General features: G+C 40.6%; 3 protein-coding genes across 3 annotated transcripts in view; all 3 read right to left on the bottom strand.

Annotated features, from left to right (window-relative positions):
• Window positions 1–3,107, bottom strand: part of OC90 (otoconin 90) — a 23,339-nt gene extending 20,232 nt beyond the window's left edge. Inside the window, 1 exon segment of the mRNA XM_026057044.1 lies at window positions 3,062–3,107. Within this exon segment, the coding sequence (XP_025912829.1) occupies window positions 3,062–3,107 (46 nt within the window).
• A 4,511-nt stretch (window positions 3,108–7,618) lies between these two features.
• HHLA1 (HERV-H LTR-associating 1) lies at window positions 7,619–31,511 on the bottom strand. Its single transcript, XM_026057081.1, has 14 exons — window positions 31,436–31,511; window positions 30,507–30,566; window positions 29,085–29,165; window positions 28,547–28,630; window positions 28,371–28,454; window positions 27,269–27,352; window positions 26,273–26,329; window positions 26,081–26,167; window positions 24,585–24,685; window positions 23,278–23,479; window positions 22,025–22,096; window positions 21,682–21,753; window positions 8,071–8,227; window positions 7,619–7,724 (listed from the first exon to the last, which is right to left on the bottom strand). Exons 1-14 carry the CDS (start codon window positions 31,509–31,511, stop codon window positions 7,619–7,621), a joined length of 1,323 nt encoding a protein of 440 aa, XP_025912866.1.
• A 19,357-nt stretch (window positions 31,512–50,868) lies between these two features.
• KCNQ3 (potassium voltage-gated channel subfamily Q member 3) overlaps window positions 50,869–67,485 on the bottom strand; it is a 35,879-nt gene continuing 19,262 nt past the window's right edge. The window contains exons 10-15 of the mRNA XM_026057065.1: window positions 61,744–61,931; window positions 60,739–60,841; window positions 57,598–57,729; window positions 54,738–54,836; window positions 53,165–53,249; window positions 50,869–51,989 (exon numbers count right to left, since the gene is read on the bottom strand). Of these exons, the coding sequence (XP_025912850.1) occupies window positions 51,252–51,989; window positions 53,165–53,249; window positions 54,738–54,836; window positions 57,598–57,729; window positions 60,739–60,841; window positions 61,744–61,931 (1,345 nt within the window). The 3' untranslated portion in view covers window positions 50,869–51,251. The remainder of the gene's footprint in view (window positions 51,990–53,164; window positions 53,250–54,737; window positions 54,837–57,597; window positions 57,730–60,738; window positions 60,842–61,743; window positions 61,932–67,485) is intronic.

Raw genomic sequence — 67,485 nt, 5'->3', positions numbered from 1 at the left:
AACTCATGGTGAAGCTTATCTCTCAGAATAACTGGCATTAGGAATGCTGTCCATTTTTCCTATGAAAGAGAGACATGGAAACACATTACTAAAATTCTGGGAAAGAGCTGGCAGTTATCTTGCAAATCTGTTGCATATTCTTTCAATAAATAGAGGTGTTAGACAGGGAAGTAGTGGGTTTTTTGTTTGTTTGTTTGTTTTTGTTTTTTTAATATAAGGCTTAACTGGATGCTCAACAAAGGACTAGGAAAAAAATAAGACCTTTCTAGATTGTATATATGGAACTTCCAGGGATCCAGGAGTTCATTATAACTTCTGTGGAGTGAACAAGAGGTTGCTGGTAAAGGTCAATATACCTCCAGCAATTAATTTCTCAAGTCTGGCGACAAGATGTGGATGTGGACCAGTGAGGGTAGGAAGAGGCACTTCCTCTTATGTTATTGGTTCTCTGCAAGTGTTAGCCCCAAGGAAAAGCTTTTGGATGGACAACAATCCATCAGAAATGTCCTTCGTTGCAGCAGGTCCATGTGGAACGGACTGCTTTTCACAAAACAGAAAAGGCTTCTCTRTAAAGGCTGGCCTTTTTGCAGAATTAGAACAACTCTGTTGAAAGCTTGACAGCCACAAGGAATTCAGATTCAAGCAAAATAATTATGTAGCTAGCAAAACAATTACCATTAATGCTATATATTCACACGCACATTAGACTGTACTTTAGAAAAGCTGTCCCTTATTTTCTGGCTTAAAGCATGTATTTCCCCTGCAATGACAAACATCCTCCCCAAGCCATGTTCTATCAATTGTATCTAGAGTCAGCTTTTGAAATATCACAGATCAGCATAGCTCAGACTCTGTATCTATTGAGCCATTGATCATTTAGTGCTTTCAGTAAAATTTTGAAAACAAAACTGAAAATCCTGTTGACTTGAAATGAGAGTGTGCATGTAAGTCATTTCAAAAACTCTGGTCTGCATTCCTGAGACTAAAGCTGAATACAAATGATAAAGCCATGTTATAAGGCTGCTGGAGAGATATGATTGTTCCAGCATCCTTCATTTGCACTTAATTCTTCTCAGCAGACTTAATTTGCACGCATCCAGTTAACACACAAATATCTGAAACTCCCTTGGAGCAAAATCTATACTGCAGGTTCAGCTGCTTGGGAAGCCTTTGGCACTTCTAATCATTTTATTACTAAGAACAATATTTCTAATTGTCAGTGAGTCAAGATCAATGAATCAACGTTTGTTAACAAGATTGCTTAATTTTGTTTTAATTGTGGGGGGAGGGATGATGAGAAAATACTTTCTGGATGAATCGTTCCCTCTCTCTCTCTCTCTCTCCTTCCCTTCTGCTATCATGTCTTTTGGGACTAATGTTCCTATTTTATTCCCTCTCTAGCCAGTGAAAGACTGCACTACAAAAAAATCAATCCTTCAAATCTCAGAATGCCGCTGTGAGATCAGCCTCTCTCGAATTTCCCTAAAACGTGCTAAGTGACTTGGCTCATGTCCTACAGAGACTTGTATGATACATCAGCTCGTAGGCTACCCAGTTATATGCCTTATCCACAAAATTTCCTTCGTCATTCAGTAGCCTGTTGCTACTTGGACAGTGCTTCTCAGAAGTTTTATCTGAACAAATCCCATCAAAAAAATCAGTGTACTTTCAGTTGTTTTTATAATCATGGCCAATTAAGATGTCATAATATAGGACATGGATGCAGCACTGTTCTTAGTCATTATAAACTTTGGGGAGCAGAAAACTTGATTGTTCTGGGGAAAATCRGAGTGCAGCAAACCACACTTATTTAATTTATCCAAGCTAAATTAGATTAGTTTCTTGCAAAGCTACTAGTTCATGCACAGATATTTGCTTCAGTCTCAAAGTAGAGATTGACAAAATGGATCCCACACTAATAAAAATCAAGAATCCTCTCCAAACCTAGAAAAGCGCTAGGGCAACATTTCAAATCTTTGTGCTTAGACTGGGTTTCTTAGAAGGTGGGCGGCAAGAATCTAAAAACTGGCATAGCCTCTTGGCAGAAAAACCCTTTCAAATGTTATGTCATAAAAATTTCTGAGGGCCCCTGTAATAGGCATTATCAATATAGAGTCCCCTTTACATTTGGGGAATAAATACCCTTTTTTTTTCCCCCCCTGGATAAATGGTGTAGGTATTTCTGCATTTTCTATCACTACARCTGGAAAATACTATTATTCTTACTGATCTCTATCTCTGTAGTAGGGATCTTGATGTTGAGCTTCATTAATATATCTTCCCATGTGCTTTCTGTTACACCAGTTTTCCCCTGACTTCTAATCCATGCCAATCCTTAGAAGAGAGGCAACTGCTGAAGTTGTAGTAAGTCAGCGCAGAATTTTGTGTATACCAAGTTGCCGAGTTTTCTTTTCACTTCAGAAACAACCCCACAGAACAACCAAAAATGGTCTTAGACCTTCTAAGAGACCTTTTCTTCACCTGCAGACTGTTTCTCATAATGACATTCCTACACAGTGAAGGGATTGCAGAAATCACCCTGTTTGCTTATCCCCATCACTGGCTCAGCTGGAACTTATTCTCCAACCAGCAATAAAAGCTAGATTTATATGAAGAAAAAAAATATATTATTCAAAGTAAAATTTCAAGGAGGAGCTTTATATTATACATCACTTGTGTTTCAGGACCCACTGAATGCTTTGGAGAATTTAGATAATATACATTTAATGACTAGAATCTCTGCATATATARTTTGTGAGGGTTTTTGTTTGTTTGTTTTTTTACTTTAAAGGATTTACATCATGACCAAATGCCAGCAGAAATCTCCAATTTTGTTTATGTTTTAAGCCCACTTAATGTTTCTTGCTTCACTACAAGTTCTGAGAGAAATATGTTTTATAACTACCCTCTAGTGACACTTATTAAAGCGCGTCTGGGTGTTGAACAAGTAGGTTTGGAGGGTTAGAAGGCTTGCTTCTAAAGGYTTGTTTCCAAATGCATGTACTTGAAATAGTATTTAGGCATAAATGCCAAATAATCATAAAAATACATGGCCACTTACCACTGTACAACACCATTGGCATAGACACCAGCAGAATTACAATCATTTTTGGTTTAATCCAAAGGCAAGAAAAAGTCACACAGCAGACTGGTGTGCCTGATGAATTAAGTAAAATATTACACAAAATATTATATCTTAAATCTGAGAGTTGGAAGACATTAGCTTAGAAAATCATTATTTTGTACCCTGGCCATATTTCTGCTTAATTCAATGCCATTTTTACCCTTATCATAGTAACTGCATGTATTACACCAAAGATGAGCTTTATGTAAACTCCATTTTTTTTCAATACCGTCTATAAACTTGATTGATTAACAATATTTATTTAGGTATTGCTTTAAGTCAATAGGCTGTTCCAAAGTTCCGCAGACAGGGAAAGTCCATTTAGCCACTGTTTTCAGTGTACTTGAAGTTTCTTTTGTTTTGCAGTTTTCATAGCTTATATGATCTAACAGAACATTCAATTAATTCTTTACACTCTTTTTAAATGCAGATATTGTGAAACATTGTACAATCGAGCTAACAATCTGGAATTACTTCTACTGAAACCAGCTAATCTGCAATCCATTATATTAGTTTGCTTCACATCATTTAAAAATCTCTCCCACTCTGTAGTCAGACATTCACTTTGTGTAAAGATTTATCTAATGTMTCATATATTTTCCTAATCATACATACTATATTGTTTGGGGATCTTCAAGTTCTGGGTGCTTGTCCTTTCAGAAATGTGTATTAGGCATTCTTCTGAAGTCAAAAGCTTTGCACTAGTATTCATTAAATGATAAATAATAGATTGGTTTCATCCTACAGTCACTGTTTACCCTAAATTTAGAATGATTTTCTAAATCAGGCATTGAATTTTTTATAGCTAAACAAATGAGCATTTACTTATCAGTTTTCAAATACGTATCTACTGTTGATTATCTGMTCCCCTAAGTATAAGGTCAAATGTTGCATTCATTTTTATTAAGAAAATCTTGTAATATTTCATCAGGAAGTGAGGCTATAAATCTAACAGCTTCAATTATTTKACTTCAGTCTGCTATCCCAAATCTCTTGCCTGCACATTAGTCTACAGATCCACAGTCCTAAAYAGTTTTATTCTAAACTGTTTTCTTCCTGATTCCTGTATTATAGAGTGCATCTGGAAAAGCTTACCTTGAGGAATATTATTCGAAAGCRGTTGGATGGAGGACAAATGGATTTCAACAAAGTCACTACTAACTGATTTATACCCACTTGGATATATACCTCACCCATGTGATCACTTCCTTTATCAAACTCACTTCAACATTTATTAATTAATCCTTCCATGAGGTTCCTAAGGGTCATTATGTCTACAGTGTATCTTAGTAATATAGCCCTAGCCATGTAAAGGATCTATACTGAGAGMTCTTTTCTGCAGGTGCATTCACTGTATAGTAACTTTCCCTAATACTTTGCAGCTGTAATTAAATAACAATCATTTCACTGTTGTTAATCCCTCACAAAATCTCTGGGGCATGTGAATATGGCTTCAAGAGCTTAGCAAGAGGTAGTGTTCAGTGATGAAAGATGAGTGAAAACCTATACAGCTTTAAACATTGGCATTCCTCAGGGTTGAGAGTTCTGCTCCTGTCTATCCTCAGTGGCTCTCATCCARAGCTGAAAGAAATCAAGGGGCAGGCTGCTTCCATGAGCTTTGGGGCAGGCCCTTCCTCGTTTAGAAGGCATGCTTTCTACCAGTTGCAGACACAGCTACCCTTCCAAGACRCCATCAGCAAAGCTGAATTGCTAGTTGCCTCAGAGATGTGATTTTAGTGAAGGCCAGTTYGTCCATCTTGAACTTCAGGAGATGGCTGAAGCTGAAGCTGATGACAAAACTCAGGTCCCAGTTGATGTGGATGGTGCTAGTGTGTCACCACAGACATCACATCATGTCATCTGTGGGCTGCACATCTTCTGCACACTCCCAAAGCCACCCCAAAGGCCCACTCAAAGCCCTGTCAAAGACTCAATCTACACAAAACAGCCCCAGACATCCACAGCAGAAAGCAATATCAGTGGAGGCTCCCCAAAATGTTGATGTGCACCATCTTGATCCACCCAGGACACAACAGCTGTGGACCAAATTACCATAGTGACTGGGCCATGTGGCCATGTACTCAGCTGATTGAGCTACCACAGCTTCTCTGTGGAGCTAAGGCACTTCATGCCAGCTGGCTTATAGCATGGAGAAGTGTGACAAGGGGAGGTAAAGATACTTACATGAGTAAAAGGCTTGGCTCCACACAGACCCTGTGAACTGCTCTGTCTAAACTGGTTCAGTTCTGATGTCTTCACAGAAAAAGGACAGCTGTTTTGGGGGTCCAATTGTGCCAGTTCTGTGACCAGCATTATCAAGGAACTTTCACAGCAGAGTTAAACATGGCAGAAATTATGCTGTAGTGATACAAAAATTGATTTCATACAACCTCCATTAATTTTTGTGCTTCCAGATGGAGTCTCCAGCTAGCTCAGGGGTTGCCACTAGTGGCTTTTTTACTGCTTTAATGTAAATATCCAGCCTGACAAATCAGCATGGGATATGGTTTTGACTAGGCACAATAATAACCATGAATCTTCTGAGATGCTGCTTTACTCATATGCCACCATCACTCARTATTTCTCTACCCTTTCCAAGACCTCAGAGTGGAGATGCCCATGACCTATTCCCAGCAGCAGACACTGCTCTGGGGGACCCTGTATGTGAGGTTAGCACTCTGCCCCAGGACTAATGTTCGCACAGCAGGAATGCAGAAGCCAGGCATTTCTTATAACCACAATAGTTTCTTTTAGCACAGACATCAGTGCTGCAACTCAGAGCTGATCAATGCATTCCTTTTAAAATGAAAAAATGCATATAGTTTGTAAAAATATTTATTTTCTTTGATATTTTCTTCTACTTCAAGCCTAAAAAAGAGAAAGAAGTCAAACAAACTTTAATTTTTCTGTTTTCTCTGCCCTTTATGTTCTTCTTCTTATGTCCTTCTTCCTCACTTCCCAGAGAACCAAATCATAAAAATGAATGTAATAAACATAATATGGATTAGAAAGAAAGAAAGAAAGAATGAATGAAAGAAAGAAAGAAAAAGAAAGAAAGAAAGAAAAAAGCCTGTTTTTCAGGCTTTAAAATGTTTTTGTGAGGCTTAAAAGCAGCAGTTCCACCAAGGTGCTCTTCACGCAGCTCTTCACAGCAGAACTGAGCCTGCCTTGGGTGAGGAGAGGGGCTACAGTGTGAGATCTCTCCATAGCATCGCAGCATCATGGTCATGTTTAATACTCCCTCTGATTTATACCCCATTTCAGTATTCTCATTCCTCCTGCTGGCCTAACTTGGAATAACAACTGTAATTGATAGTACTCTAATTTATCTTATTCTTTAATATGCTTAACACTTCTTTCATGCCACTGAGCATAACAGTGTTTTGGAAGAGGATTGCTATGTCCCATCTCTCTCTGGGGACAACATTTCTTACGGTGCCACTTTTCTCTTTAGCTTTGTATTAGTTTGAATGCACATTTCTTCAGTAAAACATCTAGATTCAACGTGTACCAGCAGTAGTGCAAATGCTCTTCTTTTGTTGGCAATATTAATGGTTTGATGATATAGTTGGGGTTGATGATGTATGTGGGTTGTGCTAAATTTGCTACAATGTAGCAAAATATAGGCTTGTGCAATTTGTTCGGCTACTTTTTCCTTTATTAGAATTGGCTTTTAGTTCACCAGAGGTACAAATAAAGATGGACATGAATCRTGGCTCATACAAATCATCACAGAGTGAGAATACAAGAGATGTGAATGTTTCTCTGGCTGAGCTCTTTACTAGATGAGTGGMTAAAATAATGGGAAACTCTTGATTTGAATAATGAACAATCTGCATGGGTTTAAGACCAGAAAAAAAAAAAAACTTCCTATGTTCAATATTTTAGGCTGTTTTTAAATTATTTTATATTTGTTCATTTTGGTTACTTTATCATAATTATAAATAAAAGTAATACAACTATTTACATGCACAAGACAACTGCATAAATATACTTTATTAAACACAATTTTAAAAATCCTTTGAATGCTTTTATAACAGTTACATTACTTGTATAAAATTCATCTGTTTTTATACATCATTTTTACAATGCCCTGGAGGAAAAAGCATTTCTAGGAAACATCTGGTTAATAGTTAATCTTGTTACAAATATTTGCAAATAGCATATTGCAATTTGATTTTTCTTACACTGAGAAATGAGACTACTAAAACTGTCACAAATCTTCTCATTTGCAGTAAAATTCCTCAGTGCTCTAGACAGATTTACAGATGTTTGTAAGGCATTTTTGCTTTAATGCTGGAAGAACAAAAGAAAACTGCACTCAGAACAGATTTTACAAGAATATTAAAAACTGACAAGAGAGTTAAGTAAATCTTTTTTTGTTTAATCCCTTAAAAATCATCATCAGATAAAATATCTGTCTAATAAAAGACAGCAGATACTCTGTGGATGTCTAAAACTTTGTGTTACACCTTTATAGTGGAGTATGTAGAGCTATAAAGAAAAAATATACTTACTGTGGGAATAAGCCACTCTTYTGACTTTTTCACAGACATAACTGGCATTTTTCAAGTACCAGGAATAGTATTCAACACAGTACCTAAAGATGTAGTTAAAGTTAGGGGAGTAATATCTTGTCATCTTTCATAAACTTATCTGTATCTATGTTATGCTGCTAATATTGTACTTTGAACATAGAAATAAAGAGCTAGATTCTGACTTCACCTTAGATATTTGGAAAAATTTAGCTGAGCTTCATTCACCCATAGTCTAAATAGTGGAAGTCAAATCAGGTCTCAGTCAGTGCACTGGGGACCCATTCGGGACTCACCCAGTACCCTGAGGCTCTCAAAAATAAGCCATGGTGGTTGAAAACTGTCATTTGAAAAAGCACCGTGGAGTATTTTAAGAAGGTAGAGAAGAGTGAAACTGGTGTCAGATTTTACCTCATGGCTTCCTTTCTTGAATATCTTCTCCGACTAACACAGAGGCACAGCTGAAAAAATCTACACAGCTCCATGACACAAGGATTTATCTTTTGAACTATAATGGTAACAGGAGGCAAGGTCAGCAGGGACTCCTTGAGGATTGCCTGTGGACACCCTAGAAAAAAATACAACTCTGAACTAGTTCAAATACTTGTCCCAGAAAATTTATTGCAGTGACTTCTCTGGGCTGTGGGAAACGTACAGATTAATAAGCTAACGTAAATATCTTAAAACCAAGTCTGAGTGAGACAGATAATTGAAAAGAAAATAGCACACAGCATGGGAGTTATCTGAGTGAAAACACACATATCCTGTCTAATTTACTATTATTTATCATTACTGGTTAGTTACTTAAATTCATGTTGCTTTTATTTAGCACAAATGTAAGGAACTGCTTTAAAGATCTAATTTATTTATTGTTATTTTTTTAGGTGCAGACTCGAATATCACTGGAATGTCCATTTTCCACATTGCAGCACTGTAAGATGAACAACAGCACTGTACTCTTATTATATTTGATATTGTGTAGATACCTGTGCCACTTCAATGCAGAAGACATTTCCAGTTCCACTGTCTTCCCTACACCTACCCCCTAAATCTGAATGCTGGATTAAATATGACAGGGCTAATAGACAGACTCTTACTGCTCTCTTCATGTCTTTTTTTAGCCTCACTAACAAAGTAAACATCATTTACGCAGAGGTTTGGTCTTTCTCATTGTCCGTCTCACCACCTGTATGTCAGTTTTCCCTCTTTTTTTCTAGTGACTTTTGAATAATCAGCTAATTTCAGCCCAATTTTTAGAGAATCATGAAGATAAATGCATTCCTAGAGGTTTCATGAAAACTGACAAGTAACCAGAGAAGAAAAGGTCGATTTTTGCCTGCATTGAAAGGAAGGCAGGGATAATTTGTTCATTTTACTATAGGTTTGACAGTGGCCAGCCGGTCAATCAGTATTTTTTTCCTTCAAATGACCACAATTAAATTTCTCTAGATTAAGAAAAATGTAGGAAAATGGTGTCCCTGAGGGATGAAATACATCTCCCCCTCTCTTGAGCAACTGAAAGGAAAGGTTCTAGTTTATGATATTCATTGAATCTCCCTCCGTAGTCAGCAGCCAGAGACCAACATTTGCGCACAAACACTCCATCCAGCCCTGAACTGCAGCTGTGCCAGGCTGCAGACATAGTAGTACTACAGAATGGGTGATGGCAGGTTTTGCAAAATCCTGAATTGCTATGTTGCTTTTCAGCGTGAAACGCAGTCTCCCTTTTGCCTCCCTTTCTGTTACAGAAAAAAGAAAAGAAGGCAAGGTGAAAATGGGGGGAAATGAGAAAGAATAAAGCAAAACTGGAGCAGTTTTCAATTTTTCTTTTTCTTTTCATCACCTGAACAGAAACCCTGGCATTTGCCATTGTCCTGTCTTCTGCAAATCCTGTCACACATCATATCGCTTCTTGTGCCTACGCACTCAGCTAACAATTGCTTTACGCTAGGGAAGTATCAGCAAAGAATCAAAGCACTTGCTGGAAAAAGAAAAAAAAAAGTAAAATTTAATATGTGTTCAAAGGATACCTGGGCATGGCTGGAATAACCACCTCTCCTCTGCTTTTTTATTAGCACCACTCCAAAGAGGAGCTCCTGTGTGTTTGCAGGCACCCTTTGGCTCACTGCAATGCAGCCACGGTTTTTGGGAGGCATCGCACCCAGCATCTGGGGAACCGCCTGTGCCCCTCAGATGCAGGGTGCCGGTGTTGCTCTGGGAAAGCTCGCTCAGCCGCCTCTCCAGCCCCTCAGACAGAGGTCCATGGGTACACCTGCAAATGCTCCAGGTTTCATGGGAATCAGCCCTGTCCTCAAGGAGAGCAGAAGCTGGCCAAGCATGTGTGTGAGCAAAGAAGGTATTGCTCTTTTCCCGTCAACTGTGCAGAAATTAGGCAAAATCTACGTACACTGCGTTTTCCCCTAAGCAGAGYAATACTCCCAAAGTGATGTCTCACCTATGCAGCATCACTGAAGTGTCAGCAGACCCACCAGAGGGCTGGAAGTGGCATGTAGCACGCCGAAAAGTGAGGACCCTCCTTGTAGATGCCTATTCAGGGGCTGTAAGTCCATAACCAGGGACCACGCTTTGAGAGGCCACATTTTGCACAATCTGCAAATCCCTCTCAGAGGCAGCCACCGGGCTGGAACAGCAAATACGGCAGCAATGTGCTGGTCGACCAGCTTTCCCATCCATGTAACTAGCAGCCAGATCTGGCCCAGGGCTYGACAAGCTGCCTTAGCTGCAGGATATAATCTCCTTAGACAGCGTAATTGCATTTCCAGGTTCAAATGTCTCACATGCTTTACAGTTTTGGGCCATCTCATGTAATGCGATAGGAGAGGTTATGGAGGTTAAATTTGGACTAATGAAGTTCTGTTGAAATAAGGTTGAGTTACCTCCTGCTGACAAGAAGTTTAATATAAAATGGCATTCGTGGCCAGGAGGAAAATGAAGGCACTGCCAACCTCAGAGATCTCTACGATCCTGTTTCTTTTCTGCCAGGCACTTGCCCAAGGTAGCAGAAATCACGGAGAAGTAACGGACAGACACTTGCAGCTCCCAGACTCACGGACACTGCTGAAAACTGGCCACTGGTTGTGAGTCAAAGATACTGCACAAATATCAGGCTTACTCAGTCAATGAGGGGCCAGTGGGAGCCCCATTTCTCTTAATCTTAGTAGTTTTGCATGAATATCGCCAAATTTTGTCCACTTAATTGCATTTGACACACTTTGATTTTTTCCATTTGATGTCAATTAAAAATGATTGCTTTTTTTGCTTTAATAAACACTCTTCATGTTAGTAACTGAACATCAGAGCATACTGGCACTGAGGCTTTAGTTTGAGCTGTGCATGAAAAGGGATGTTGGACTTGCTGTGAATAATTAAAACTTACAACATGCCACCCTCCAAAGAATCTCAAAGTCTCCACCAAAATGGGTACTCATTGTGCTGTATAACAGGTATTTACACAAGCTTTGTGTTTCGCCAGCAGAAAATCAGCTTCATCTAAATGTAAATTTAATGACTGCAATTTCAGTTTTAATTCATTTATGTGGGAAAGAGAAGTCAAATAAAAAAGTTTAAACAAATTGCTTTGGTTTTCATTTATGGCTATAATTTCATTTTAAATRAATGTTGTATTCAAATAATGCTGTATTTATGTAATGCTTAAATTCACTTTCAATTAATGTTGTATTTAATTTTGTTTGGATTAGTATGTGTGGTATAGTCACATCATATTGTGTAATTCTATTTTCAATGCTTCACAGTATTTTTTATTTCTGTTCTGTAACAAATTTCTACTGTGAAATTTCTTTTTCATATCCACTTCATGAATTCCTACACATCTGGATTGGAACAAAAAACAAGTTTGAAAGTAGAAATTTATTTCAGAACAGACTATTCTTTTTCATGAAACTCAAGTCAGTCAAAACAGGCAAGAGAACTCAAGAACTACTATTCCCTGTGCAGAGCTTCATTCTTGTCTATTTGAATTTACCACACTACTGCTATAGGCAGACAAGTAATTAGTTTTTGCTGCAGTAAAAAGCCTTTTCTATTAGTAACTGAATATCATGTTTCTCTGACACTGAGATTAAATTTTGTTGTCAGTGAAAAAGAATGTTAAGGATACTGTGAATAATTCAAACCTGTAATATCCCTCCCTGCATGTTATAATATGCACACTTGCATATTTTATCAGTTGTCATTAAAGAAAAGCCAGTTTTGTGATTTAAGAAATGACTTCCTGGATTTCAAAAGGTGTTGCCAAGCCCAGACTCTCARGCGGGAACAGAAAACCAGATTTTCTGTCATTGTGGTCCTGCTAAGCAGGGCCAGGCCGTGGGCTGCAACACYGTCCCACCATCCTCCAGAGCGCCTGATTCTAAGCAGGATTTTGGCCCAAACCAACTAGTGCTTTCCCAGACATTGCCTGGGCAGGGGCTGGGGACTGCATGCCAGCAACCGTTCCAATAAACTGCATGGACAAGGCCATTCTGTTGGTGGGGAGGGGGACAATCTCAGCATGTGGACATGGGCCAGGCTGGGCCACTTGCTGCCAGAGCCAGATTATGGGCTTTGGTACTGCTTTGGTTACTTAGCTGTAGCTAAAGTGTTTGTTGCCAATCTCTAAATCCTTCTTTTTCGGTGACTAGGACTGTGCACTGGCCACATGCATTAGCAGAGTAGGTAAGGCTTGTCTTCCTCTGCAATTACAAAAAAAGGTCTTCAGAGCACTGTGGGAGCTCTTCATTGCTTTGAGGTCACCACTGTTTGATTTTTTTCCCAGGATGCCATGACATATTTGCAGGTTGACAGGCTCCCTCATCCTAGTTTCTGGTAAAGAAGCATTTAGGTCCTCTCTGTTCACTGTTCTCATCAAAATCCATGTTTTCCAGCCTTTGCAAAGAGGGTCAACTTCCAGTCTTAACTTTTCTTGGGTTTTTACAGTTTTGACCATCAGACAGCAAGTAGCACATTAAAAAACTGGACTATGAACACTGCAAGTCCAATTACGGAATCCAGCAACTTTCAGTTAACTAGCTTTTATCTAATCTCCAAGTCGAACTGATCTGCAAGACATGAAGAAAATTTTATTTTTGTGCATAATCATTTCTTGGTGGACAAGAATTACCGTAGCATATTCCTCTTCTCCCCATCAAGACAGGAAGGWCTAGTCCATCTTAAATTGTTCCCTTCACATCATCAAGAGCGTCAAGAAATGAAAATATATTCATATGATATGATATTGGCTCATTTCCTTTTTGTGACCAATGTATGTCATAAGAGGTAAAACAAGGACTGTCTGATATTTTTAACTCTTTAAATAGAAGTGAAATGAGGGAAAGATCAAAATAAGATAACCGGCTTTTTATCATCCTTGTTCAAAAAGTCTCTTACATGAAGCACTGGTGTTTGGCTCAACACCAGTGAGTTTCCTCCTTGGAAACAGGTCTCTACAKATGTTTCTACTGCTGTACTCTGAAGCCTCCTAGGCAATAGCTTTCTCTCTCTGTTCCTTGCCACTGTCTTTTTTGCGGGACTTCCCCCACTGTGTTTGTATGACCAACTGATGCTTTTGCCAACTCCTTTTTTTTTTTTCAAGGCTGAGATTTTTAACTCCAATACCATTATTGTCCTCTGAGAAGGGATACCCGACTGAGTCTTATGCTCTCAAACATTTTGTTTTTCTGACAGTATGATTTTTTAATTTTTTTAAACAGCCCAACATCTGCTCATAGACTCAGCTGAACAGAACAGGAGTGGTAACTAAGAAAAACCTGATCAGAATCAGCAAAAGCTACGAAAAGTTGACAGCACAGAATTCTCACTCTAGTTTGCAGCAATAGGCAACAACAACAAAACTAAGGGAAAAAAAAAAACTCTACCAAGAAGTAAGCAGTGCTGTTGCTCACTGACTATGTGAATATTCCCCRTGGCAGCAAATTGGAGATCTGCAATAGGACATCTATCTCTGAGACATATATGCATATCTGCCCCCTAAAAACTCTTTAGGAACAAGTAAAGGTGCTTTGAAAATCAGCAATGAGCAGATAGAAGTTAGTATTAAGAATGTCATTAGAAAAGGTGAGATTAGCAGGGAATATGGGCCAAAACTTGGGCTTTAAGTCTCAAAGTAATCCCAAAATGAAGACCTGAGGCTTGCCTGCATCGAGCTGGGGAGCTGGCTACATCCCAGACAGTCTGTCAGCTCCATTAACATAGAAGGACAACGGACATTAACTTCACGGACAAAGCTGTTGATGATACTCAGTTTTTCAAATTACTTCTCCTGTTTTGACGGCTAATTATCAGAAGCAGTTTTCTCTTAGATTTATTAGGAACACATATCAAAGACTCATGATTTCCTTTGACGATATCAGAACATTGCAGCTTTTCTTCCATGTTTCCAACTAATCCATCAAAAACTACATAATCAGTATTTCTCTTTGCCATCCTTGCTTACCATCCTTCAGAATTTACGGGCCCTTATTTGTTCATATTATCATATTTTTGTTCTGTTTCTTATATATCTAAACAGACMATTTGAAAAGTATTACTTGGCTGGCGTTTCAGTTCTTTGAACAAATAGAGAGCTCCTCTGTTATTGTCTGTAAGAACAAGACTAAATGCTACTAAAGGACCCCTGCAATTTAGCCAGATATATTACCGCTGCATTACCCAGCAGCTAGGCTTTTTACATTACACAGTTGCTGCGCAACACAAGCACTCAAGGGACAGATCTCCCCAAATTACCTCTGATAGACCTAACCACGAAGCTAGAATTATGCTGCCACTTCTCTTTTTCCATTAACACTCACATTTCTCGTTGCAGCATAGTCAACTTCAATGGTGGGACCAAGGACAGCTTCTTCTGACAGCATCCCATGAACTTGTAGCCAAAAACACAGGTCTGAGCAGCCAAACTGGCAGATCTTGGATGAAGAGGGCTTAGAACATAATTCTAATGACAGGAAATGCTGGAATTTAGCCATCCATTTATTCTAGAAAAGGTGGGGACCATTTCTTTCTTTTCTAGCCCTGTTTTCAAAGGACATATATTGCCCTAACTTCATGCACTACAGGGATTATCAGATTGACCTCAGTGATAGCTGTTGAATTTCTCTTCCTAAAAAGTTATGCTATGCTGAGCACACATCTTTATGAACACATTATCAGCTGTGTTCAGCTGACACAAACTAAAACACAAACTAAACTCCAGTCTGGAGTATAGGCACCTACATTTAGCCTGAATAGCAATATAGTCAATCTGGATTCTCTCCCCAAATAGGGTAGCAATATGAAATCATAATAAAACTGAAGTGCTTCTCCTTATAGATGCCAAAAATGGAACATATACACCACACCTTTCCAAAGTTCATATTCATGGAACTTGTCTCCTCGTTGTCTCCAACAAGCTCCACAGCTACAAATGTTTTTCTCCCTTCCACTTACTTCCTTGAGTGCCATAGGTTTAACAGGAAGTGTAACTGTTATTCAGGAGCCACTGCATGCATGTAATTTTCTTCAGCTGGCCCTTGCCTGCAGCACCATGTGGTTTGGTTTCCAGGTTGATCGCTTAGAGTGAGGACACCAGACAGGGAGTGAAGCAGCCCTGTGGGAAGCCAGCACTCTGTCTTACATGTGATTCACTCCATGGGTGGTGCCCTACAACCTATTTTGAGGTCTCCTATAATTCTGAAGCATTGTTGAACTTGAAAAGCAAAGTGATACTTGCTGTAAGGAAGGAAAAAAATCACAGTTCCTCTTTCCATCTGCCCTGTACTGGGATTTTTTTCTCTGCTTTGTAGACAGTTAACTCACTGTAGCAGGGACTGTCTGCACTGTACAGTCTTCGCCAGATGATACAGTGGTAGCTGTTACCAAAGTACTATTTCACTAGTCATAAATACAGTTTGCGAGAAATCTGTGCAAAGACTAATTGCTAGACCTCATGTAAAATATGGCATAGACAGGAACATATTACTGTGGCAAGGTTAGCTGCTTTGCATTTTCATAAGTATTTACATAAGTATGAGAGTACCTATGTACAGAGGCACTGTATACCAACACGTTGGACACAGTAGCCGTTATCTCATGTTCATTTACCTAAGCCTTGAAGCTGCCATAGCAAAATCAAAACATTTCACAGCAAATGTGTTATCTGGCCAGATTCCTGCCAGTCCTTACTTGCTCAGAATTGAAAAGCAGCTCCAAAGAGCTGTCAGAGTATGCAGTGATGTGATGAGGAAAGCCCATTTGGAATTAAATCTGGCAAGGGATGTCAAGGACAGCAAGAAGGGCTTCTTCAACTACATCAGTAGCAAGAGGAAGACTAGGGAAAATGTGGGCCCTTTGCTGAATGGRGTGGGTGCCCTGGTGACGAAGGATGCAGAGAAGGCAGAATTACTGAATGCTGCCTTTGCTTCAGTCTTTACTGCTCAGGCCAGCCCTCAGGAATCCCAGACCCTGGAGGCAAGAGAGAATGTCTGGAGAAAGGAAGACTTTCCCTTGGTCTAGGAGGATCGTGTTAGAGACCATTTAGGCAAACCTGACACCCACAAATCCATGGGACCTGATGGGATGCACCCACAAGTGCTAAGGGAGCTGGCGGACGTCATTGCTAAGCCACTCTCCATAATCTTTGAAAGGTCATGGAGRACAGGAGAGGTGCCTGAGGACTGGAAGAAAGCCAATGTCACCCCAGTCTTCAAAAAGGGCAAGAAGGAGGACCCAGGCAACTACAGGCCAGTCAGCCTCACCTCCATCCCTAGAAAGGTGATGGAGCAGCTCATCCTGGAGGCCATCTCCAAGCATGTGGAGGAVAAGAAGGTGATCAGGAGTAGTCAGCATGGCTTCACCAAGGGGAAATCATGCCTAACCAATCTGATAGCCTTCTAGGATGGAATGACTGGCTGGGTAGATGAGGGGAGAGCAGTGGATGTTGTCTCCCTTGACTTCAGCAAGGCTTTTGACACTGTCTCCCATAACATCCTCATAGACAAGCTCAGCAAGTGTGGGCTAGGTGAGTGGACAGTGAGGTGGATTGAGAACTGGCTGAATGGCAGAGCTCAGAGGGTTGTGATCAGCGGTGCAGAGTCTAGTTGGAGGCCTGTAGCTAGCAGTGTCCCCCAGGGGTCAGTACTGGGTCCAGCCCTGTTCAACTTCTTCATCAATGACCTGGATGAAGGCACAGAGTGCACCCTCAGCAAGTTTGCTGACGATACAAAACTGGGAGGAGTGGCTGATACACCAGAGGGCTGTGCTGCCATTCAGAGAGACCTGGACAGGCTGGAGAGGTGGGCGGAGAGGAACCTCATGAAGTTCAACAAAGGCAAGTGCAGGGTCCTGCACCTGGGGAGGAATAACCCCATGCATCAGGACAGGTTGGGGGCTGACCTGCTGGAAAGCAGCTCTGCGGAGAAGGACCTGGGAGTGCTGGTGGACACCAAGTTAAGCATGAGGCAGCAATGTGCCCTTGGGGCCAAGAAGGCCAATGGTATCCTGGGGTGGATCAGAACGAGTGTTGCCAGCAGGTCGAGGGAGGTGATCCTCCCCTTCTACTCAGCCCTGCTGAGGCCACATCTGGAGTACTGCGTCCAGTTCTGGGCTCCCCAGTACAAGAGGGATGTGGCACTACTGGAGCAAGTCCAGCGAAGGGCCACAAAGATGATTAGGGGWCTGGAGCATCTCTCTTATGAGGAAAGGCTGAGAGAGCTGGGCCTGTTTAGCTTGGAGAAGAGAAGGCTGAGAGGAGATCTTGTCAATGTGTACAAGTATCTGAAGGGAGGGTGTCGAGAGGATGGAGCCAGACTCTTTTCAGCGGTGCCCAGTTGACAGGACGCGAGGCAACGGGCACAAACTGAAACACAGACGCTTCCATCTGAACATGAGGAAAAACTTCTTCCCTGTGAGGGTGACAGAGCACTGGAACAGGTTGCCCCGAGAGGTTGTGGAGTCTCCTTCTCTGGAGATATTCAAAACACGCCTGGACACGATGCTGTGCAACATGCTCTAGGTGACCCTGCTTGAGCAGGGGRGTTGGACTAGATGATCTCCAGAGGTCCCTTCTAACCTCAGCGATTCTGTGATTCTGTGATTCTGTGAAAGAGCACCAAGTGATTTCACTCCTTATGCAACACGAGACAGTCATCTTGCATCTTCACTACCACATTCGCAGAGTGGCAGGCCAGCATATCACCTATAAAGTTTTTCTCAATAGGTTTTGAAATAGCATGGGGCTGAGTAAAGCGAGATTCATACCTGAGAGTAATTCCACACAGTGAACGAGGTGACTAACTCATGTTAACGTCTCATAATGTAGTATTGGAGTGTGGAGCTGCTGGAGAGAGCCAGCAAGCCCCCGATCCCAATCCCAACTCAAAAAAGAAAAGACGCCAAAACTGTCCATAGGCAAATTCAAAAGGGACTTCTTCAATACTGGAAAGGATTTAAGGTAATGAATCCCATATACTTCTAAGTCTGGGAGAAAAGTTGGCTTTTACTTACTGTCTTTTGTCAGCTTTCCCTGTTTAATATGCTGATTGTTGGTAATCCCGTTCCTAGATGCTTAATTTTCTTCATGCACTGAAAGAAAGCATCTCTATAGCTTGTGACTATGAACAGTGGTGCAGGAATCAGATGCCTATAAGCCAGGTTCACATTTAAACCCTGCTGTTCAACCATTTTGCTGTTTGCATTTACTCTTCATAAAGAGAGTAAAATAAGCATACACTTTCCAAGGGATGCTGCAAGGGAAAATACTCCAGAGAACATGAGGCACAGGGCAGAAACAGGAGGCCATTTAAGATCTTAAGCTAAAAAAGGAAGCTGATCCAGTGCATCTGTTCATAGGCTCACGGGAGAGTGTTATCTATAAACAGTGACTGAGACACTGAAAGAGATATTGAAAAGATTAATGCCCATAAAAAAAGAGTCTTTTCTGATCCCATTTAAAGCTCTGAATTTGCAAATCCCAGAGTTCCTACATTGCAACTGTCAGGTGTGACCTGCTTCCATCACTTTTTGAACTTCTTGACCACTTTTTAATCCCAGGTTATCACTTAGGGCGCAATTGCCCTGTGAACAGTGCAAGCTTGAAGCTTGCAGGATGCCAGCATCCCCTTCTGAAACAGTGAAGGTCTGGCTCAGCTGAGAAATGCTGCCTCCATGTCCAAAAGTTCAGGCTGGCTGTGAGAACAGAGGAAGCAATTCTATTTTGCCAGGTGAATCTTTCAGGAAATCTGATGACTGAACAACAAAAAGCAAAGTAGAACAGGCCTGGAAGGGAAGTGTGTTTTGAAATGTGAAGCATGTAGGATGAACATGCATGATATCACAGCACAGCAGTGGACAAGACAGCAAACATTCCTTTCACTTTGTAGGGAAAGAATCTGAAAGGATCCTTTTTTGTGAGCCGATGAAGACAAATAAAATTCCATTATTCTCCTTGGTCTTGGATTTTGACTGCAAGAGTCAGGAGTAGGATTAGCAAAGACTAAGACTGCAAGAAATGGAAGGGTTTCTTCAAGTGGGAGCCCATAAATAGGAGCATAAGGCGAGGGACAGAAACAAGTGTGGGTCTAGACCAGAAGAATAGCCAGAGCACTCTGGTAATGGGCATGAAGAAGAGGGTAAGGAAGAGGTATTTCATAAACTATGCAGTGAGAGGATTCAGCTGCAGACTCAAAGCTGTGCTGCCCAACACTGGCCCTTCTCTAAACCAAGAAACTTTCTAGATTAAGAGGTGAAGAAACCAGCGTGAGTTTAGTGGGATGGGTGAAACAGTCCATAATCCAAAGGTGCTAGCAATATTTGGGAAATTCTTCCTCCTTTCCTCCTTGCAGCAGGATCTGGCCATATTTTGCATCAGAAGGAGTGATACAAGACACTGACATAGCTGATGATTAAATAGTTGGCACTCCATTCACTTCATTACTGCCTAACTAAAGATGTTCACATGCAATCATTTTCTGGATAATTTGAGGTCTTAGATATCATCAAATGTGTAAGGGACCCCCTGAAGGAGAAGCCTGCTTCTTTAATTGCTCTTCCATTATCTGTGATTTTCCCCATTATAACCCCTCCTATGACACCTCTAAGCACTGCCAGTTTAAATAGCTTGGAAAGTCCTTCTCCTAAGTCAACTTGCAAATTAAAAATCAAACAAAACCAAAAGGAAAGATTTTCACCTTCAGGTTCAGGTTCCCAGACATAGTCACCAACCCATAATACAAAGGAAAATTCATTCATTTCCTAGGGAAGAATGCCAAAGGAAGTGAACTTCATCTAAAAACCTAAAGGAAACCTGCGGATGGGTGGATGGCTTTCAAGTACAAGAGCCACTGTCTGTAGCTGTGGCTTAGCCTTTCTTAAACTGTTTTCCTTCAGCTTCATTCATATTTGTAGGAAGTTCAAAGGAGATCTGAGGTTTCTGTATTTGTAGCATGGAACGGCTAAATAGAGGGATTTTTTTTTAAGTGTTTGCTTTTTTTCTTGCAGCATTTATTTAAAACTCCTTTTCCTAGTTTCTTGCAGAACTACAATTATAACCCATCTAATTGCTACCACAACACCGAAAAAGCTCCCAGACCTGGAATTCTTTTGGTGGTACCTTTGGAATGGGTCAGGACAGCCCAGGTACTTTGCAGGTAAATGGGCAGTGTGGACAGAAATGGAGTTTACACTATGCTTTTGCTGAAATAGACCAAGAGGCTAAATAACACAGGCGTTACGTGCTTCATAGCTTTAGATTATTATTCTTTAGCTTGGCATCACAATGTCACTATCAGGAAGCAATGGTGGGGTACAGCCAACAGCCGCTTTTTCTTTTCCATCTCAGTGTTAACACTAGTCCCAAAGAAATCTCTGAGATGGGATTCATTTTACCAGTTTAGGTGTCTACCACACTGGCACCTAGAACTGAGCTAGCTGTGTTCAGTCCCCAGGATAGCCAACAGCTGGTATAGTCAGAGGAGTTCAAGGAATGACAGGTTTCATCTCAAATTAGACACCCACATTTGGTCAGGAGAATCATGGAACAGTTCTTCAGTAGACGAGAGCCCAGGACAACCTGATACTGAGTGCCTATACTGTAGTCATGAATATTTCTTCCCTGTGATAAGCCCTGGAAACCTCAATTCAGAGTTTCTGGGCTAATAGCTTTACATTGCTAGAACAAGTAGAAATTTTCTTCTACCCTGTGATTTAGGATTCTGACTTTGACTTGTTAGCACAGTGTGCTGAGACTGCAGGATGGATGGGATTTGCAGCTGAGTTTTATTTCCATTATATTTCTGAACTTTGCAAAATCTGGAGTGGGTRGCCTGGATTGAGACACTCAAGTGCTCAGCATCCAAATTAGGGGCTGCACTCTTTCACAGCTCAGATGCCCTTTCTGGCATCTAATCAAGACCGTTTTTTCAAAGCATGTAGCCTCTTGCTAAATATGTGTAAATAGAAGGTTATTACCAATATAAGGATAGTAAGTGGACCAACACATCAGCATAAATTTACCATGCAGAGCTCTTAAAACCTAATTATTAGTGCCTAAATTTGGGAAGTGAGTTTTTCTGAAAATCCAGCTGATAACGACCCTTCTTTAGCCTAAGAGGAAGTCTGCAGTATTTGAAATTCAGGGCGGTTCTGGAGATTTCATGTGGCAGGGATTGACTTAATCATTTTATTTGTACCAATAGGAAAATTTAAAGCTTGATGTACTCGTTTGGAATAAAGGGATTTTAGGATTGTCCAAAAGCCAATCATGTTAATATTGACATGTGGAGTACATACGTTAATTCTATACTGATAGTATAATTTATATGTTAAATGTGTGATTGTGTATGACACAAACAAATATGAGCATCAGTCCCTTTGATATTTCAGGGGTTTTTTACATACATAAGGTATACTATTAAGTACATTAAACATGTATGTTGTTTCTTCATGGGAGTATATGTGTTTTGATATATTTTCTTAAATAATGCTATTTTTGCYGCATGAGGTGCAGATACTTACTGGTAGGAGAGTGAAGTTTTGATGCCACACCAGGCCTGTAGGGTGGTGCAGACAATACTGAGGAAGATAAATCTGAAGGAAGGAAAAGAATATAACTTGTCTTGACCTCTTAACAGAAATAAATGAACAAATGAAAGGCTGATTGAAAAAAATAACAGAAGAAAAAATGCTGAAGTCACAGGCCACAAGTAAATATGTATATAGACACTGACTCATAAATATATTCACAGTTGCCTTTTTCTACATGTGTTTATATTATCTACAAGGAGAGACAGATGTATTATTTTCTATTTCAGAAATGTGCCAGCTGACATGCTTTGTTATCATTCCTGATGAGTCTCACCTGGCTCTGTTTGCATCAATTTGCTTGTTTCTCGAGGAGGCAGTGGCTGTGTCCAAAATGCAGACATTTCAGCTATGGGAACAGAAAGACATATGCTTCACGTCATTCAGAATATTTGTTATTTATCTGTCCAGTGCAAAGTCCCAACCCACTATGTAGTAGAGAGATCACCTGCCAGAGTCCCTTGCCCGGTACTTCCAGTGACATATAAAAACAGAAGGATGAAAAAGGAAGGATAAAAACTGTAATTTGTTAGAACTTGGAAGGTCCATGGACTAGGGGAAGGCAGATAAGGATTTGAAGAAGGTATGTTTAGTGGAGACCTAGAGAAGCAACTCTATATTGCTCTTTCTCAGGTCTGCTCGCCGGATTTGGAGCAAAATGTGGGCAGAGACCTGGGTGGCTGAGGTGCATGTGTGGAACAAGAAGAGCCAGGACATAGAGGCAGGTTTCCACGAAAGCATGAAAAATGACAGGAAAGTCATTATAACGTATTTTAGCACTTCTGCAATATTGAAATCTAATCAGTTGCAGCACGAGGGCTTTGAGGCACCCCCGAGGTTTGTTCTGCTGAAGGTGAGGCACTGGTGAAGCCCCTGTACCAGGCTGTGACTAGTGACCCATCTGCCCAGATTTCTGGGCAAGTTTGGAGGAACGGGCACCTCTTGGAATGGGGAGTCCATGTCACCTCATGCAATACATCTCAACTCTCTGCCCAGTGTGGTCTCCTTAATTGAGCAATATCTGGTCCCTGTAGCTTGTCCGTTGAACTGCCAGTTCCTAGGGTTGGGTGGTAAAGCACCCTGCAGGGATCCTGAGCACCCTGAGGGGCTCCCAGGCACCACAGGTCAGAAACCACAGCAACAGGTTAACTTGTGGAAGAGAAACAAAAACACGCTTTTCCGGATGAAGGGACTTACAACAAGAGGGTCTGTCAAAAAACCTCCTCTCTGCCTGCTGGGCCTTTGCAAGAAGGGGTCTTTCACCCAGTTTGGATGTGCAAATTCAGACACTTTTGTGGGTCRCTGAGTGGAGCAAAGAGCTCCTGACACTGCCAGGGTTTGTGAAGGACCTTACAAGTGGTAAACCAGGTCTCCACCTCCGAGACGTGGTTTGGGATGGGATCCTGCAGCCAGCCGGAGCAATAGGCAATGGAGGGCCCTTGTCCCACCGTCCAGCAGCTTTGGGGCTCATTAACGTGTGGCCAAGGGTGCAGGAATGATGCAGGAACAGCTTGTTGGTGCAGTACTCACAGGTCGGTGCTGTGGCTGTGCTCTCCGGAGAGGCTCCGGCCGTGCTGCGYGGTTTCCAAGCGTCCCAGGTTTCCATTGATGGAAACCCCGATCCTTTCGTGCCACCTGGCTTGGGCCATGTTGGGACCCTCGTAGGAGGGATTTCCTCCCCCTTCAGAACAACTGGGATCCTCGTAGCTGGGGAGAGACAGAGGTGCCAGCACTCGCAACACGCGTTGGGTGCCGGTGCCTCATGGCCAAGTGCCGCGCGTTCACGCACGCTCCGGGGCACAATAATGTCTAAAACGCACCCAGAAAATCCCCTCTGTTCCCTGAATGCTTTCACTGGCAGATGAGTGGAAACCTTCTCATTTCATTTTAAAAAGTCCGTTTGTTTTTTTTTCTTTCCATATGCCAATAAAGTTTGAAATCTTAATTGACAATATTACAACGTGTGAGTTTTCGTAAACAAAAAAATACAATGTGAAATGTTCCTTCAAAGCTATTTTTTTTCCCTCCCACAGAAATTATTCTCTATTATTTCCTAAACTACTTCACTGTGGAGGGAAGAGATGAATGCCTTTGCCTATGTGAAGGGGAGCAGGGAGGTACCGAAGGGCAGATGCTGAAATTTGAGAACTGATGACATTTTGTGGCAGGAATGATAACTGGGGTTGGAAAAGATAATAAAGGTTGGTATGAGGTTCAAGAAGTTAAAAGGGCTTATAAAACAGCACCTAACTAGGGAAACGTGGAAATTTTGCTGTTGATAGATGCAGCTGCAGTGACTAGGAGGTACGAAGCCTAGGTTTGAATTCGTCTTTGCTTCCACTACGTGGAAGTGAGGCTAAGGCCTTGGTTTTCTGCTTTCAGTGTGATCATGCTAGCACTCTTCTATCTTGTAGCTGAGTGGTGAAGCTAAATGCACTAAAGTCTATGAGATGTTCAGGTACTCACAACTGCAGAGCATATAAATATCAAAGACAGAGAAAGAGATAGGTAAAAAATGACAGTAAGTAATGAGAGAAAACACTGTGAACAATTTTTTTTCATGATTTAAAAACACCAACTATTTTTTTCTTCTCTGACTCCTTAATAAATGTCTTTTGCTAATGAAATGACAATGAAAACAATCTGAGGCTTTTTACAATAATTTTTCTACCCTCCGGTTATCCAGGGCATTAATGGCCTCATCTTCTGCTCTTTAGGGCAAACTTTTATCTTACTCTGTATTTTTAGTTCAACATCATAGAGTTTGTGCAGCAAATCTAAGCAGTCACTTGTCAAGTTGTCAGTCAAGGAGAATATACATTTATGTGTGAGAATACTTGCGCACTTTTAGATCTCCACGTGTGTTCTGCTGATGGATCCATGGTTTTGTTTGCGTCTTCCTGTAATTTCATGAAACTTGAAAAAATCGAATCTAGATCTTCGAGGTATGAGAAGATAGGGTTAGTATGCTCAGTATCCACAGCATATTCAGTGAGATAAAAAGGAAAGGAGTTGGATTCTGGTATAAAAAGAATGGTAGCTCTCTTTTCTAAAAGAAAGTCATTTTTGGCAAACTGCCTGCCTTTGATTAGTTTTAAATAAGAGAGTAATGTCGAACACCTTTTGGCATAGGTAAAATTGCCATTGATTTCACTGTTTGCCTGTTACAATCAAGCAATCAAAATGAGAAACATGCACCAACTGCAATGAGCGGTCATATCTGAAGCATAGCTCAACCTGCCAAAGCAGTTTTGGGTGGAAGAACCATGCAGCACACTGGCTAAGTATATTTGACCCCTTTCTGAGGGTAACTCACATAAAGATAGGAGATTATTCCCACTGAGAGCTAAGGGATTTATTCTTTTAAATTAAAAACATTATAGAGTCTCCCCCAGTCCAGGACTGAATTCCATAAAAGCTCTTATTCCATGAGAGAAGATGTTCTGGTTTGGGGTGCAGGATTCAAAGGATCAAAAGATGCATCTTCAGTTCCCAATTTTTTATGTAATTTCCAATTTTTATGTAATTTGCATATCTCTCAGATCTTAGGGAAGACATATTGGTCTAAAAATATCACCTCTTCAACTATTTAGGAAAGGTTTGAAATTAAGTGGCTAGTGGGTTCATTGTTGAATATCTTCAGATATAGTCCCAGGGCTAGTCTTTTTTGTCCCATCCATGTCTTAGGCCTTATAAATCCCTTATGAGCACTCAGGCTGTTGTTTCTATCCAGCCACAGTATGGGTTAACTCATCCCCACAGTGTGGACAAGAAGAGGCTCAGCCTAAACATAGCACTGCTGTGTCATGTCACCATCACTCACTGCCTCACACCCATAAAAGTACAAATTGCCTTGGGAAATGTTATCCCTGTCCTCTTCCACGAGGGCTTTGATATCCAAATGGAAATATATATTATCTAGCCTGCTTGATCTCAAGAACAGAATCACAAAATCCRGTTGGTCTTATAAGAGGGGACTTTTGACTACAGCTTCAGCCTATGAAGAAGGATCGGAGCTTCACTAGGGCACTAGCTGTTCATCCATTCTGCTCTCATATTTCCAGGGCTTTCTGAGCAAAAAGATCAAAGCACTAAGACTGAATTACATTTTCTGAGACGCCAGGTCACCAGTAGTTTCCAATGAAACCAAAGGTTTTTGTTCTTTCATCCAACAGAAGACCCCACATTTAATAACTTGAAGTTTGTAGATTTTACTTATTTTTTTGTGGTGAATAYGGAGTAATATATGAAACACTGCATTCATTGCAAGTGCTATCTGGACATGGTTTTCATTGCTGCTGCTGTTTGCTTTTATTCCCCAGGAGGTACTTACCCAGGTCAGCAGATGTGTTGCTGGAAAATGTGTAATTAATAACAGGAGACTTCTCTAGCATCTCCCAAAAGTCAGACAGATTTCTCCCTGCAAATATACATGCTTAAAAATATCACAGAGGTCTTGCTTCAAATGTAAGCCATCAATGAGAACCATAGGGCAATATTTTGGGTGGAATTTTTTTACATTTACCTRTTCGGCCTGCCATCATGCAGATATAGATACAATCTGAATTGTTGCTCTGACTCACTGTAAGGGAAACACATGTAAAACAGACGCTTGCTCTCAGTTTTCATTGCACAATACTATCTTAAGTAGCAGAAGACGCAAACCCCAAACGGTACGTGACTTCTACAACTGGCTTAAGATTTTCCTTCAGATCTGATTTTGACAAAAGTTTGATCCTTTGACAAACTGGTGTTTTTCTTAGAAAGCAGWTGATAGTTATAGAAAATTTCAATCTCTCATACACAAAAATATTTCTACACATTTCTTCTGAAAATAAAAGATTTCAGTGGTATATACCATCCTGCGCTTTCTGGGAACCATTCTCATCTGTGRACTGGATGCCTGACTAGACTACATGTCTCATGAGATTTCAAAACGCCAAAGGGAAGACTGCACTATTTCATGAAAAGTTATCCAGAAAMCCCAGCCTATGCAGAAGAATTGGAGCAGATGAAGTTCATATGAGGCAGCATGTCCAAATGCTAATATTTCAAGGGGAAATATTTCTATTTTTTTTTTAATTCTACATTAAAAACATTGTTGCAGGGAAAAAAAAACATTCCATCAGAATATATAGGCCATAATTATTTTGGTGGGGTCATAATTTCAAAAAATATTCATATTCAATAATAATTCATCAACCTTTCAAACAAAACAAAGATGCTCRTGCAAACATGCATCTCCACCCCTCCCCAAATTATACATGGTGTATAATATAAAGTTATATATATATAAAGTATGGTATGTATGTATACATAACATACATATTTTATATATACTAATACATTGTATGCATGTATGTATGTATACATTTTCTTTTCCTGTAAGGAGACTTTGTTTACATCTGCAGTCCACGCTTTGTARGACAAATGCTGAAGAATAAGCAGGAGAAATCGTAGGCTTTTATGCATGAATAAATGAGACAAACAAGAATGATAAATGGTAAGAAGAAATGTAAACCTGAGAGAATAGAAGTAGACTTGAAAATTTCTGTGAGATAGCTGGTGGAGTTTCCAATAATATCAACAAGTAAAGCTGTAAAATCTAGAAGGAAAAACAGAGAAAGTTTATAATCCAAAGCACATAWTCCACCATCCATGCTAAGTCAAAAATCACTTTTTTATGTGATCATATTTTGGGTATATGTTTGTGCATAATAAAGTTTAAAATATTTTAAAGTTAAGARTGTTTTTACTGAATGGGAATGGACTTAAGAAGCCACTTGAATACTCTGAGGAAATGTGAATTAAAGATGATATCCAAAAAATCACTGGTGTCCAATTTCCACTGCTCTAATCACCAAGATATTCTGGATTTGGGTCAGAAAGATTAGGGTATCTATCTCTACCATCCTCCTACTATAACTGGGTCATTATGTAGTAAGAATGATAAGATGAATGGTTCCAGAAGAAGCCGTGAAAGCCGTTGTTGCTTTATTGAGATGGTCATCGCATGCAACTTAGAGAATATGGGGTCTGTTCTCTAGTTGCTGAGCTATTTTTGATATCTCACAATAATCAGCCGTTAATCTAGAGCACTCAGATTTATCCTGGAATTGTAAATGCTGTGAGATCAGGGACGTGAATGGGTAGTAGGTGAAGGATTTACCTACACTGCATTAAACAGCTCTGTGTGGCTATTAATCCTTACTTTTCATTCCTGTTGGACTCACTGAAGGTACTGGAGGCACTGGTGTAGAGAAACCCCCGTCCATCTCCTGCGAGTTGCCTCCAGACAGTGAAAATGGCCAAGATACTACATCACTGCTCTTTGTACTCCAAGGAGGAAAAGGAGGTCTTTCCCACCAGGGTGAACCATGCTGCTCACTTGATGGACAGCTCCGCTCCAGACTGTCTGGTTGGGCGCAGCCATCTGAGGCTGCATGCATCGTGTCTCTCCAAAGGGTCAGAGCAGCCGTTGGCCATGAGTAATGGCCACTGACCTCAGTATGGCAATGCTACTGATAAGAATAAAGTCTGCAGAGCTGAGGCTATAGCTTTCAGCTCACATGAAATAATTCAGCTTAAGCACGTTCAGTTGCCAACCTTTCTTGTGTACCCACCTGTCAAGTCATTTGTCACGTTGTTCAAGCAGTAGCAGTGATGCATAGGGAACTTGCCACGGTCAACATTTTTCAGGTTAGAAGCTGTAGAAAGAGAGAGAGAACATGGGTATCCTGATGCACGCCCTGTGCAGGAGGAAATGTTTCTGTGCAGAGTAAAGCGATAAGGCACTCACTGTTATAAATGGTGACTGACACTTTGTGGAAGGCAAAAGAGCTGTAAGACGTAACGCTCAGCAAAGAGAAAAAATTTTTGGTACCTGCAGAAACACATGCCCACTGATATTAGTGGTTAGAACAAATTACGTGAACAGAATGTTTTGACTCTGCGCATTTTATTTCTAAAAMAACTCCTGAGGTGCTGATGTTATACAGCTGCTTGAGACTGAATTCTTTTTCATTTCGTCTGAGGGAAAGATCACTAGTATTACCTTTTTTTAATTCCAGCAAGCAAACCTGTACTGCATTATAAAGCACTTCTTAGAGCCATCCCATAAGTAATTGTGTTATGCCTACATATAAACACACACTAATTTCTMAAGTCTTTTGGGCAGGCAGCTTTCTGCATTATAAATGTGCAAGTGTAACTTGCACCGAGAGTTAATTTTTGAGGCTGACAGCATGCATTTATGGCTTTTTCTGCTAACACTTCCTTTATCTCATTCAGGGCTGAGCTGACAGCCTGTTTGGGTTTCCCATCATCAGTAACCTTACCTTTGAGTGCCGTGTCCAGCATGCTGTTCACTAGCTCAGTCAGGTTAATAGCAGCCAGATCCATGGACTTTGCAGGCAGCTCTGAAAAAGAAGGGATCTCTCTGAGTAGCTGGCTGCATCACGAAAATGCTAGGAAAGAGCCATAAATCCCCTGCGTGTATACAGCTTCAGGTGACAGAGGTGGAACCAGTCGACAAAAAGCCTCTGGAATGGGAAAATGAAGTGAATAGATTGTGTATCGGGTTGCACAGAAAAAACTGTGGTGAGGAAATAGAAAGGCCATGAGTGCAGAGAGAAGCCTGAAAAATAATAAAATGGAGTGGGCAGCGTAATGGTAGGCCAAAATTTAAGTAGGACTCTAAGTGATCTATTCCTTTGACCATGGCCTTGAGCAGGCTGCCAGAGAGCCTAACAAAGTCCTAACATTTTGGTGCCCCCTCGTGCTGGACAGTGTGTATTTACTTAAAAAAGAACATTAGATCTCCCTTTGAAGGTAACAAATAGAGATAGTATCTGTCAATATTCCTCCTTTCCCCAAGCTATAAATGCTGCATAGAACTGGGATGAAAATGGAGATATTTTCTTTCTCAGCTACCTTGATGGTCATATTGCTACCAGAAAGAAGAATTAACTATAGCTTAACCACACTTTTATTTAAAAGAGGTTTTCTTTCTATTAATGTTGCTTATTTGTTTTTCCCAAATCAAAATTTCCAAAGACACTCTTCTGCTTCCCTCGCACAAAGTCATAAAAAGCAGAGCAGTATGGTGTTGGTGTGTGTGAGGAGGAAGGTCTGTGTGTGTGTGTATGACAGAGAGARACAAAACACAGCTGCAAGGAAAAAGAAGCATAGAAAAGCAAGATGAGATCAACACTGAAKTTTTGGGAAAATACAGTTTTCCRGTGATGTCATTATTATTTTTAACCGTTTCTAACCGAAGCATGTTTTAAACTCCATTCTGACAAGTGAAAAAGAAAATCGTAGTCACCCTTGTGAAGATACAGGAAACCAGGAGCCCTGCAGCACAYGCAGCCCTGCTCTCAGCGTGCTGCAGAAATCACTCAGAACTGGGAAGGATTTCTGGAAGGGGACTGGAGCTGCACTCTAGGACTGAGCTTGTCGCTAGCATGGAAGAAAGGGACAGGAAAACAGAAGGGAATGGAGAGGTGTGTGTGAGTGCAAGGAAAGAGAAAACAACATTTTAGTTTCCCCAGAAGGATGGAGGTTATGTTGGACAGGGATCTGGGCAGTCCCGAGGAGGTGCCTATGTCTCGGTGAGGAACCACGGCAAGAGCAGGGTGTTTGGGCTCACAGACTCTGCTGGAGAAGGGTCCACCTCTGTGCCCGGCACAGCACCTCCCACTTGCATTAAGCCCTGCACATGGACAGGGTTAAGGGGTTCCTGATGTGCCGCTTGTTACCTGCTGTAGCCAGCACTGCCACGTGCTTTTCCTTCTTGTTTTCTCTTCGTATGCATGAAGCTGTGAAGTGAAGAAAGAGAAGACTGAGAAACAGTTTCCCCTGTTGAGCTAGCAAGTAACTCCCAGCTGAGCTCTCAGCCTGGGTTACTTTGCTGCTCTCATTCATTATATCTCAGAAATGGATAGACATAAGCACTGCAAAGCAGGCCACGGAGTACTTGTAACAACAGCTGASTGAGTACCTAAGAATAAGAATGCCCCAAAGGACCTGGCAGCTAAAGGAAGAAAGCAGATTAAACATCAGGGCTTGTTCCCCTAACTCGAGAATCAAAAGAAAAAACTGGTGGCAAGCTGTTATACGTGTATGAACTAGGCTTGCAAACACCACTGACTGCAAGGTGCATAGTATAAGGCTAAACCTAAAGGAACTGGCACCAGCTGTGCGCATGCTGGTTGTCCAGGGCATGCGTTTGATAGAGTGTTGCTCACAGGAACTGTGTTGTTGGGAAGGGACTGGAGGGGGATTCAGGAGGTTGGACTCACTTCCTGGGATTCCCTCTGTGACCAATGAAGGCAAGATGCGAAGTGGCAATTTAGGCATCACAGGATGAGCTGAAGTACAAGAGGCTCCCTGTCCCATCAGTGGAGCTGAGTGCCTCCGAAGAGTAATCCAGAAGGCTCCCTAAATGAGCCAGCTCTAGGAAATGCTAAACTCCCATGCCTCTCTGATGCTTGAGCTTCTCAGTCCATCCAAGCTCCCCAGTGAAAATCCTCTCCTGAGAGCTGGTGGTGAGGAGGACTCACAGCAGTGGTGGTGATGACCACCTCTGTGTTATAATCTAATGGACATTCCAGCTATGGGAGCAATTGAAAGAGAAATATTTTTTGTTATTCCCAGGGGATCACCAGACCATAATATTCAGCCTTACCTACACTCCAAAACAGAGAGAGACACAAAAATCCCACGCACATCTTCACTGGCACGTGCCAGCAGCACCACCGCATTATGGACTCTGACTTCCAGTGGTTTGGCTGCTCTAGGAGAAAGAAATACTATTTTGGTGTTGCTACAGTTTGCAATATTATGTGATTTTTTTTTTTTTTTTCTTCAGCCCTGGTCCCAAACGTGGTCATGGGAGGAACACTAACTCTCCGTGATGCTGACAGAAGATTGGTGATGTGAACGACAAAGAATCAGAAATCCCACAATCAGTATTTTTTTCTTTTTGTGACAGTCTCATGAGCTTAGCATTTAGCTCTTGATTTTTGAGTCCTACATAACGGGGGCTTGGGTGGCACTTGTGAGGCCATCTACGCAATCCTCTGTTCTCAGGCACGAGGAACTGTGCCTAAAGCATGCTGACAGATCAGGTGCCTACACCTTTCTTGTTGACACAGGGTAAAACTTGCTTATGTTGATTTCAAGGCAATAMCAATCCAGCTCCTTTTCTGCAGAACCGTTGCCTGCCCAGCCATCCCTAGGCTTGTATTTCCACAGGTAATTATTCTCACCAAGTCGTGTGCTCTGTTGCCTTACCTAGTTGCTTGGGAGAGGTTAACAGTGCTCTGCCCTTCATACAAGGACATGCTTTCCAGGCTCCAAAGRTTTCATTAGAGCTGGTCAGAAAAAAAGAAGGAAAGTCCTTGCTACTCGAAGTGTTTCCTCCCTTTTAGTTTGGAATATCAGAAGATGCCAAATAGCTATGTAGTTGTCAGTGCGTGAGGAATTGTATGAAAATTAGTGAAAAAAGTTCAATTGTTTTCTTCATGTCACCCAGATCCTYTCAGAGTAGTTAATCATGTAAGTACAACAAATCATTATCTTGAAGATAATACTGGTTTATTAACAAACTATTATCATCATATTTAAAATCTTTCTCATATTTAATTCACTGGAGAATTAAAACATTCTGGAAATAGCTAATTTGTATTGAACAGTTCCAAAGAGATTGCTCCTTGAGATGATAAAATGATATCAAGCATTTGTATGTGGAAAATGTCTGTGTTTGCTCGTCTGATGAGTCAGAAGTGTTTAAGTGCCAGCTCTGCAAATTCTGACAAAGCTCTGAGAAGCTTTTTATGTAGTTCATCCTATCTATTCAGTACATTTGGCTAACTTTTCTTCTCCAGGGATATTGTCCTAGTAGGCAAATGTCAGCAAAGGAATACCCACATTTTTACCCCAGCCCAAGCCCATACTCATCCACAGTTTCTGCAGATCTCACGTGGAATCACAGGGATGAGGCTGAGAGAAAGCCTTAGCCAAATCTCACTCCATAGACTTCACACTCTACTGTATTTATGTGGGCTGCACTAATATGCAGGACCAGAGTCCCATGTTCCACTGACCAGTCTAGCATCAAACARCCTAAGCTTGGCCCTCCTCGTGGCAATATTTGGGATCTCAGCACTAGCTGGACTGCAGACCATGTACGTTTGCTAGTATGAGAGTCACACTGCCTGGCATCATGAATACTCCCTGCTTCCACTATCCTGTATTATGAAACCTAATGGGACGTCTAGCAGCATTTTCCATGCATTTGTGTACTCTGTAATTAGGGGGTGACTTTATGATGCTAGCTCAGGCCTGCTAAAATGTTAACATGATGGGAACAGCGCTAATACAGGCTTCACTGAGGTAGGTATAAAACTAATGGAGGCTTCTGTGCTCAAATATCTTTTTTCTTCTTTGGTTTAACTGTATGAAATGGAGAGGGGCTAGTTAGAGACACTCCTTAGCCATGCTRAATTTGAAGAAGTGGCTTGGCTTTGCAGAAGTGGCTATTGGCAGGGAGAGGGCTCTGGAGCTTAGCTGGGAGTGTGGAACAGTGATTTGGGGAATAATATCAAGGGGAAGTTCGTAACTGAGCAGGACAGTTTTGGAGCAGGATGCTACAGTGGCTGGTACACATAGTCAATGGAAATGGGAAGTAAGGTCCTGTCAAGGGGAACTGTTTGGCTGTGTGACAGACTGAGGTCAACAGTGGGATGGCTTGCTGTTGTGTTTTTTTTTTTAACAGAACTTCATGAATTTTTATTCTTGTACTATGAGAAGTGACTGTCATCTTAGATCTGCGAGATCTGCTTTAGAATCAGTTGCACGTTGCGATGATGGTTCAACATTTCTGGGCAACAGATCTCCTCCTGAACACAGACCTGTTTGTCGTCACAGAGTGCGTATGACCAGACTACATTGCCAGCACTGTCTCTGTGCACGTCAGCCCAAGGGCCATCAGCATGAAGTACAGCCAGCAAACAGCGCTGCACCAATACTGTTACTGCTGCAAAAGGTGACCTTAGCTGGAGATTCCCTGTTGCCCAGACTGGCAAAAGAGCCCAAACCTCTGCCCTTCATGAGTATTTCATCTGTGTTGTGAGAGAAAGACACAGACCTAGAAAGTGGGAGTCGAGGGGAAATAGCTGAAGAACCAGCAGGAGAAATGGAACTCTCCTTAAAAAAGGCAACAGCAGAGACATGCTTGGAGGGAAGAGAATAATTTGGTGGATGTGAGAGGGAAATGTGTCTTGCGGGGGAGTGCTGGGCTGGGAGATGGGAAGATGCATGGGGAGCACAGGTCTCACTGATTGCTGTTTGGAGAGCCTCTCTGTGAAGAAGCCACCAAGGGACCAAGGGGAGAGACTAGCACCACTGTCCTCARTATATTTGAGAGAGTGCTGTGACAACCTCTTTTTCTTTCTCTGCATCCTAGCGGGTGTCAGGAGAGACCTCACATCAAAAAACATTTCTTTAAAACAAAGAAGTGGGGGAGAGAGGGAGGAGAGGAGGACATCAGGGCTCCCCTGCCCACTTTCAGTCCACCCCTACAGATTGGTGCTCGGTGCTTGTGAGGGAGTGGGGAGACTTGATTTCCAGCCCTGCTTTGATGAACACAAGCTCTCCCGGATCGCCAGTGCATCGTGCTGGCACTGACACAGAAATCCTTGACATTTGCAACAGGATTTCACAGACTGACGTGCAGTTGCAGCTGTTCAACAAATGCTCGCTGGTAAAACGGATGACTGGTTGTAGATAATTTCCTAACAARGATTTAACTTCATTACTAATTTAGGCTGGCACAGAGCTGTTCAAGGTGGCGGGACAGTGAAAATAGTCAGAGAAAGGACTCGGTACAGCATGCTAGAGTAGAGGCTAGAGACAACACATTTTCAAGAGACAGAAGAGAGGTGAGAAGACTGAGAAACAGGRGAATTGTCTTAAAACACATCAGGAGAGAGAGAGAGAAAGAGGGGAAAAAAAGGAGCTGGCAGAACAGCAATAAAATTGAGAGGGGATGAAGTACAAAGGTATGTTTGGAAGAATCCCATGGACGCGGAGAGACACTTTCCCACGCACCTGAATTTGCAGCTCTGCTGCACTGCCTGCTGAACTGCTACTCCACGCTACTGACACGCAGTTTTCTCCTCATACAACATTGCTTTGAACATTTGCTTTTTAACATGCTTTGCTCTGAAGTTCTGCTTCAGAGCAGGCATTAGCATGGTCATAACATCCACTGTTTTCTGAGGCGTGATTATGCACTACAGAATCAATCAAGCAAAGCATCTAATGATTTGGACAACATGCAAACATAATCTGGGGGGACAAATTACAATAAGCCAAATCCKGTTGTACTTCCAGGAAAGAAATAGTAAGTAATTTGGTATAGAATTAATGCAAGTTCCTGCATTTATAGGAGGAAGTGTTTTGCCTGAAAGGCAGATTTAGCACTGATGCTTAAAAAGAAACTGCAGAGAAACCTCAATATTAATGACACTGTTCTATGACAGACTGCTCTTACTCCTCAAAGGTTAGCGACTGACTTAAATTTGATGTGTTAGTTTTTAGCTGCTTTCTAAAGTCTTTTTCTAGCTTTAACTTCTGGAAGTTTCTGCTCTCCAACTAAATTTTGAAGCTATCTTTGAAGATTATCCCTAGAGCCTGATATATCTTATCTCTCAGAAACATATGAGTAATATGAGTACTAATTCCTATGATAAACATCAAGTTTGCTTCACACTGGTTATCCAGATATCTGATTTCTATCTATCAGGGACAAATCTTCATTATCTTATAATTGTATCTTTTTTGTTTGCTAACACAAGTGACACTGTGCAAACACGAAACCCTCATTGTACTCAAACTCAAACTCATTAACAATTTCCATTTCAAAACATAACGAGATTCATAGATACTAAAGAAACAGGTGCCGCTCAACCATGAGCAGACAGATAGACAAATCCTGCAAACTGAGTTTCAACRAATATTTCCCTTCTAAACATTTTTCTAATACAGGTTACAGGCCAGACTTCTATTTACAAATACTGCTTTTACATCTACTGGGTACAATAATCCCTCTCCTGTGTTTATTTCAAACTGCATGTTATTACTAGAATTCATTTTACTTAGAACTGTTGAACCAGAGGTTCCCTGAACCACTGAACTGGAGGTTTTATTCCAGTTCAGATTACCTTTATATGCTCATTAAGAYTTTTTATTAAATACCTATTTGTTATTCTAGATTAACAATAATCTTAAACGAACATGTTTATTAGCTYTGCTTCATTTCTACTCATTTTAATGTGGCAGATAACCATGACAATTGAAATGTTTTCATTTCTATGGTACAAAGGGAGTGCAATCAGATAGCAAGTGGTTTTCCCCATATCTTTGTGCTAAACAGAGCAGAACACAAGTTAAGAGATCAAAGAAATAAAAAAAAATGAAAGTCCTTGAATATTGATTTCCTTACCTCTGTTCAGTTCCAAAATTTAAAGATCATCCCTCAGTTTTAAGCACATTATAGTCCACCAGGTCTAAAGAAATATYCCATGTTAATATGAAAATATGTCAGTTTTACTATCACACACTTGATTAAATTGCTAGCACCATCACTTTTTAACTTCTTATTTATTTATGAGAATTTAAGAAACCATGTAATAAAAATATGTTGCGTTTGCCATGTTCCCACCTAGCATTAACTGCACAGTCAAATGGTTCCCTTCAGGTACATTTGAAACTAGCAAGATTTGGAAGAGCAAGTAATCTGTTAATATCAATTTACCTGAATTTTGTTGATGGAGATGATTATCTTCAGAGYCGATATAAAACTTGAAGCTATCACTGGGTCCTCATAATCACTTAGTGAAAGACTTTGCGAGGACAGGCTTGGTAATCTTGCTTTAAAATGCTGTGAGAATTGTTATCCTAATCCCAAAAGGAGCTGACTAGATGTAACACAATCATAAGCAAACAAAGTGCCTGCTGAATCCCTAATGGAGTGACTCTGTGGCCGTTCAGATTAGGATAGGAAGCTACTTTTRGCAGTAATGACTTGAACTGACAAATAGAAAGGTTTTTTTTTTTCCCTATTTTTTCCCCTTTTAAAGGGACAGCTTATTTTACTGTAATTATGCCAATGTCACCTTCGGTAGGGAGCGATAGGGGAGGTCAAGCCCCTTTGAAAACACTTTGGTCAGTTTTAGAGTAGCAATTTAAACATCACTGAGAGAATAGAGGAGAAATCTGAAGTGTATCTTAACTATAGAGAACTAGAAGGAACAAAATGACAGATAACATAGAAAATTTCCTGGAACTGTGATTAAGTGATGAGAAAGCTAGAGAGAGCTGGCCATAACAATGACATAGGGCAATTTCAGTGATGCTCAGTGCTGTTTAGCATTATCTAAGAGATAATCACTGTTTGAAGAAGTGGGTGAAATTCTGCTCCCATATACTCTAGTGAAAGGCAAGTGATTCCTCTGAAATCAGTGGATTTAGACCCAAGACAATTAAAAGCAGATAATTACCCATTCAGTAGTTTTAGTGTAGGCCACCACAAACCTCAAAGTGAGTTAATGCTGTCATTGCTGTATTCAGAAATTGCAGTGGGCAGGTGTTATGCTTAAGCAATATCTTAGTAAATTAAGCATGCCCAGGATTCTTCCTTGATGCTCAGACCCATCGTCATACCATGAAGCTCTCTTACCATCTAGCACAGGATGGCTGCATACAAACCGTCCATTGGGATGGTTCCAGGCTTCTCCTCAGTTTCTGCTCCAAGCTTGGGAAAGGTTATGGAGAGCACTAACTGTCCTGGATCAGGAGTGCTCTGGGATTGTCCTACCAATTTCATATCATGGACATTTGGGTTCCAGGGCCTGGGAATGCTCCCCAGCACTGTTTAATTTACTGTAGATCAGGCATATTTGGCTGTCATTTCATTAGCTTTCTTTCTTAAGTGCATTGTTCCAGGCTTGCACCTCCACCAGTTAAGGTAAAGAGAGCTGTGATGTAACCCAAAGAATGAAGAAACTTATTGCAATTGCTAAAGCACTCTGGCCTGCCAGCATGTCAAATATGAGAAAATAATCTTGCTGGTGTCAGAATCTTAGTATCGGTATCTTAGTTATTGGGGGTTCTGGTTTCCCACAGAAAACAAGTTTATGGGATCTTGCTCTTTATGTGGTAGGGCTGTCTTTCTGTTTGTCCCTCAATCCTGTCTTCACCCAGAACCTCTGAATCTGGTGGACAACCATTTAACAGAGGGATAGCTTGTACATCTGATGCTTGCACATGTGCATGAACACACACACACACTCAATTTTATCCTTATTTTCTTTTACTTTCAAGAAGAAGCGTTATCTGTGGAGATGTCACTGCATCTAAAATTATCTAATTCTTTGTGGAAGTCACCAGAGTGATAAAAGACAGATTTTTGTGAATCATGAATAAATGCTGCAGCTTGAGGAACATGGAAACACCTTTTCTTTGACAAAACTTACCTTATTTTCACTGATTTAATTACCACTTGCTCCAATGTCTCATCAGCTGGAATTGGATGAAAGTCTTCTCTGTAACAGCTGACAAAAACATGTATAGTCAGGAAAATGTGTGTGCTGGGATCAGTTCCAACCGTTTGAAGTTTGACTATGAAGATAATTTGACTTTCAGGAGGTTTTACCTCATGCTGTGTTTTATCCTGGGACTCTGTAATTTTAACTTTCCTCTGCTGCAGAGTGATGCTCAGGCGATCAGGGGAAGGGGCTTTGTTCAGCCCCAACTTTGAATCTTCGGGACAATGCTGCGTTCTCACTCAGAGCGTCACTGGGTAAGCAGCTTTCTCAGGAGTATAGTCTTTAAGCGCCTTCTTTTTCCCATGTGTCTCTGTCTGGACAGCAGTGATACCATAACTATCATCCCAAAATCCATAACAAGAGAAAAAAAAATAAAAAGTTTAGGATGTTTTCAGCAATGCAACATGGATGTTAATCACATTTATTATCAAATAAATGCATTCATTTGCTGAAGGCTATGCAGGATAGGTCTGTCACTAATGCACACATTCAGGCCAAACTCCTGTGATTTAGCAGCAGGAGAGCAGACAGTGCGGTCTGAAGTTCTGCGAAGAAGGGAGAAAGGAAAGTCTGAACGTCGGTGCTGTATTTCTCTGTGGACAGAGAGCAAGGAGTGTGGAAGAAATGTACTACTTCTTTCTGTTTTTTTTTTTGTTGTTGTTTTTTTGTTTTTTTTTTAATGCAGTTTAAACACATGCTGCTATGTAGCAGTTGCAATGAGTATGTGACTGCAAGGGCTCCAGCGACATGTTCGTGTGACCTGAGGCAGGGTGAGCAACCAGCATTCCCTTCCACCCACCTCTGCTCCCAGTCCATCCTCAGGGACTTCTGCCACTGCCRCCACCCGGCTGGGGCTTTAACCACCTCTGCCCTGAGAAGTGAGCTGCAACACATGGACTCCTCTAGAAAAATCTTGCAAGCCTACCTATCTTACATGCCTATTACGGCAATATGTATCCAAATATATATATATATATATAAAAATATATCATCAGCTGCTAATGTGGAATAGAGAATGAAGCATTGTTTAAAAAAAAGCTGAATCCAAGCATGAAGCAGATGATCGAAGTTTTAACTTTAATTACACTTTATTATACTATGATAAATGCTTCCATGAAAGCACCTTTTGGTAGCTGTTTAATAAACTTTATTTAGAAAAGTAGCAACAGTGCAAATGATACTTTTTTCTAAAAAAGCCTGATTATAGTCCATCACTTCTCCTTTACTCCTCTGCCGTTACAACTTTTACAAGATATTTAGTGAACTCTATTTAGAAATGCACTAGCTCTGTAAAGTTTCTTTTTATCTGAAATTACATTTTGGAGTATGTTAGCATTACTTTTTAAATTATATTTTATTTATATTTGCATAATTTTCATTAAGGACAATTTTCTAAATGCATTAATGTTTTTCCCCTTCTTTTAGAAGAATAGAAAAAGAATTCATCTCTTAAAGGGATAATTAAGTATATATATTAACATTAATTTATTCCTGTTCTTAAAACTTCTTTCACATTCATTCAAAATTGAAAATGCATCCTGTTCTTTATAACAGTTTTTCTTCAATCTTTCTCATTAAGATTTTGCTAAGATTGTGACTAACTGCATGAAACCTCCTGAAAATAATGAGTGTGAAACAGCCATGCAATTTTAATGCTTCCAGTATGAATGTTTTGTTTATTTGTCTAAAGTTACTAACAATTCTTTGCTTTTTAAGGTGTCTGACATTGTAAAACATTCATGAATTCAAATACTGTCTTAAGGAAGGAAGGAAAGGGAGAGAGGCAGGAAAAAAGGAAGGTAGAAAAATTGTGAAAATATGTAGTGACAACAGCAGAGATGAGGTAGGAATGGACTATGAGTTGCTTTTGCCGCATTCACAGGTAGAAGCTCTCCTAAGCTGGAAAATTAGAAAGAGGCTGCTTCTCAGAAGCACTTCTTTTCTTCTATCACCAAACTTCAGATTTTCAGGTCGAGGTTTCTGCACCAGAGACACCACAGAATTTCATCAGCTGGAGACTGCTGTTGCCTGGCCCATAGAAGATGCACAAAATGCATTAGAACTGAATGACCGAGTATTACTGCGTTCCTCAACAGTTTTGTTGGCATGTTGTGACCAAAGACTCGGAGGTAGATGAGCTGCCTGGGTTGGTGGAGCAGAACGTATTTATTGAGATATACTTACTGGACAGTCGTGAAGGGAACAGAGCTGTTGCAATGACCTTTCTGCAGAGCTGTGYCAGTGTATTTTCACCTGTAGCATAAATGTTTTTTCCAGAAAAGCAGTGAGTAAAATTCCTGTTTTACTGACGACATAGCTCTGTTTTCCATAAAGGAAAGTGGGAAATGCGGAGATCATACTGAGACTCAAAACCTGTTCAGCGCTGATGTGCTCCTGATGGTTATGCTTTCTTCTCTGAGTGCTATATGCATCCTGTGAGATTTTTACAGACCCGTGCAATGCCTTGCACTGCTTCTCTGTGGCTTCCAAAGGCAATTGTTAGTGGCTAAGGGCTCTGGATTTGTGAATCCAGAGAATACTAAGGCTTCGATYAGATAGAGAGAAGTTACAACAGTCCAGAACACAGAAAATATTTAATGATTTAGCCAGTGCTGTTATTTCCATGATATTAGGTGTCAGACGAACTGCCAACGCAATGGTCGCTGCAAACTTGCCAAAGCACTCACAGCACATCACTACGATCCCTTTCTTTTTTCATGAGCCCTGGTCTGTGTTCTGCTGACTTTCTGCACCTGACACAAGGAATCAGGAGAGAGACTGCGGGGCTGTCTGAACCCACTGGATTACCAACCACCAGGGCCAAAGCCCTGAAGAAACCTTCTTAGAGGGCAACTTCCTTAATGGCAGCCCAGCACTCCCACTGGTCTGTGCTGTGGGACTTGGCATTCCCAACTCCTTCCCTTCTCCGTGGTCCAATAAGATGGCTCAATGTTACTCAAGAGGTTGTTTTATTCGAGCTAGTTTTCAAGACTCTGGAAAGAGTCTCGAAAATCAAAGCGCTGTAATATGCACCTTGAGAAGAAAGGGAAGGATACACTGAGAACCTCCACTTCTGATGCTGTTACTTACGCCACACTAGAGGCATCAATATTTACCATTTCTAAATCATGGAGAAATCGTGGCCTCATTCTGCTCAGGCAGAGAACAATTTTACACACCAGCATTAGGCCCGTATAGAAATAGGCAGAACCTGCAGGGGTGGAAAGCTCCCTGGATTTAAGCAGGGCTCTGCCTGAGGATGGTTATCATATCTTGTTCTCAATTCAGAATTTGTTTCTTAAAAGATCAGAACCAGCGACTTAGTAAAACCCAGTGATTTGGCATGCTTAGGTATTTGGGTGAAAGCCAAATTTTAATGCAATCTGTTTCAGTTCAGGCGAACAAAAGATGAATGGTTTACCTATTGTGACTGTGAAATATTCATTTAAATGTCATTGCTGTGGCTGCCTGCTTTTCTTTGCAACAGGGTTCTGCTGCAGAGTTTGCTGCTCAGTTCAAACTGGGGCCTTCACTACTATGGTAACTAAGTAATGTTAATGTATGTTAATGTTGTATATAAAAGGATGTGAATGCACTCAAAGCTCCTTTGTACTTGCCTTGACAGAAACGCAGGGAATAAAGAAAATGTTAGCACTCTACATAGTCTTTAGAGCTTTGTGGAAAACTGAATCCAAGAAATTCAAAATTCCATGCTTTGGCAGATTAATAATAATAATAATAATAATAAAAATGTTGTTGATTTTTGTAAAATCTGCTGGAACGTGGTTGTAAGAGCCAGGTGCTGATCCTACTTAAATTGCTTGGATGCTGCAGTATTTCAGGATTTTTTTGAATCCTTCCCAATTTACAGTGATATAGAAGTAGGATCAGAACCTTGTCTCTAATCGCTGCTGCATTTCAAGTTTTGAGCAGAGTTGGTTGCTTGGTGGGAATCATGAAGCAGAAGTCACAGGGTATGCTGTAGAATTTTCTCACTGGATCCAACTACATCTTTGGAAATAGGTTGAGCTTCATGTGCTCTCTTTCTGTCTCTTGCAAGACAATTACCACTCAGCCTCCTCTCTAAAACAGTAAGATGTGATTCACCTCATCTCATTCAGCTATCTGAAAGAGATGCAGTAGTCTAAGCAGGTCATCTTGAACTCTGTAGTTCAGAAAGATGCTAATTAGAGACAGGCACCATCTGGGAGCACCGCTCTGAGTCATCTGTAATAGGATGTGCTGAGCCTATTGATCCTAGTTGTCCTATTGATTTTCCTCCATTCATTACAGAAGGATATAGCTAGAACAGAAACCAGTATCTTACACTATACATTGAACTGCTACATGACTGTAGCAGTGGATGTTGTCTCCCTTGACTTCAGCAAGGCTTTTGACACTGTCTCCCATAACATCCTCATAGGCAAGCTCAGCAAGTGTGGGCTAGATGAGTGGACAGTGAGGTGGACTGAGAACTGGCTGAATGGCAGAGCTCAGAGAGTTGTGATCAGTGGCACAGAGTCTAGTTGGAGGCCTGTAGCTAGCGGTGTCCCCCAGGGGTCAGTACTGGGTCCAGTCTTGTTCAACTTCTTCATCAATGACCTGGATGAAGGCACAGAGTGCACCCTCAGCAAGTTTGCTGACGATACAAAACTGGGAGGAGTGGCCGATACGCCAGAGGGCTGTGCTGCCATTCAGAGAGACCTGGACAGGCTGGAGAGGTGGGCGGAGAGGAACCTCATGAAGTTCAACAAAGGCAAGTGCAGGGTCCTGCACCTRGGRAGGAATAACYCCATGCAGCAGTTCAGGTTGGGGGTTGACCTGCTGGAAAGCAGCTCTGCGGAGAAGSACCTGGGAGTGCTGGTGGACACCAAGTTGAGCATGAGCCAGTTAGGACACAGAGGTGAAGATGTGAGGCGAAGTCCATACAGAAATTAAGAAGTGGCAGAAGCAAGGGAAGAAATTACAAAACAGAACTTCCAACCTAATACTGTAGCCAGCCATTAAATTCTCTGCAAAGCATATTCAGATCAGCTCTGTGCACAGCCTAAAGACAGTTATATCCCCACTATATTTCACATGCAACTTCATCATTTTATTTTAGCAGATTAATGTCTCTTGTTGGAATGTATTTTTCCCCAGTTACATTCTCCCATATACTTATGATCAAACAAATATAAGTTACATGGCCACCAAAGGAGTCACAAATAATGGGATTTACCATGCATTATATTATAATGTGACTAGCCATAGAAGGAAGGAATGCAGGGTAAAACCTAATATTTATTTTCCTTGTCTGGGGCACATTTGACCCTGTGCTGCTCAAATGTGTCTGAATATATCATGATTTAAATGAAAAGAAATTTCTCCACATCATAATTGAAATTTCTATTTATTAATAAGTGGTGCAGTTTTTAAAGACAGAACATAAAAAAATCATTTAAGAAGTATTGTTTGCATAATATATTGAAATAAACATATTAAAGTTGTTCAAATATTGGACAGTGCCAGAATATAAATTACACATACAGTTTAAAAATTACAATAAATAATATTATAAAGAGCACTAAAGGCCACTTGTATAAAAGTTGTGTTCCCTTGTCAGCCAGAATCTGAAAAGCATCTTTGTAGCATGGAGAAAATTTCAGTGAGCAAGGCACAAATACTAGTAATAATAAGATGCCATAACTAGAAAACAAAATGCAGTTGGCTATGTAACCTTCAGTCCTAGCATATTCTTGAGGATGGAAATAGGATCCCACTTCCACTATTTTGCTTCACGTAACTTCAAAGAGAAGCTACTAAAAACTTAATTGGGAAAGCCTAAATAATCAGAAGCAATAGTGATATCCAAAGCCTTCATTTCTTGAGGTGCCCATCTAAAGACATTTGAAAATGACCCCTTTTTCTTCTGTACCTCTGAAAATGGTGCAGAACACCCAAGTTCAGCTGGGCTTCTGAAAAAAACAATACCACTCCAAATTAATGTGGTGCTATGGAAAATTTCAGTCTGCAGCTCTTGGGCTCCTAAAGCTTAGCAGAAAGGGCCATGGTGTGTAAGGAATCAAGATCCAGCTCTTTCTCATGTGCTTTACACTAAGTGGGACAAATTCAGTTCTTGCATAAGCAGATGCGACGCCACTGCAACAGCTGAGCTCTCAGTGAGGCTGAATTTGCTCCTTAATCTGCATTTTCTGATTGATTTAGGCTCTGATCCTGCAAACTGATTGGACCACGTTGCTTGCCTGAAGGCCACAAGTCAGCAGCCCCTCTACGCACAGGTTCAGGTGGAAATTAGTTTGCGGTGTTGCTGGGCCACAATTTGAAGCACAGCAAATTGAAACTATTTCCACTCAGAACCTTAACAATGAAGCAAAGTTACGGATTAGAACAGAGCAAATATACCCAAAGTCAGTTCAGGGACAGATCCCATCAGCCTCTCCACTTGTTCAACCCTGGTTTATTTTGATAGGAACCGTATTAACTATCTGATTAGTTCACTGCAGGAAAAAGCCAAGGCAAGGGCAATAGTCACTATTTGACTTGATTTTTCTTAAAGGAGCAGCTCCAGTAGTGGAGCATAAGTAACATTTTCTATAACTACATACTCTTGTTTGACATTCACTTCTGCATTAATGAAATTTTCTTGGTTTGACTCTAAGGTGAGGAAGTTTGAATGATAATAATGCTGCAAAGAAAGGAACACGGTGTAAACACAGATTCACCTTTCCAAAGACTTACAGGTGTGCTTTATTTGTTACTGACAGAAAAATCAATATAAAAATGTAGATAAGAAAAAATTGTCCAAATCAGTGCTGTCTTTCACAAAGAAATTCATAAACAAAGGCAGATTAGGTTTGTTACTAACTTCAAGGAGAGCAGAGGAAAGACCCACACTTGCTAATTACAAAAAAATATTTCAAGACCCGAAATGGATTCTTGGTTACTCATAGGAGTTAAGAGTCAGCAAAGAGTGCATTCCAACAGTTAATTATCTTTAGGGTTAATTATATGTAAACAAAGGGTCAAAGTCAGTCTGCATGCCAGAAAGGTCTGACCCCATCAACATTGCTAGCAGTTAAACTGAAATGTCATACACTAATGGAAGATGAGATAAATCTAATTCATTCCCACTATGAAGAATACTGTTGACTCAGACGCCTCTCTCAGCTGAAATTGTGAATAATTGTTTCCTTGTACGTGATGAACCTGTCCCACAAAGCAGTTCCTGACTTTTTAAATGTTGCCTCAATACAGGGTCAAGAATCACGGCTACCTTATTGCATTTTGCAGTTCCTAGGAATATAAGCTTGTAGTGAAGAATACACTCAGCTACGTTTTGAAGGGGACTCAAATTCCCAAATATTTCTCCTTGCATACACACATGAAGCCCATTGTTTGCCTATGTACGTGGGAAATGCACACTCAGCCACCATGTATGCCACAACTCTAATTCTGATACACACGCACAAATGCTGGACTTCCACACAATGCTAGGATGCACGTGCAGTCTCTCTGGGTGCATCTGGAGGACATCTGGGAGGTTTGACCCATACAGCCAGGCTCCTCAGTGGATACAAAGTTGGGTAGATTAGTTGCCTTGAAAGGCATCAGCGACTGATTTGAGCCCAAATGGCATACTCTAATCTGTTCAGCATGCACATAGGCCAATAAATCTTAAGGTGTTTAGCTACCTACCTACCTCCTGAAGTCTGAAAAAAATAAAAGAGCTGGGCCGTGGAAGGTAAGAGTGGGAGTAATCTAATTAACATTAGCCTAAAATAGATCAAGCTGCCACTCCTACATAATAGTGAGAGAAACACCTGCACTGTGCATCCATTTTAGACCTTTATTGTCATGCAGGATGAGCTGCCCACTGCAGATGTCCTTCTCTAGACAAGATGCTTACCGTTCCAATGGTTAGAGTTGGGGGACATTAACACCACCCTCAAGCTACCGCATTTAATTGTACATCTAGTCCCAAGGGGCACAGTTTGAACCTGGGCTAGCCAAAGATGTTCTGGTGTGAGAGAGGCTGGGGTGCTGGTTCTGTCTTCTAGGGAGAAAAGGGAAGAAATTAAAAGTTTGGCTATACCCTTACATAGGACAGAAAAATATAGTTAAGGCATAAACTGTTTTTCCGGATCCTTTAAATTACAATGCTAGTCCCTGCTGTTTTCTGATCTCTGTAACCTGTGACATAATTCTGTGGGGTAAATAGGGTAATTCTGATGCCCTTACCTCAGTCTAGTCAGGCAGTGCCCCAGCTTCCATCTTGGTTCCTTGGCTGAATAAGCATTCAAGGATTTAGGGCCAAATGTACCCTTCCCCCACCTCCGTCCCACCCCCAAACAAAGCCACAAGGGTGCTCAAAGGCCAGTGAACCACAGTTCTGCTGCTGTGTGGACTTAGAGGTGCCTAAGAACCCCAATGGGTCCAATTCAGTGAACAACAAACTTGCTAACACCTACCAAAAACACTGCTTTCGGCATGAGGGCTGTTACTCACCACTACTTTCCGTCAAGAAAGAAGTTGTAGTGGCTGATTTGTCCTTTTTATTACTACCCAGACATCTGAAGCACTTGTTAAGAAGACTTGGCCATGATGAGGGAGAGTGAGGGTGTCCTGCTCATGCTTCCTGTTTTGCTCCAGCTTACCATGAGCATCATCTGTATAAAAGCAAAAGTTCATCACTCATAACCTAAAAAGATCCATTAGCCTCCCTGTGGGGCCAGGGAACTCTATTTTCATGGCCAAAGATCCCTTCCAGCTCACATCCTGGATTTCTTTGCTATAAAACCAGGTCATGGTGGGAGCTGAAAGACGATGCACATCCTGGACTCAATTTGAATTGGAGTCTGATGAAGTTAGGGGACACATCCCAGGCCTGGGATGCTCTCTGGGTCTTACCTTGCTGGAGACCCTCAGTCTTGAGGGTAGACTTACCTACAGTCCTCAGGTAGGAGGTACTTGGGAGACGCATAGGGTCTCAAGCACTCCTGTCCATTTGGGATTTATGCTGGCCGGTGGAGGCAGCTTGCTGATCGCTACTAACCCTGCTCTTAGGCATGAAGCTCTCCCTGTTCCCTGCGTGTGGTGTCTAATGACCTAACTCAGGCTTCTGGACTGCACTCAGGAGCCTGCCAACTAAAAGCTAAATATCACAGTAGCAAACTGCATCACCCTTGCATCCCCCACTAATTATGCCCTTAGTCCCTTCTCTTCAGAGCAAACAAGCCCTGATTCTTTCAGAATTATGGTAGAGTTATGTTATCAGTTTAATGCTATTAAACATATACAGCATCTGTAAGGTGGCATTCCTGTTCTAACTAGCAGACAAATTCTTATTTCCTTCCACGTATCATCTGGAAACATTATTCTGTTCCTGGCCAAGAGCAATGCTAAGCCTTTAGTGGTGCAATATTACAGCCTAGAGCTAGGCTCTTGTGAAGTGTTTTGACAAATGTTTGTTGCCAACACAGAAAGCAGAACTGATGCACACCCTGTTTTTAAGCCAGACCATGCAGGAGAAATCTGAGCAAATGACCCTTCTGAAGAGAGCTGTGACTAGTTTCAATGCAAAGAAGTGTCTTAGATAACATAAACATGACAATAAGCTAATCAGACCCTCCTTGACCGTCTTGTTGGGGCTCTTTCAAAGTTTCCAGAGAGTGTCCAGTGCATCGGGCATCTCCGAGCCCACGACCAGTGCCTTTTAGGAAGAGGCAGACCTTACCTGGCCTGTTAGCATGTCAGTCAGTATTTCATGCTGTGGCTGCAGACACCCCACTCCATGTTTCTAAGCTGTGTATGGTAACTCAGTGCCCATAATAAATGTTGACTTTAGGACAGCTCAGCTACTAAGTGCACRCACTGCAGCCAGCAAATCCTGCTTTGTCTGGGACTGCATCCTATATGCAGGTGAAGACTTGCTTAGATTTTGTCTTGGAATTAACATACTTTTATAATGAGTTGATTTATGGATTTTCAGCCAGATTTCATGCTGAGAAAAGTTTTCCTTAATATAATCTGGGATGGGAGGGATTAGAAACCTCAGCTGAAGAGTTGGAGGGGGAAGTGGGCAGGAAACTGCATGGCATAGCCACAGTCAGGAACAATCACAAACAAATTTCTCAGATCACCCTCCATTTTTGGCTGCCTCAATTTTTGATTGCTCAGATCCAGATAGCATTTTTAAAAGGGCCAAACTGAAATCAATGGGAATGGCAGATTCTTGACACATAAGGAAAATGAAGCAGGCTTTTCTGGCATACACTTACATTTGATTTCAGAATAGATGTAGTGGTGTTAAAATCTCATATAGGGCTTTTTCATTTAATTTTCACATGAGGGTTAAATCTTGAGTTGCCACTGCCATCTATTACTATAATAGAAAACCCTGCTGCAGGTGCAATGCAGAYATTTCCAAGAATCACTGACAGCCAAAGATTTTTTTTTAACATGCCAAATTATAATGAATTACACCTCTCTCAGCTATTCTTGTTCTCTTTCCATTTGGACCTGAAACTGCATCAAACACAGACTATCTTTCAGCTATTTTGTCAATTAAGTAATTACCGGCATTGTACCTCATGTCATCATAGTCGCTGGCCTCAGAACAGAAGAGCTTTGTGGACTCAGCCCAGTCTTCAAAGGGTGTAATTGGTATGCCTTATTGACTCAAGGTACTAAAGCAATTTGTTCTCCCTGAAGATCTGGCCCAGAAGAGTGAATCATTATTTCAGCTAAAGAAGCAGACGAAGTCTTACGGTAAGAAGATCCTAACCTTTTAGATGGCTCTTTAAATTGAGAATAAACAAAGAAGATGAAAGTGATACCTATGTCTGGAACGTAATAGAAGCTCCCTGGAGGGAATGATTGTCATGAAATGTCAACAATGATGAAGAATCAACAGACACAAAGTTTACTTTAGTGGGCAAAACCCAACAAGGTACCTTCCACTGATGGGCTCTATTCAGGCCTGTGCATACCCCATTGCAGATACACACAGGAAGCCCAGTGAGCTACGTCTTTTCCTTGTGCTCAGTTGTACAGATGCGGTATAATCAAGCAGACACTACAGAAAGTTCACTTTCCAATGGCTTCCATTGACCAGATYCTCATATCTTTGTTGTCGATGCTCTAACCACGGTGGTAAAGTCTTTGCATGYGCAGAGTGACAGGGGTCAGTCTCAAGAGGAGCCGTGTTAGAGAACAGCAGCCTCTCCACTAGCAGCTGGGCTCCATGGCTGCACCTCGGATTGATGGGTTGGGAGTGGGAGCCCTCCCACTGACTGTGGACRTCTCCAACATGCTTACTTCTAAGCAAGTCACCCTCCGCTCCCTTTGCAGTCAGTAGCAAGCTGGTCATTGTAGGTAATGGAGTTAAAGGTGTGAATAATCTCACCATAAAGCAGAAACATGCTTTGATTAATTTGATTTGTACCCTCTGCTCACCAACTGAACTGATTAGTTTTCTGCCAGCTGTAATGAGTGCAGAGCCACCTAGCTTAACATCAAATGGACACTTCTTGGACACCTAGAGTGAGATCAGATGAATCCTGCATATCATATTTGGCCGGGTCAGTTTCACTAGCTGTATAGATAACATATTCCCCCCCCCCCCCCCCCGGGGGGGGGTTGGGTTTTTTTTTTTCCTTTTGCCCGGTGGGCTGGATTGTTTCCCTACATTCCCTCAAAACAAATGGCAATTCTCATGTAAGAAGTTTGGCTGACACCTGGAGAGCATAYTTATCCCTCTGTTGCTCAGGGACAGATTTCATGAGCATGGGATTCATTTGTACATTGATGTTAAATATGGCACACATACATAGATTTGGATCAGGCCATTTCCAAGTAAGCCAGACCCTGGCAGCATTCTGCATGGTGTAACTCCCAGTGAACAGAATTGTAATACTTCGCACATCTGAGGAGCTCAAATTGCTTGGCAAATATTAGTGAATTGAGCCTCATGACCTCCTTGTGAGGTAGGGAAGTATAACTCCCAATTTACAGATTGGGAAACTGAGGCGCAGCTAAATTATGCAGCTTACTTAACATCACATAACTCAATAAAAGAGCTGGGAGTAGAAACTTGGAGTTCCCTACACTGGACAACCTTCTTTAGAACAGAAATATAGCTGGGCCCCAGAAGAAACAAATGGGCTTAGCAAAAGATTTTCTACAGAATAGTATTGTAATCACACTTTTAGCAATTTCATAACCACTAGTGGAGCTCTTCAAAGTAGTTTGGGGGATTTAGATTTATATTTTGCAGTAAAGCAATACCCATGACTAATTCCAGTAGGTGGCTTTGACAATTTTTAAATTCTGCATGTAAGATCACATGAGAAACATTTAGTTTACAAAATCATTTCAGCAAGGTCATTTAATTTGACTTAGCTTTTTCCCTGCTTAGAATGTAGGATGCTCTTGGCTAATTTGGGTAGAGATTGATTTACTTACACTGGAAAATGGATTCAGATTTATTTCCATAGAGAGATATTGCTCCTGAAACTATTTTGACTTTGCTGCTCTGTTTACAAAAAGTAGCAAGGACCATCATATCTTGCCTGTTATCAATCCACCATTATTGTATTGAAGAGTATCAGATAGATATGTATCATAGAAGAAATCAGCTGTACCATTTATATAGGGTAAAGTCATGCAAACCATGCTCAAAACTAAGCTGYTTAGTTTTGGTAGCATGAAAAAAACTGCATTAGTAAATTGTATGAAATGGTGCAGAATGACTACCACTAATATCACATGCATCTTATGCAGCCATTGGTGTTTTGAACTAGTAAGCTTTGGGTGTAGAGTAAGTGAGATATACAAAGTATGCTTACATTACATGGAGAAGTCAGCCAGTGACTGCCCCCACACACACTTTTAAACTGGCTTATTTGAAGGGGTCCATATTGAATCTGAAATCCCATCCCCTGTTGAAGACAAAGGCATGGAGCCACTTGGTGTAAAAGGATCGGTGTCTGTGTCCGTTTCACCCTCTGCTAGGTAGCATTTCTCTCTCATCCATGCTGATCCCCCGTTTGGGCCAAAGGGGAAGTCGTCTCTGTCTTGGGAGATACTGAAGCCACTTGGGGAGCGCTCAAGTTCCTCGTGGTTGACAGAGAGAAGGGATAACGGAGTATCGCTGTCTCTTGTAAAGCTCCTCCTCTGCCTTGGAGACACCTTATCAGAGTAAGGGCTCTGCAGGTCTCCGTGGGAGTGGTAGGTAACCTGGGAGTCCATTAATGTAAATATAGGCAAAACTGTTGGCCTTTCTGCATACGAAGTCGAGGAAGGTGCGGCTTGCAGTTTGCCAGAGTTTTGCCCACCTATTGATAAAGGTTGTGAATGAGTCGTATGACCATGTGCTGAGAAACCATAAGGACTGACTTTGTTGACTGGAACCTGCTGGAAGTTATGAGGATTTTCATGAGCACACTGCTCAGTRTATTTATATATTATTGTTTTTAATTCAGAATATTTGTTTTCTTCCCTCTTCTCCTTTGCAGGAGAAACAGTATCTTTCAATGGACTTATCTCAGCGACTTGTATTTGCAGCTGTTCCATATGATGCATATGCATATCAACAAGAAAATCCAGTTTCTTTCCCATGTCATTAACCTGAAAAATACCAATTTTATCATATTGTCTCAAGTCAGTTATTCAACAAAACAGTCAGCGCTTTCATAGGTGCACTGCCAAGAATGATGTGCTGTCATTGCTATCGGTCATAAAGGCACCTCCAGGGTCATCATGACTTTCCCTTGGAAGCTGGACTGCAGTGGATGCCAGTTTATCCGCTAACTGCCTCAGACTAAGAAGCCCAGTTCCTATGCACTGTGCCAAAAATTCCTGACATTGCTGGGTATATGGCAGTCCAGTATCCAAAGGGAGTCTACAACATTATGGCCAAAGTTATGATAATATACTGCGGATAGCTATTACCAAAGGACAACAGATGGAATTACCTTTGCACACTGACCTACCCTCTTAATTCTTAACAGTCCCTCCATRTCAGGGTTAAACGTTAGGACTGATTTCCTTGCTCTTTGTAGTAGCTATTTGTGCCTGAATGTTTACATCCATGAAAGGAATTGATGACAGTTAATGCTATTTGCCTCCATCTTATTTAATTATGCATTTAGAAGTGAGAGTGACTTGACTTGTTGGACAACAGTTTGGGATGCATAAAGAGGGCTCAAAAATACGTGAGGAGGCAATACTTTTGAGTGCTAGACCCTGCAAAAGACAGTGATGTGCTCACCGTAAAACACCAGATATGATAAGCATGAGTTTAAGGAAGTGAAAAAATCACATGTAAACATCACGTTTAGGGTCTTCCTACCACAAAGGATATTACTTCAACAGGTTTCAAAAAGCACACTTCCCAGTTAATTATYACTCTCATGGAAAACTAATGATACGCTTTTTATGATCATTAATATGTCCATGTGCTTCTTGATCACTTAAGAGTACCAATCTGCTTGGGTCAAGCAAAGAATCACACTGAATTTATGTCAGCTTTACCTTTTATACTGTTTTGGTGCTGGCTGATGGAGCCTTGCTGTTTCTGGTTCAGCATAAAGTTAGATGCATGGATAGACAATATTTGACTCAGTTTAAAACTGATGGTAGAAAGTAAACTACTGTTTTTTGAACCAAATTCAAGTGAGTTTACACCAGAGCAGAACCTGTCATGTGGTTACAATGTTTTGGATTTGGTGTAGGGATCCATAAAGTCAGGTTTCTGTACACTCACATAAATGCCTCAGTTTCTTTATCAGGAAATTACATACCTGTCGTTCAACTTTAACAAATTTGCCCATCATACTTTGGTCTTCAGTGTCTGCTGCAGATGCTTTGGCTACATACGGATCATTTCTATAAAGAATTAAAAACTCTATTAGTGTCCCCATTTTCCTTGTATTATGACTAGTAATATATATATAGAAAACCAGAAGTAACACCTTGGCGTGATATTAATATAGCACACTGAAGCCTCTTCTAAGACAAGATTGGACTTAGTTATTTACCATACGAACAGGATAAACAGAAAGACACTTTATGTCATTCAAAAAAAAAAAAAACTAAAAAAATTGTTGATTTTTAATTTAAAATTATTTTGTATTCAAAATTAATGTAAAGCAACTAACACAAAGCAAGAGCAAACAAAAAGATCAGAATGAAAGTGAAATTAATCTCAGACATGGTGGAATAATTTCAGGCTTGTGAAAAATTTTGAGACAGTCCAAACAGTGGGACTACAGATGGACATGTGTTTTGAAATTTAATTCCTTCAAACTAGTGTCTTTCAAATTAGTGTCTTAACACTATGTGCAGAGGCTAGAAAACCAGTTTCTTAGAATATGTTCCTAACATGACATAGAACAAATATACCCCAAACCTTTTGTTTTGACAGGTCCAATTCATCTCCTCTCTTTCTGACAGAATGAAAAATTCATAGCTGAGGATATATCTTACTAAAGCAGAAACTGTAACTAAAATACTTCACGTTTTGTACATTGGGTTATCACTAACATGGGTTTATGCAAATTTTGCAATCTGCTTCTTTTCCCAAATGATCATTGCCTCTTCCATATATGTAGAGCTCTGTTTCCATATTTACATRCTTTGAGATTTTTCACTGGGTAGGATAAACCAAATAGAACCCACTTAACATTTTTTCTGCAAGGTTAGATTTGTTCTGAGCAACATTAACAACTTTGGGGTCAGATTGCTGATTGTTTTGTACCTGTGATTCTTTAGAGGTATTTATCAGGAGACTGTTTGTTGCAAGTAAGAGAAAAAAATGTGATTTACTATCGAAGTCTCGCTATTMGGAATGCAGCAATAACATGCCGTCATTTTCACACCCAGAAACCTGTCATTGCAACTTATTTTCAGTAATTCTCACCAATCATTGATTTAAAAGCAATATCATTAAAACTAGGTGCTTGCCATTTTGAGGGGGCTATAATGAAACATCTTTTTCAGTTCAGGAGATAACTGGTTTACCTTCCTACTGTTGGTGATTTATATTTTCAGTAGCTGAATGTTCAGGAATTCAGCATATCAGCAATCAAATGTACATCTTTCTCATATAATCAGATTTGCACACCATAGAGAAGCTGAGCTAGACAGTTAAGACAAAATTATGTTTAAATTTCCATCATAGATTATTCTTAGGGAAGCTAGCGTCATTCTGGTTCAACATTTGCACATATGTAACTTGTAGAAACATATCCTTTCAGCTGATAACATTACTATAACAGTGTGCTGGCTGGATGAATGAAGTACTTGTTCTGGAGTATGAATGAGCATTTTATTTTTGCTTTGGTCTGTGCAAAATACTAAGCAGAATAATTTCACCTGGGAGACTGTTGTGAAGGGTAAGAAAAAGCTCCTCCCTTTTGGGATTTCTTATGCTTGGGAGTAGATGGAGGTCCAGGTGTAAAAATCATATCTACTCTGAAAAAAAGAAAAGTGTAGAACATGATGCAAGTGCTTAAGATCATCTCTAAATGCTAACACAGAACAGAAACTGTTACTYGTCTCTGCAGCAAACAATAGCAAAAATTCAAAAAGCAAGAATGTTTAGGTTTTGGTAAGATACTGAGGGTCATGACGTGTTTGTTCTGGTCGAGGTCCACCATCAGTACATTGGATGATTATGGTAATCTAAGCAGCCCCCTGTTTTCTAACTTGGTCATTTGAAACACAAGACTATTTCCTGCGAAGGAACTTAAATTAGTGGAATGATTGTCTAAAGATCTCTAACAACAGCTATTCCTAACAATGTCAGGAGGGACCCATCAGATTTTGTGCTGAATAATGATGATCAGGATTTGGCCCAAGGCTGCAATTCCAGATACTCTTTTTAATAATCCAGTGACTTTCTAGCAGTTATCGTACTTAATTATCACTAATTTTTTTGTTATTAATTATTCTCTTGTTTTAAAAAATATAAGTGCACATGAAGTTTCACAGGGAATCCTGCCTGACTTTTTTTTATTTGGAACAAAAACTGTAAATAATGTTTGGGAGGCTGTAGAGTGTTTAATTAAGTATATTTAACTCTTTTACTAAATCCCTGTCTTCTTTCATTTGGCATCTCCACCTGCTCAGCTGCAAGCAAACCTCTGTTCATTCAGCCCACACACCATACTGGCCAGATATCAGCCAGCTCTAGTCCACAAAATGGATAGTTGTATTAGGAGACCATCCATGCAGATGCATTGCATGGCTTCATATTGTCCCATGGACTTTTGAAAATGGAGTTTAAAAAAGTTCAAGGCAAGACTCACAAAGCTACTTAGACACTTTCTAGGCACCCAAGCACTGCTGGGCAATCAGACAACATCTCTTCTAACTCCTTTGGCATCCCATTATCCTTAGGCACAATGAGTAGGACTTACCTCCCTAATTTTGTCTGATTATAGTCAATGGAGAGCTAGTCAACACAGTGAAGAGTGTTTGGGGGAAACTAGGGGAGTTTCATCTAACCAAATAAAGGCACTTGCTTTAAGATGGGGTGAATTGCACCATAAATGCCATTAATTATGCTTATTAGGGCTCCATTAATTATAAGAGGAACTGACCGTGTCTTGCTCAGATGTAGAAACCTACATTGTAGACATCCACATTTACATATTAGGTTAATTTATTCAGCCAAATCCCTGCTGGTACTATGTCTTTGCTTCAAAAATGTGTAAAAACACCTTTCCTGTATGTGAGCAAAATGCTGTTGAAGCATTGTGGTTCATCCACTGGTGATGAATCTCAATGCCCCGGTGCTGCAGCGGTGCACCGAGCAGCACAGGTCCGAGGCTGTGCTGGGACTCTTGCCCTGACTCATGCAGGATACACCTTTACCATACAAAGCACTGCCATAAATAAAGTTCGAGACAGACCTAATCAGGCCGGGCACCTTCGCTGCTTCCACAAATCAAGCGAGTATCTGGGTGGCGCTATGCCGCCCAAAATCACACAGTGGCTCAGTCTAAGGTAGAGGAAGGGTTGCCCAAGGGAACCATGTTGCATAATGTGGACACGACCCCAGACACAGGTTTCTAACATCAGGAGCCCTCCTCAACTTCCCAAGCTCAGAAAACATTACTGCATCAAAACCTAAACTCATGTGATGCAGAGGTCAGTTTATACAATAACAGTGTTTTGCGATATAAAGCCTATGAATAGAAAAGTGATATTAAATAAAGAGGCCAGCTTTTCTAGAGCAAAAATGGTGAGGCTGGAACAGAACTTGCTGCACACTTGAAACAGAGATAGTCCAGCATATGGAAAAGCACTTTGAAATAAGAAACTATGAAGTCCAAAGGAAGGAGCTGAGCAGCCTTGCAAAACTGAAGTAAGTCTGGTCCRAATATGCAACAAGAGTTGCACTCACTCAGCCTGTTCTTGGCAGAAATCGAGGGCACATCTGTGTGGTATTTTGCAGATCAGAGTGACTGGGAGGGTCAGGAAATTTGGATAATGCTGTGCTGAGATTGAGCTAAGSTAGTTACACAAATGCAGAAGCTCAYGCACATGCCTGCTAACCCAGGGGGACTTGCTAGCTCAAGCTAGCTCAGGATGTGAGCAGCAAAAGTTTCATTTTGCCTGCAGGGTAGACATGCCTCCAAAGCATGCCAGGATGAACTTCGTCTTTGAGGAAACCATTGGGTGGGCAGATTAAACCTGAGGAGTCACAAAGTCTTGAAATTCCCCCCCTTTTTTTTTTTTCATATAGATCCTTTGGCACCTGGGCAAAGGGGTTGTAAAACYTTTATTCTGAAGTGGTGGCAATTATTATCCTTTTCGTTCCCTTTTGCACTTGTATCATGTGATTCACCAGGGCACAGGTCAGCACAGAATCCAGCCCAAAAAACAGCTCCATGTAATGAAACCGTTGCTTTTATTTATCATCTGTAGAAAGGGGGAGGGAAGGGGGYGACTTGACCATAATCAAATAATGAGTCAATGGCCAGGAAAATTCCCAGTATTTCTGATTCCCATTTCCTTGCTCTAATCATGAGCCAGCACTCTCTTCCTCCGCAGTTACCCCAGCTCGCRGCTTGCTTACCTTCCTTCTTTGGGAAAAATGCTTTCTGATGAGCAAGCTATGCTGTGCAAAGACATAGCTTCTGAGTGGTCTTATATGTAAAGACAACAGCTGCACTATTCTGTTGCCAAAACAGCTATATATTTTCCCCGTTTCCCAGAGGGCTCTTACCTTGCCTGAAGGTATTTTATTCTGGACAGCATATCAAGATGCCCTGCTGAGTATTGCTCTATCACATCCTTTACATCATAAGGCCTCAACGTCTCCTTGAATTTTTTTTTATAGAGACGAAACTGTAGTATTCTGCACAATAAAGAGAATAATTTCTAACTCCTTTTATCAGTTCCATAGYGATAGTTTGCAACTTTATAGAACAATTGAAAAATGTTCTGGATTTTTGGAAATTGAATATGTTWTCTCAGTACAAGGTAACAAATTATAAGCAGTGAATCTGTAATGTCATACCATTTTTTTAAACACATAATATTTGTTTTTTTCATAAYTGATAGGCTATTTTTTCTTCAAAAATTATATGCACATTACATCGCTTTCTCAGCACTATTATCATAACTGGAAGTGATTCAAAGCTACAAATTCAGAYGTGAGATTTGATTTTGAACAACACAAATTACTGGAGATTTTAGAGCTGAAGGTATGGTTCAGCCTACTATAAAATTAATTTATAGTGTATATAATGCCAAACTATTTCAGCTTGGTTTTCGTTTTGCACCAGGGGAAAGTTYTGAATAGCAAATGTTAATTACTTAGCAATGCAGAAGTTAATAAATCAACAGTTCAAATCATGGGGGCAAAGAAAAGTGTCCTTGAGAAAAAAAGCAAAATAGCTTTATTAATAGGTCCTAATAACTAATAATAGAGTTCTCATAATAAGGTTCAGTGCAGGGGAGAGCACTTGAAAACTGTTTTGCTTCCTCTTTGCATCCTTTTCTTTTTAAGTATTAGGTCACATGGTTGTACGTTGGTGGGTGAACCAAATAGACAATAAGTGTATGTAAAGAATGAGAAGCATTTTATTCTTTTGTTTGTGTCTTAGGCTTGGGATTTGCAGATGTGCTTCATTTTCTTATTGTTTGAGTTGTTCAATTGCTGTGGACTGTTAAAGTTCTGACCTGTTTTTTTCATGTTATAAGTTGTTGGTTTTTTACCTTTTAAAATATACAGACACATTCATTTAGCAAACATAATTCCTGTATGTTTTTAAAAGGTTTTCTGCTATTTTACTCTGTTGCTCATAAGGCTTTCAGTGTTCAAGAATTCAAAATTTTACTTATGCCAATTCTTGGTGAACTATGTGTGATAACAATAGAACCGTACTAAAAAAAATACAAAGGAAAAAGAATCACACTGTTAACAATTTCAGTTCAAATGACTCCTTGATCACGACCCTGAAAACTCATTAAGAGGTTTCATCTGAAGGAATTACTTCACATTAGCATTCAGTGTCTGGGTAAACTATACAAGAAAAAAAATAGCTTGCCTCATGATTGAATTTACAGGGAAATTACATAAATCAATTTGATTTGCACAGGATGTGGGAGAGGACGTTTTGCAAAAATAATAACGGCCTGTCTTACGGAGGTGGGGCTGGAAAATGGGACAGATGTAGATTCTGTGTCGGAAACCAAGCGGGTGTTGGGAAGAGAGGAAGGCGAGATTTACGGAGAGAGCAGGGAGGAAGAAAGCATTGGTGGGTAACAGGAGCAAAGCCTCTGGGACATAGCTTTTAGCATGCTTGAGAAAACTTGGAAGTGTTMATAACTGGTTCTCCTGAACCCAGCTGGACAAAAACCAGGAGAAAGCCATTCTAACTTTTATTTTATTTTATTTGTAAATATCACTCAGACAACTCGGTCTTGGATGATTGATCAAAAGGATGAAATGAAAAGAAACAAACATCATACTTGTGCAGTATATTATTATGTATTATCCAGTACCTTATGCAATAAGGTACTGGATCAATCCAGTCCCCAGTTATGCGTCCATAAACTGTAAGCTCTACTGAGGGCAAAATGGGCTTACAGATAATTGCATGTTGTGAATAAAGACTATCTACACAGCGTTTTCCTTTCTCAGCCATTGCCCAGTTAGTACGAGGCAAGTTTATTATGCTGGAGGATAAAAGACTGAACCTTCCACATTTTCGGTTTTAAACCACAAAGTAACTTGTTGGTATGATAGAGCAGCCATTAACAAAAAAAGCTCAAAAGGCATTTTCAAAAAGCATTGCTCTAATTCAGATCCTGAAAAGTTATATTCTCTGGTAATACAAGGCTTAATCTGTGATACCAGGAATTAAAAATGTTATTATAGACAGAAGCAACCCACTCCTAAATGGGGAGGAGGGCAGGTTGCCCGAGAACCCTTGCAGGGACTGGGAACATATGCATCAGTAGCCAGAGATAATGGGGCATCCGTCCATACGCCTGTAACTGATTTAAGGACATTTCCAAGTTAGTCAGGGTACAGAATTAACTTCCCTGAAGCTTTTACAAGATAAAGAAGATACCGCTCTATAAAGTCTGGTACATTCCAGATTWGTGATCTTTCACCTTGAAGACAGTAACTCCATAGCAAAAAATTAACAACTGCCAGCTTTAAGAACAATTGCAATGAAATCAGAATATTTTCTAGTGGGGGTAATTTTTATGGGAAGAGCGAAGAGAGTTCTGAGTGGATGAATAACAGTGTCAGTAAACAAATTTCATATGCTTGACATACTAAGTGCATTACCAAGCTTTACTAGGATTTTTTTAACCCAAGGGAATATCTCTTGTGATACCAAACTAGAGGTGACACATGTCACAGGCTGAAGACTGCCAAAATGGAGATCTCAGCATCTATTAAAATGTGAAAGCTGAAAAAATATATTGCACGCTCATACAATTGTAAATAAAGAAGATTTGAGTCAGCTGAAAGTTTACTGCTAAGTGAAAATTCCAGCCTTACATAAATGCTACAGTCAGTGAGCTGGGCAAGATACTATATGTATAGCATATTTTAATGATAAACTGTATACAATATTATTTTATAATGAATATGTTTACATACTCTCTTGCACAAATGGCATTATCAGTGTTACTGATAGACATTTTCCTTTCTGTATATTTTGTGAAAGAACTTTAAACAAGGTATATCTGGTGCTTTTCAATATATCTATAACAATCTAACCTATTGTATTTACAAAAAAAATCAATAGCGACAATAAATTGTATAAAATCTTGTTGATGTGATTTCCTGAAACACCAGCTTTCAAAGACAAAGCAAACATAGAGGAATGCCAAAGATATTTACCTGACAGCTCGGATGGCTGTCTTGAACGTGGGGATCATATCTTCCATTAGAAACTCATTGCTGTCACCTCTRTCTTCTGCCATGGGTTCCCCTGTTCCTGCATCTGCAAAGTAGGCCAAAAGAAGCGTGAACATCTGACCACACGATCGGCAGAGGGAGCTCTGGTTTACTAAAGCACTACGTAAAGTAAATGTAATTTAGAAAAGGAATATCTGTAGCAGGTTCCTCTTACTCTAGTCAACTCTTGAAAGGGGCATTCAAAATTCTGCCAGGACAGGTGTGAGACACTTATTATTTGAGGGATCTCCTCTCAAATTCCAGGCATTTTTGAAACACTGGGAGCTTTCCTTCTTTTCAAATGTATTTAGAAGTTCCCATTTTTAGGAGCTTTTACAGAGAAATCTTTACCAAAATTGTTTTACGTAAGGCTAAAACAGGCCGAGTTGTCCTCCCACACACCGCTCTGAGCTCACGTAACTCCACGGGTGAGGATAACCAAGCCCCCTGTGTGGACACCCAAACTGTGTCCATGGTAGTACACCCAGCACACCTGAGGCTGTTCTTTGGCATGGAGGTCAACTGGCACAATCAAGGAGAAACTGCTATTTAGACACCATTAGACAAGAACACGAAATTGGGTGTCTGGGGACACTGAGAAGAAAAATGCCCGGTGACGTTGCATGGATGCTCATGGAGCAGCAGTCTCCGGGAGAATGGGAGGGAAATCAGCTGGGGAAGCAAATAAGTTCAAATAAGTTGATTCCATCACTGGCTATATACCAAATTGATTGCTGGGTTTTGGAAGGCCATTGCCTTATTTCAAGCATTGTTTTGCCTGGAATCCAGCATTCATTTTCTGGAACCTTCCCAAATGTGCCATGTAAAACCAGAAACTAGCCATTCTCAGCCCAGAAAGTCGCAAACCTTCCACAGAAGACGTAGAGGAACAAAGTAAAATGGGGAGAAAAGGGGATGGATAGAAAGAAATCAACACAGATGGGCTACCTTCTGAGCTTTGCCAAAAAGCGTACGCTTTCATTCGGAATGCAGTGCGAAAACGCTCCTTATTATTCAAGCCAACATTCTTAGGCTCTTTTGAAGGACTTTCTTCAATGGCATCTACATTCAGAGGGGTAAATAGCTTTCCTTTAGTATTGGTACCACGAACCCGATCCAAGAGACCCAGCTTTTGGCTACAAAATAAGCAAAAGTAATCATTTTCCTTCTTTGTACGCTTTTAACTTGCTTTCATGATGCTTTAAGTATATAAGAGGCTAAATAAATGTTTTGTACACAAGGACACTGCTGGGGCTACCATAATACATCAAAGTCTTTGTAAGCACTAAGCTTCACAGATGAGTAACTACTTTTTATGAGCATTTTTGTATCAACATTGAAAATGATACCAGAGGGTCTTGCTATCCTCCCTACATAACACATCAGTGCTTCTGCTCCTGTAGCATTTCAGAAGCATTAGATTTATCATTAAGAAGAGAAACACCACTATTTAGGCAGTTATATTGTCTAATGATAAAGATGCTTGRCCTTTTCAGTTCTGTGCTTTATTTAACTATCGGGTCCATGGCAGGCTATTAAATGAATAACTCATGTGCACAGCCAGGAGCAAAAGCAACTCAGATGTGCTGTGGACCAAATAAATTATAAGCAAAACACTGGAAAGACATTGCCAAGCAATTATTTGGTAGATGGTAGAACAGGCCACCCAGTTCTCTCCACCATTCAATTTCATACATCTCTCACTATGCTAGAAATTGAGGTGAACCTTGCAAATTGTGATATAGTGATGTATTTTGTTCCTCTGCTGATTCCTTGCACTGTCCTCTTACAGATTTAGTGACCAAAGACAATTTGCCCTTCACTGGCAAGGCATAGAAGAATTGTATCTACCTGCCTGTATCTACCTACCTGTATTTTACTAGCATCAGCAACCCTTCTTACAGCTTGATGACCATAACAGTCTTAAAGGCAATTACTAATACCACTGAAAACAGCAGCACAAAAACTATTTGCTAATGAGTGCATCAGCTTAAATATGCTCTGAAGACTTTTTAGGTGAGAGATGATATAAGTATCTGATTTGTTTGTTCATTTTACTACTTTACTACTTGTTTACTGCACATTTTTAAAAAATGTGGGGCTAAGGCATGGGAAGAAAGTCTGCCTTTTAACCTAGTCCTAGAAATTACAGTGTGGGAAAGTTCTGGGTGGAGGTAAATTGTGCACAAACAGTCTAGAGAAGCTTCTGAGGGTGAGAGTGGGGCAAGCAGGTTCTGGGGAGAGAGAAGAAACCAACACAGCTGGCAGATTTCTGAGCAGCACAGGAGATCTGCTGCAGGAGCAAACTTCAGCAGTGACCAGAAGAAGGAGTTTTCACCAGTATCTGCAGTTATCTGTGCAGTTTGTTCAGCTGAAGCCACTGAACTTGTTGTTGGGGAAAAGCAAAGATGGAGACCTTATGGAGGCCTTGCTAGTGAAGGGTCTAGCTCACAGAACTACCTGTTCTTTATTGAAGGAGTTGTCTTGGTCAGGTGGATTATTTTTGTGTTCTAATGACATCTGTCTTCGGAAGGTCTCATGTTATTGGTGAACTTCCTTGAAAGAAGCAGGTATTTCTATCTCAGAGCTCTGTCTGCTACAGTCTCCCCTTGCAGTAGAAGTAGAAGATATTCCTCTTATAATGATAAAGGTGAGATGGATTTTAAGACACATATGATGACTTTGCAGCTTTCAAAAGAGAAGTGGCCCTAACAGGAATACTGCAATTTACAGCATGCAAAGTTCCTACTTGAATTAAGAATTGCAGATCACAGCTGTTGCAGGTCTTTTTTTATACAAATTACTGGGGTCCTCAACTCTCTGTACTAGCAGTTTCTGACTGATATACCTTTGGCCCAGAAGATAACGAAATATGGGCTTCCCAGTCATAAAAGACAGTGTACTAAATCTTTGTGGGGGATTTTTTTTAGGCTTTCCGAACTCTGTTGGCAGCATGACAATAACCAGATGTGGACACAGTTTCTGCAGCCTTCAGACACTTGCCCTGCCATTGTGCCTATGAAGTGCATATGTGTATGCATATGTGAAAGTGGCACCTAAGAAGGGCTTGTATGAATGTGGAGATGCATGGCTAAAGAGGTTTTCAAATGCTGATATATCAGCATTGCCAGGACTGAAGTTGGTGATGTGAGGATCAAACAAACATGTATACGAGTGAARAATTAAATAACCTAAGTGAGTGGTATTAAAATTACCCAAACTTTGCCCTAATGTAGTTTCCTGAAGAATTAATGGCACGAGGGGAAGATACACACACTGCAGACAAGTGTGCATAGCAAAAATCAGGGATTGCTTCCTTCTTGGTAGCAAAATATGAGATACTCCTTGTTGACGTCTGTGGCAAATTAGTCACCACAGAATGTGGAGGGCAGTCTCCTGCTCAATCCTTAAGCACTTGTTTAAAAATAGGTTTCCTTAGTGCCTGCTTCTGGGTTGGGGTCTTGATCTGATTGATATGCCACTGTGCTGTAAAGGCTGAACTGGTGATGCATGTAGAGTCCTGACAAATGATTTGCTTTCTAACAAGATATGGATGATCCTGTGACCTCTTTTCTGCATTGCTATCACTTCCCTAAACTTTAAGAGGTCATGTTTGAGAGCAGTGGTGCTTTTCAAGGCAAAGAATTTGTTTTAACTCCATGGTATTTCTGTGAAATTAGGTTTCTTCCAAGACTCTCATTCTATATATAGGAAAAATATATATAAAGGAGAAGAAGACAGCTAACCTGAGCAAGCTTTGAAAGGGCATGAAATAACGGTGAAGACAGCTAAAGTTAACTGAATGACTTATGTATGACTTTTTGTGGGTAAAGCAGGGAAACAAAATTCTAACATCTCACTAGTAATAAAAGCAAACTTTGAAGAAGGAATTAATTTTGATAAGGATTGCCAAGAAGAATGTGACTTCATGACAGGATTTTAATGCAAAGGAAGTCACAAAAAAATCTAGTTGAGTGACAACAGAGAGTCAGCCAAGCAATGTAAATTTCTGGGACTCCAGATGTCAAAGAGAGCGAGCTTGTGAGGTTTTCAGTGTGAAAAAAAAGACATAGAGCAATGAAGCATGCTTGCCAAGGTGACGATCTCTGTAGACCAAAGGAGACTGTAAAATAAGTTACAAGGAGGAATAAACTGAAGTAATTTTAGGATGAAAAGGTCTGTTCAGTGATAATAAAATAAAGGACATTTTCCCCTAGGTCTAAAGATTTATATATGCAACAAGCTTGTTTTGGAGATCAGCTTTTCCTGGTGGGGGAATTAACAGGTCACCAATGATAGGTGAATCTCAGATGAAAGTGGAGACTATTTTGTTTCAGGAGTGTAGCCAACACCTTCTAAGTAAGGAACTACTTTCATATATTTTAGGATTTCAAGACTGAACATCTTGGTCCAAGGGTTTCCAGAAAGACCTTGAAGGATGAGAAGAAAGCTTCTAGAAGGATGAAATCTATCAATAAAACTCAGATGGTGATTTCCTCAAAAGTGGGACGTGGCAAGTGCTCACACATAACACATTGACTTGGGGTAATCTGTTAAATCTCACAAGATTTGGTTTAGTCACAGTGTGGAGAAGTTCTAATGGGAAGAATATATTTAAGGCAGAGAGCCTGAAAGCTGAAGAAGCAGAAAAATAGTGATACAGAGGTTTCCTATTGTTTATTGAAAACAGTTTATTACTATAATGGAAGAAGATAGCTGTCATTACATACGGACTCTGACTCTTCCTCCAGAAACTTTCTGAGTCCTTCAAAGCACATATCTTAAAATGAAATTAATGTACTATATGCTGTGGGATTTTCTATCAGTGGAGACATAGTGATTCTAGGGTGTGCTAATTAGCTGACAGAAGAAAACTAACTTACGAAGATCCTGCAAGGAACCATAAGCTGGAACTAGAGTCCAGATCTCTCAAAGTTTGTCCCTTGAAATTCCTATAAGAAGTGTCTTCCTTATCAAAGGACAAGAAGACATTGCAAGGATCTATAAGAGTCAGACCAACAGGAAAAGGGATCTGTGGACAACACAGAGAATCCAAAACATTCATCTCATGATTTTTTTCAATATAGGGCCAGAAATCTCTGCTGCGTAGCTATCTCAGAAAATGAGTCATCAAGATTTCATATGGTCCAAAATCTGCTTCTTGCAGATCAAAATAGATCTAAATATTCCTCAGCATTCAGCACAAAAGGCCACTTATCTGCTGCGATGTTTCCTGTTGCATATATAGTCACACCCACTTGCTTTTTTGTTTTGTTTTGTTTTTTTGTTTGTTTTTATTGAAGGTAATTAATATTAACCAAAAGCAACCCCAAACTGTCTTTCTAGGGTAAGTTTCTCCTTCGGTAAGTGTCAGTTCAAGAAAAAATTGTTGTCCCGAGACCATTTGTTGCTCCAGGATATTAGGTTTAGAGGCTGGAATTCATCTTATCTATCTTAAGCTGTCTGAAAAGTTTAATGTCTYGTCTAAGATTGTTCTTTATGTCTAAGATTGTTCTCTAGATTCCTTTTTATAGTTGATGGGGAGTTAGCAACCTACAGAGAGCATTTCAGACCTGTTTTTGTTTGGGATGACTTGCCAGCTGGGGAAACTTGTCTTTCATTATTGACTAGAGAGAGAACTGGATTTAAAAAACAATTAAAAAAAAAAAAAAACAGGGCTCTAGCTAAGCTAAAGTAACCTGAACTGAATCCTATCTCATTAACTGAATGCTCATAATTAATCCCTAAAGTAACAGCCAGACTCATAACAGTTTGTTTATACAAGAAATATTTTGTTTAAATCCAGGCAGCCAGAGCAGTAGAACAATTAGGAAATCATTCATCAGCTTCACATGAAAAATACAACAATATACTGTATACAAAAAAAACCCCAAGCTTTTTTCCAGATAAATGGCTAGCTTTCATCAGAGAAACAATGGACTTTAGTCTCATTTCAAAGGGATTAAATCTGGCTCTGCTGGGGTTTTTGTTTTCTTTTTTGTTGTTGTTGTTAAGAGTTAGGAAACATTTGTTCTCATGACACAATGTCCTTCATTAAAACAGCATGCGCATGGCTCAGTCTCAGAGTATGAAGCATGCGCAGATCACATCATCCTTCATGAGAATGGCTAGGACAGTGGTTCCCACCCATGGCTTCATGTACTGCTGCTTGTCTTTCAGAGTCCTCCTACTGATATTAGCTGCCCTTGCTCTCCTTGGGATGGTGGTCCCTCTTCACTTGGCTTCTTTACACTCAGGAAAACATAATTCCTGATTTCCAATGCAATTCTAGAAATTACGGGGAATTAATGCATCCCAAAAATACTGAAAAGAGTGCAGAGTTGTTTCTCTGACTAGCTTGGATATATGATCACTGCTTGTCTTGCATTCCATTACACCCTCTCCCTTGTGGTGGAATAAAATTTTCCCCAAAACCTTTGCCTTTCAGATGGAGTCCTTGAAGGAGAACTCCATAACTCAGTGGGAGATACAGACCACTGCAAAGGGAGGAAGGTGGATGCAGTGCGGATAGTGTGGCACGAAGGCTTGATGCTGATTTCACAGCTGAAGAACAATTCAATTCTCAGAGTCTTGCTCCCCAACAGCAGTGGGAATTATTTTGGAACATCTGAGAGAAGAATCTGGTTGCTGGATATAGAATGAGATGAGGAGATCACTGGCCTCTGCAGC

This window comes from Apteryx rowi, unplaced genomic scaffold (genome assembly GCF_003343035.1).
Source record: "Apteryx rowi isolate R43461 unplaced genomic scaffold, aptRow1 scaffold_136, whole genome shotgun sequence".
Classification (NCBI taxonomy): Eukaryota; Metazoa; Chordata; class Aves; order Apterygiformes; family Apterygidae; genus Apteryx; species Apteryx rowi.
This window is presented reverse-complemented; position numbering and strand designations above follow the sequence as displayed.